Raw genomic sequence first — 72,089 nt, forward strand, 5'->3', positions numbered from 1 at the left:
TTTGAGGTCTTGACCAGGTTGGAGGATACATATCCAGGATGGCTCCTGGATGGTTGTTGGCAGGAGGTCTCAGTTCCTCGCTGTGAGGCTCTCCAAGAGGACTTCAGGAACCTCACAACCGGGCAGCTGGCTTCTTCCAAAGTGAACAGCTCAAGATGGAAACTAAGGCAGATGTCGCAGAGTCTTTGAGCTTGCCTCCAAGACCTGTACCATCACTTCTGCTGTATTTTGTTGGTCTTACACTCCAACCTTGATACTATGTGGAAGGAAACTATACACAGACATGAAAACCAGGAGATAGGGATCACTGAGCACCATCTTCAGTTCTCCCTTGGTCAACCAGGCCCAGACACACCTGGAGGAAGCCCCTCGGTTGAAACCCCAGGAGCCTACGGCCTGACTTAGCGCTGTTTCCCACTTCCTCCACCTGCCTCCTCACTGAATATACAACCACACAGAACTGGGCCAGTTGCCCCACAGTTGGGTCAAGACATGGGGACGGGGGTTGGGGGACTTCAACCTCATGGACACCTCTCCAAGTCGAGGCCAAGAAAATAAGGGGGATTGGGGAAATAGTAGGTAACTCATCATCTCTCATCACTCTCTCTCCCCACTTCATTCTCCAAGAGTGGGACCTCACATATCGTCAGAGCTGCTGGGCCGGGCCACTTCCCTCTGTCCTCCACATGAGAAATAAGCTGGACTGTTCTAGACACAACTGAGAAATAGTTTTTGGCACTGAAGGCAGGCAACAGAAGGGGTTGGAGGAGTTTGTGCCCAGGGTCTCCAGACTGTGCGAGAGGAGCTTCTGGTGAATGACAGGCTGAAACCTCTGCAGTGACAACATCTGTGGGAAGATCTCATGGCCCAGCAGTTCCTCCAAGAGCACTGGGCAGTCCCTCTGGGAGACTGTCTGTGATTAAAGTGAGTCAAGGCTATGACATGTTTTGACCCTGGAATAAGACCAGTCATCTGGAGGGGCTGAAGGTCCGGGGATCCTCGACTTCCCCTTCAGCTGCCCAAGGCCTCCCTCCGCCCTCACAACCCACCCCAAGTGATTGCCTTCTGCCACCTCTGGGCACATATCAGGCACAAGTGTCCACGGGCACTTGCTGGAGTTTTCTTTCCACATGCATTAAATATTAACTCCTGTTTTGTTTTGGTTTAGTTTTCTGCTTGTTGAGATGGGGTGTGCTCAGAGGAAATCAGCCATCCGCCCTGGGTCAAGATGCACGAACCTCATTGACACAGGCAGAACTCATTTTTATTTTACTTTGTTTTTGGACCCCTTATCCTATCCCAAATCTCATTTTCCTCATCCTATCACAGGATTTATTCCTGTGATTATTTTTTGTTTTGATTTTTGTCTATGTCTTCCTTGATTATATTTCTGTTCGCAATATTGGTATTATGTGTGTGCTTTTGAAAATATATATTCAGGGTCTGGGGTTGTGGCTCAGTGGTAGAGCACTTGCCTAATATGTGTAAGGTACTGGGTTTGATTCTTAGCACCACATAAAAATAAGTAAAATAAAGGTTTTGTTTCCATCTACAACTAAAAAATATTTTTAAAAACTATATATATATATATATATATATATATATATATATATATATATATATATAAAACCTGTTGGTATACATCTCTTTCTGCTTCTTACCTTTTTCCTCTTCCCAGCCCAGGTGATGCTTTTGAGATTGCTGCAGGCTGATATAAGTAGGTGTGGGCCCAAGCATTCCTTCATCTGCCTAACGGCATTCATCATTTGCAGGTAACATGTTTTATTTATCTACTTTCCCATTTGTAAGCTTTTAGGTGTTTCCAAATCTTCCATATAACAAACATTTCTACAATGAACATATTTTTACACATTTTGTTGGAGGCCTGGGCAGGAGCTTCTTGGGTTCAGCATCCAGGATGGCATGGCTGGGTGGGAAGAGTTGATTCAATCCATGTTAGATATGAGATGTCCTCCAAAAGCTCACGTGTGAGACTGTTTCAGTTAGCTTGTTTGTTCCTGCAACCAAAACACCTAACAATAACAATTTTAGAGGAGGAAAAGTTTATTTGGGGGCTCATGATTTCAGAGGCCTCAGTCCTTAGACAGCTGACTCTATTCCTTGGGGCTCAAGGTGAGGGAGAACATCAGAGCAGAAGAGAGGAAAGAAGCTCAGGACATGACAATCAGGAATCAGAGAAAGAGAGACTAAACTTAGCTCACAAAATGTATACCCCAAAGGCACACCCCCATGACCCACCTTCTCCAGTCATATCCTATCTGCCTACAGGTAACACTCAGTTAATACCTATCAGGAGATTAACACTAATTAGGTTAAAGCTCTCATAATCTAATCATTTCACCTCTTAAACCTTCTTACATTATCTCACACATGAACTTCTGGGGGACACCTAATATCTAAACCATAACAGAGACAATGCAATTAATTTCAGAGATGAACTGAACTGATGATCAAGTTATGAGAGCCTTAACCTTATCAGTGCATTAATCCACTGATACGGATTAATTGGGTGGTAACTGTAGGCACGTACAATGTGGCTAGAGGGTCGCTGGGGAGAGAGCTCTCTCTCTGCTTCCTGGCACCCTGACCCCAGCTTCTTTCCTCTACCACACCTTTTCACCATGATGTTCTGCTTCATCCCAGACACAGGATAATGAAGTTGGCCCTCTATGGACTGAGACCTCTGAAACTATGAGTCCCAATAAAGTTTTCTGTCTCTAAAATTGTTCTTGTTGGGTCACAGCAATGAAAAAGCTGATTACAACAGTCCACCTAACACATCACACTGTTTCCCAGGGAGGTTACACCAGATGATGTTCCCAGCTTCTCATTTCCATTCACCTTCAGCAGCACTTGAGAGCCAACTCTTAAATATTTGCCAGTGTGATAGGTGTAAGACCTGTACTCACATCTTTAACAAATGTTCCCCAGTTTTCTTTCCCATACCTATCTGTTGGTTTTCCCAGTCAATGTATTCTCACTTCCCAGGAAAAGTGATATGATGACAGAGAGCAGGACGCAGGAGAGAGAAGTGGCTTTTTCCAGCTTTTGAGTTTCAAAATCCTGGACTCTTGGGAGACCAAAAGAGGTTCATGACACAGAAAAAAAGACCTGGGAGAAGAACATCATGAAGAAGGAAGGAAGAACAAGCAGGCTGCTTTGCCCCACTTAACAGTCGTGCTGGTGTCAGTGAGGAACAGTGTAAGAGGGGAAGTAAGGAAGTTCCTGTCAGAGGGCAGCCTGGAGTGCTGGGGCTTAGGGGTGCCTGTGCAGGTGTGTATGCAGGATGTGACCAGGCTGAGGCAACACAAGTGGCCGGAACTGTGGCTCCCTGCATTGAGCCTGCATGGAAACACTGGTGATTGCAATTTGGGAGTCTGGCCTAGTGATGCCAGACCTTTCCATCTTTTCATGAGAATCCAAACTCAGAATTGTTATATGAAAGCTCTATATTTTTTTTTAATTGGAGATTGAACCCAGGGGTTCTTAACCACTGGGCCACACCCCAACCCTTTTTATTTTTTATTTGAGACAGGTTCTAAGTTGCTTAGCGCCTCTCTAAGTTGCTCAAACTAGCCTTGAACCTGCGATTCTCCTACTTCAACCTCCCAAGACACAGGGATTAGAGGCGTGAGCCACCACACCCGCTGGAAGCTCTTCTTTTAAAAATATTAGTATGGAGCCGGAGATATAGCTCAGTGGTAGAGTACTTGTCTAGCATTTGTGAGGCCCAAGGTTTCTACCCAGTACCACCACAAAAAAAAGAAAAAAAAAATATTTTTAATGCTATGGAATATTTCAAACATATTTAAAAATAAACAAAAGAGTATAGTAAACCCCTGGCACCCACCACCAAATTTCAACAATGATCAGTGATGACCAGTTTTGTTTCATCTATAACCCTACCAATTCCCCAATCCTGAATTATTTTAAAGTAAATTCCAGATTCATCCTTTTCTTTGTAAAGAAAAGGATTATTGTTTTTACCATGGCACAATATCATAACTAATAAACCCCAATGTTTTCTTAACATCAAATGGCCTGTCACTGTTAAAATTTATAATTTTCTCATAAAATGTTTATTTAATATAATTTTATTATTTATTTATTTATTTATTCTGGGAATCCAAGCCAGGGCCTTGGGCTTACTAACCCTACCACTGTGTTATGCTTCCAGCCCTAATTTGATTGTTTTACAGTTTTTCTGATCCAGACAAGGTCCATGCATTGAGCGATTGACTTTTTTTTTTTGCGGTGCTGGGGATTTGAACCCAGGGCCTTGTGCTTGTGAGGCAAGCACTCTACCAACTGAGCTATATCCCCAGCCCTTGACATATTTTCAAATCTCCTTTAATCCACAGTTTTATTCCCCCCATCTTTTTACCTTTGCAATATATTTGTTAAAGAAGCCAGATTCTCTGTCCTACAAAGTTCCCAGAGTCTGGATTTGCTGGTGTTATTGAACATGCTTGTCTGTCTTCTGCAAGCTAAAGATCTCATTTTTTAACACATTTATAATCTTTTCAAAAGAAGGCTTAAATGCTGTCTGAGCCAATTGAAATACATCCTGAACTGAATTTGACCTGCAAGCCCTAGCTTACATGTTACTGGAAAAGAAAAAACAAACAAACAAACAAACAAAAAAAGATTTGGGGCCCTGTGCCCTGAGCTAAGGCCCAGGGAGAGAGTGAAATCCCAAATGGACATGTGGGGTCTAATCTGTGTGGGACATATTACATCTTACTTACTCTCTAGTAGAAAAAGGAGTTTTGCTTTGACAACCAACCAAAGAAAGGCAAGAAGTATTCCAAGGAATTTTTTCTAAAGTATCATACAATGGAAAAGACATATTTAATAATAAAGTGTGAAGAATATTGAATTAATATGACCCAAAAGTTTATAATGAAGCAAAAATTGGTGGGGTTGAATGTGATTCAGTGATAGAGTACTCACCTAGCACATGTGAGACCCTGGGTTCAATCCCTAGTGCTTCCCCCAAAAAAAAGAAAAAAAAGAAAAATTTGTATAAACACAAGGAAATTTCATTTTAGAAAAACAATTATATTAAGAAATTTAATGTCCCATCTTCAGTTAGGCTTCAACTCAATTGCATAATAATAGAAATCCAAATATGGCAGCTTAATCAAATGGGGTTTTTCCCAAGTAACAACAATTCTGGTAGAAGTCCTTCAGGGATAGAATTATCAAGTATTCAGGCTCCTAACTGCATGCTTTGGTACAATGTGCTATTCTTGACCTCATTATATAAAATAGCTGCTGTGTCTCCAGATACTCACTCTGCATTTTAGACAGAAGGGGAAAGGTTGAAAGAAGTCATGTGCCAGCTAATTAATCTCTCTACATAGAAAAACAATAATTTTTCCTAGAAACACCACCCAATATTCTCTTTTAGATCTCATCAGGCGTCAACTAGGTTCCATAACCTTTTCCATTTACAAGAGAGGTAAACTTTTCTGTTTACAAGTTTTTTAATATGGTGCACAGTCATTCTGAAGAAAATTAGAGTTGTCTTAGTAAGAAAGATGTAGAGGCTGCATATGATATACCAACTAGCAGCATTTGCCCGACATATACCGGTAAACAAATGTTATGGGCTGGATGTTTGTGTTCCCACTCCAAATTTTTTTTTCTCCATATATTGAAGCCCTAACCTCCAATGTGATGGTATTTGAAGTAGGACTTGGGAGGTTCCCAAGTTCCCATCAGTTCATGGGAATGAAGCCTTATAAAAAGAGGAAGAGAAAGAGCTATCTTCATGAGCACCATGCTGAACAAGCACCACAAAAAGGCCACTGTCGACAAGCCAGGAAGTGGCCCCACCACACCCTGGATCCAAGGGCATTTGATCTTAGAGTTTGCAGCTGCAGAAAGAAATGTCTGTCTGTCTGTAAGAAATAAATATCTGTTGTTTCAGTCACCCGGTCTATGGCATTTTGTTATAGCAGCCTGAGCTAAGACAACCCTCAAAATACAAATAAGGAAAAGGAGTAGAATGGAGACATTAAGAATAAGGGGGAAAAAATTCAGAGTCTACTCCAGCTCCACTGCTTGATCACTGTGTGACTCTGGGAAAGCTCACCCAGCCCTCCAAACCTTCTGCGTCCCAAGTATGTAATAGGAGGCAATGGCAAAGCCTACCTTGAGGATTGTTGGAGAGGTTGTCTGGATGGCCCCAGGCCACTGCCTTCTGCCTGGCAGAGTTCAAGCTCAGCCAGCAGTAGTTGCTACCGGTGTCCACTCTGGCCACTATTGCTCCCAGGAGGTGCTCCTGCTCTGCTAAAAATGAATTCCGACTTGACTTTCTAAACCCCTACATTCTAGGTCAGTAAATATTTATGAAGGTCCAGAGTGTGCCAAGAATTAGGAATGTCCTGGTAGACCAGGCATGGTTTCCATGTTGGGGAACATGGCAGAGACCACTGGTTGCCTGCCCACTGTCTATCTAGTTGCCTCTTCTCCCTTAGTAACAGAGGCCTGATTCTGGTTTTGGCGGTAGCATGCCCATCTCAGACTGGCATATCCCAACTTTCCTTACAGTTAGAACTGGTCATGTGACCTGCCCATGAGATGGAAATATGGAACTTCCAGGAGGACTTCTACAGGGAGTCGATTCTGCTGGAAGGTGAGTTTTCTGGTCTTTTCCACCTTTCCTTTCCTGTTCCAGGAGTATAAAGGGGGTGGTCCAGATCCAGCAGTCAATTCTGAGACTGGCAGAACAGAAAGAGGGAAGGACCCTGCTGCCATCCCAGCCCTGGACAGCTTTTCTGCAGATGTCTTGTACCTGAAAGAATAATACTGAGATATTAAAGAAAATATTACCAAGGGTTTTCTGCTGTATATCAACAACACAGATTCTACCTACAGGGATTTTTTAAGGAGATTCATACTTCTCCTTTTATCCCTCTTTGATTTCTCTTCTTGTTTCCTCTTTGCCTGCCTTGCCACTATTAAAAACCAAAATCCATTAGTAAATTAATTATAATGGGTATGCTCAGTTTTGTTTTTTTAAGACAAAACTCAGAAAATAAGCAACTGTTTTGATCAAAATCAAACAAAAAGACAAGATTTTCTGAATCATTAGTGACCTCTGAGGGCCCCTCACCCGCCCCCCATCCATTCCTCTCCAGGGAGGAAGCAGACTGCTGCCCCTCTGCTCTGAGGCTTGCTGCAAGAGCGTTCCTGGGGAACCCCAGAAGGTCCCTGAAACTGTCCAATGTCTCTGTTCTCCTTAATGCACCCGACTTCCATCACAGACTCCTATTACACCAGGTATGCTGACCTCCAGGGTCCTGCTTCCTTTCTCTTATCACTTCTTGCTGAATAACTTTCCAAACTTTCTCATCAATCAAGTTATAAGCTTTAATATTTATTAAAGTCTAGACTTTCATGTTCTAAAAGTTTAGAGTTTCATGTTTTATAATATAATCTACTTTTCAGTTATATGTTCAGATATTATTAATACAAACTTTTGTGTTTCACCAAATAGGACTTCCTGAGGAACATTTTATTTTTTATATATTGGTTGGTATCTCCTTTCTCAATTCAAATTTTCTTGAATTATAGATTTACTTGTCCAATGCTTAGCTTTCAGTTATGAAGTCCATTGAAATATTTTTCATTTTCAAAATGATTTTCTGCTTTTCTTGCCCTAATTTTCTTCTTCCTCTTTAGATTGGGTGGTCTTCTCATTCCTTTCCTCATATCTTAAGTTGAATTCTTTCTAAAATGTTTTCTTTTTATCAACCACCAAAAGAGGAAAAAAAAAAAAATTAAGCCATGAAGTTTCCTAAAAGTACTGCTTTGAACATTCCACAGAGATTAGTGTGGCATGCTGAACCATCATTGTTTTCTGAATAAACTCCTTTTGTGTTCTTGATTTCCTTTCCAATTCAATTGTTGATTCAGTAAGTATTTTTAAATTTCCAAGTAGCTGGTTTATTTTTGTTTTGGTTGTTACTTTATTTTTCATCCTATTTTGGCCAGCGAGCATAGCACAAATCCTTTCTGTTCTTTTTGAACTAGTCGAGAGTATGTCTGTGATCTAGCACACAATCCATGGGACTGTAAGGAGAGTTGCCATGAACAGATGAAAATTATACATAGTGCAAGACAGTCACTAATTTTGTCTCTTAGATTCGTTTCCTCCAGGGCAAGGACAGGTGTTGGGGCTGAAGTATGGGTTGTGGAGTGTCCCTGAGTACAGCTGGAGGAGGGCCTGAGCTGGGAGGGGCACCTCTCAACAGCCTGGGAGTGCCTGGCAGAAACAGGGTAGTTGAGAGTAACTCTGTGTGAGTGGCTAAGAGAGGTGGGACCAATTCAGAAGTCCTACTTGGGGAAGGCTCTCTAGGGATGGATTCTGAAGAGGAGGGAGAAGGCTCTGCCAAATGTCCAATGTATGTTGGTCCATTTTGTAAGATGGTCAGAGAGGAATCAATGAACAGGGTAGATCTTTACTAAAATGTATTGGCCTTAAAGCATTCATGCTGTTCTGTGTGTTGTTTCTGAGTCTTGAAAATGTGACCTGTTACATAGTTCATTATGCACAAATAAAGACTACTCCAGGGCACACTTTCTCCTCAGGGACATCTTCTCCAGGTGTCAAAGTTAACTCTTAAGGGGGCTAAAAAGAAAAAAACCTTTTTCTTTGCATGTAGAAAGTGAAACTACCTGTAGTACATGTTAGAGTTATGGTATATCTGTGGTATTAAAATTAAATGGGGAGTGGCAATTAAGAAAAAAAAGTGTAAACAGTTCTTTAGAGAGGCAATAATGAGATAAAGATTGAAAATCACTGTTCTAGAGAAAACTTACCTATGCCTATAAATCACCCACAAACCTTGCATGAAAACATACATAGAATGAATATCCCTAATGTATTGTGGGAAACTTTATATTATGAACAGAGAGACTTTATCCCAAGAGTAACTGCAGGGTTTGACAGAAAGGTAACCATTAATAATAATAAAATATCACCCATGTCACTGATCAAATCATGAAAATGTAATTTCAACAGATGCTGGAAAATCATTTCTTTTTTTTTTTTTTTTTTTTTTAAGAGGAATAGAAATATATTACAATAACAAAACGTAGAGCTATTTAAAACAGTCCTGGCTTTATCTTTATACAAAGCAGGCCATTGTTACTAAAAATAGGAGCAAAACAGGAAGACCTGCCAGGCCCACCTTCACCCCTGACTCTTGAAACCATCATCTGCCTCTGCAGCCAGGAGGAGGCCCCATACTGCAAGCTGGTCTGCAGACGGTTTTCTACTGTCCTTTGTCTGGAGCAGCCGGAGATCATTGTTACAAGGGATTACATTTTTAACCTCTGCACCAGGCACTTCTCCTGCATGGCAGCTTCCAGAGACCCTGGCATTTGGAACCCAATGTTTTTGTCATGCTGCTCTAACAAAATGCCACAGACTATGTGGCTGAGACAACAGACATTTATCTCTCACAGTCTGGAGGTATGAGGTCCAAGATCAAGGTGCTGGTAGATTCAGTGTTTGGTGAGGGCCTTCTTCTAGGTTGCAGACTGCTTACTTCCTGTGGCATCCCAAAGAATAGAAGAGTCCTGTGGGGACCTTTTTATAGGGACACTAATTCTGTTCACAAGGGCTCTACCCTTATGACCTAATTACCTCCAAAGACCTGCCTCCTAATACCATCACATGGGGGCTGGGGGCGGTTAGGATTTCAACATAGAAATTTGAGGGAAGGTCACAAATATTCAGCCCATCTCACTCTTCTCTCTGGTATCTTTTGGAATCCTTGGGAAACTTGGTATCTCCTGCTGCACTCAAACCTGTCTTGTTGTTTTGGACTCTGTTTCCAACTTTACTTGACTTGGCACATCCTCAGTCCCCTTTGAGTTCTCTATCTCCCACCACCCTGATCAGGGATTGGGTTTAGCACATCCTTTTTGTAGATTCCTTGTTCCCGCGGAGGCACCACTCTTAAGAGTCGTTCATTCTGGCTCATTCTCTTTCACTCTCTGAGTACTATTTGCACACCCTCCTACAGCTAGTGATTTGTCAAGAGCCTTTAGGAGCGTGCACTAGCCATGGTTCTTAGTTGTAAGCAACAGAAACAAACCGAAGCAAAAAAGAAATTTACTTAGGGTGTTTTGTTAATTTGCTGGGACTGCCATAACAAAGAAACACAAACTGGTTTAAACAATAAAAATTTATTATTTCACAGTTCTGGAGGCTGGAAGTCCAAGATTAAGGCAGAGTTCGTTCCTTTAGAGAACTGCGAGAGATCACTGGTTTTATGACTCTCCCGGGGCTTCTGGTGGTCTGCAGTAATCTTCACCTTTGTCTTCACCCTCTCCATGTGCATGGCTCAGTCCAAATTTCCCCTTTCTATAAGGACAACAGTTATATTGGACTAGACACCCACCTTCCTCCAGTGTGATCTTAACTTATTATCTCTGCAGTGACCCTTTTTCCAAATAAGGTCACATTCTTAGGTACTGGGAGTTGTGGCTTCAACATGTTCATTTCTGGGAAAACAATGCAGCTCATAACAGATATCCCACTGGTCACTCAGGATGAGCAGCAAGGTCAGGGTAAAAAGGAATCAAGGGAAAGAGACTCAGCCAAGATGATACCTCAGGAGCAACCAACCTGACTCCAGTGCTTGCCAACAAGGTCATGATACATCTTGCATGACCACACAAAGCCCATTGGTCAATCTGGCTGCTCAGAAACCCTCCTGCTGGGGTCTCAGACCTTGGACTCCTACATAACCAGTCATGATGCAAGTCTAAACAGAGGCATCTAGCCCAGGCTGGGCCACAAGCTCACACTTAGTGACCAGGGGGCAGAAGAACGCAGATCTTGCCCACCTGCTTCTGAGGTTGAAGGTGGAGTCCTGCCTGCATGATATATAAAGATGCCCTCACAGCAAAAAAAGTATTGGATGCCAGGCAGACAAAAAGGCCAATGTCACTACAAAGCTGTTGGCCACATTCTGTACACCAGTGGTCCTCAGAATATAGAACACCAACCTCAGCATCTTCAGAGCATCTTAGAAATTAAAATTCTTATCCCTTCCCCAGATTAACTGAATCAGAAATTCTAGGAGTGGGGTCCAGCAAACTCCTCAACAAGTGTTCCAAGGGGTTACTTTTTCATCCCCAGCCCCCTTTTTAACCACTCAATTGAGGAATAGTTCACTACAATAAACTACACCATGCACAATTTGGTGAGTTTTGACATATGCATATATCTGTGAAACTACTACCACCTTCAAAATAACACACACGTTCATCACCCCTCAACTTTCCTCCTGTCCTTTTGTGATTCCTCCTACTCCCTCTCCCACACATACCACCAGTGTCACCAGGCAACTATTGATTTGTCACTATGGATCAGTTTGTAATTTTTCTTACTTCACATAAGTGAAATCATACAGTACATATTCTTTGTGTTGTTTCTTTCACTCAGAATAATAAATTTGACATTCATCAATATTGCCATGTGTATCATTCCTTTTTTAAAGATGAGTACTGTTTCATAAGACGGATATACATATTTGTTTAACCTATTTATGGACATTTGGGTTGTTTCCCATTTGGGGCTATTATATAAAGTTGCTATGAATAGTCACGTACAAATCTTTGTGTAGACATATGCTTTCGTTTCTGTTGGATAAATATTTAGAAGTGGAATGACTAGCTCATGTGGTAGGTGTAGTTTATCTTTTTTAAAGAAACTGCCAAACTGTTTTCTAAAGTAGTCACTCTGTTTTGCAATACAAAACAATCTTGTGGATACTCAGTCTTTTAATATCTTAGCCATTCTAATGGATGTGTAGTGGTATCTGTGATTTTTATTTGCATTTTCCTAATGCCTAATGATTTTGAGCATCTTTTCATGTGCTTATTTGTCATCTATACGTTTTCTTTGGTACACTATTTGTTCAAATATTTTCCCATTTTAAAATTGAGTTGCTTCTCTTATTGAGTTATAAGCACTCTTCATATATTCTAGATACAAGATTTTTGTCAGATATATATCTTGAAAATATTTTCTTCTAGTCTTTGGCTTATCTTTTTTTTTGTAAAATAGGGGCTTTCGAAGGGCAAATGTCTTAAATTTTGATAAAGTCCAAGTTACTGTTTTTTTCTCTTATAATTTATGCCTTTTGCATAACATTAAGAAATCTTGCTAAACCTAAAGCTATGGATTTTCTACTACATTTTCTTTTAGAAATTTTAGTTCTTAAATTTAGATGTATTATCCATGTAAGATTAATTTTTTAAAAAACTTTATTTTGAAATTAGTTTGGACTTATAGAAAAGGTACAAAAATATTGCATACAGTTCACACATATCTTTCACCCAAGTTTCCCTGATGTTAACAACATAACTATAATTATCAAAACTGAGAAATTAGCTTGTATTTAATAAGCTATAGACTGTATTTAAATTTCACTAATATATTCCCTATTGTGTTTCTTATGTTCTAAGATCCAGTCCAGGATCCCACACTGCATATAGTTGTTTACTTGGTCTCCTCCAATCTGTGACAGGTCCTTAATCTGTCATGTCTTTCCTCTTAGTTTTATATATGGTGTGAGGGGAGAATCAAGATTTGATGGGGGGTTTTGTTTTTGTTTTTTTGCATACGGCTTTCTAATTGTTTCAGCATTTATTTAAAAGATTGTCCTTTCCCTAGTTGAATTACCTCTACAACTTTGCCAAACATCAGTTGAACATATTTGGGTGAATCTTCTTTTAGATTCTGAATAGATCACTGAGATATCAATGTATCTACTGTTACACCAACACAGCATTGTCTTGACTTCTTAGTCCCCCACCCCTTTGGTACTGAGAGTTGAACCTAGGAGTGAGTACCTTACCACTGAACTATACCTCCAACTCTTTTACGTATATATATATGTGTGTGTATATATATATATACATATATATATATATGTGTGTATATGTATATATGTTTTTGTTTTTTTGAGACAGGGCCTGTTAATTATCCAGGCTGGGTTGGGATAGAGCTCAGTGGTAGAGGATTTGCCTATAGCTCACATGAATTAAAATAGTTGGGTAAAAGTAGATGAAGAGAAGATATAGTGTATATTCAAAACACAGCATAATTCCTTTGGACCAATTAGAAATATTAATTAGAATAAGATTCCACTCTAATTAGAAATTTTAATTAGAACTAGGTCCCATTCACACTAGTCAACAAAAAATTACTGAATAAAATTTTCAATTATACTCAGTGATCTAATTTATGTTTATGTAAAAAAATGTGTGTTTTGCCAGGCACAGTGCGCATGCCTATAATCTCAGCAGCTAGGGAGGACGAGGAAGGAGGATCTCACGTTCAAAGTCAGCCTTAGCAACTTAGGGAAGCCCTAAGCAACTCAGTGAGACCATGTCTCTAAATAAAATTTTTAAAAACTGGGGATGTGGTTCAGTGGTTAAACACCCCTGGGTTCAATCCCTGGTACCAAAAAAAAAAAAAGTGTATGTTTCTATGTGTTTACGATTATGTATGGAAATGAACAGAAAATACTCTAGAAATCTGAGACAGGTGCTTTTCCAGGAGGGTGAGGATGAGGAAGTCCTTGCCTGTGTTCTTTGAATTTCTTTCAGTTATAAGGTACTAATATAGTTCCTATATAATACAAAACTTGACAAAACAGCATATATGATCCCTTTTGGTCAAACTACACGTATTATTAGTGTATGTATAGAAAATGTCTTCAAAAGATGATCACACAAATTTAATAACAGTTATGTATAGATGGAAGGATTTTGGATGATTTTCACTGTGATTTTATTTTTAATGTGGTTCAATGCTTTCTTATAAACATTAGGGGTTTTTTAGAGCATTTTTATTTTTATAATAAAAAAGTAAAAATATATTCTTATTTCAAAAGAAATAGGGAATTCTGTTCATGACATAAACAAGGACACTTATAAATCTGTTAGGAGAAATAGAATATTAACAAATGGAAAAACAGATCAAGTTCCTATTTATATTTTATAGTATTATTCACATATAATAAAGATAAATCTTCCCAGGCTATAAATAGTTTATTATAATACCAATTAACTTTTCAAAAGAAGAAACTTCCCTTTAAAATATTTATTTCCTCCTCCTGTTATGAAAACCTCTGATTATAGTAAAACAAATGAAAAATGCAGGGGGAGGGAGGACTCCATTTTCCATGAGACAAGGAACTGCCATAGCACCAAAACAGAGCCCATGAAACAAACCTGCTGTTTACATGGGATGAGAACTGGAACAGGAAAGGGACACGCCAGGTACACCCAGGGTGAGAAGGGCTCTCTGTAAAATCCTAGGGCGGAAGCGTGGTTGATGATGCTTTGCCTTCATCTAGAAGACATGGTAACACAGGCTGGCCTCCAGAGAGTGGGACCTGTGGGGGCAGTGGTCCTGTAGAGAGCAGTCAGGGCTAGAATGGCAGAGGGGATGGGCTACAACAACCCCTTGGTGAACTGCCACCCAAATGGGAGACACGTGGGGATGGTGGGGAAGGAAGAAGTGGAGACCAAGGGAAGGAGGAAGTGGAGACCACCAGATTGCACCAGGGACCTATGAGTCTCAGCTGCATGAACTTCCTGGACACCAAACACTGCAGAGAGAGGAACCCTAAGAGAAAGAAAACAAATGAAAGGGTGTTTGAGACAATGAAGCTATTTATATCTGGAGGATCCTAGATTTTCTCCAATCTCCCAACTTCCTTCTGCATTCTTCAACTGATATTCCATCAGTAGTACACCCCATTCAAAGATTAGTAATAATCAAAAGGGGATTTATGCCTAGAAATTGCAGAGAAAGAAAATACACACAAAAGGCTGATTAAAAAAAAAAAAAAAAAAACAAAAAAAAAACAAAAAAAAAAACAAAAAAACACTACAAGGGGGGATACCTAATGAAACACAAAAGATGTTCAGATAAATTCTCTGTATTCTCAAAGAAAATTCAGACAATATCCTTTCTATAAAATGATTCTGAAAGAAAAACATAAAAATCCAAAGAGCTGAGCCAGGTGCAGTGGCACATGCCTGTAATCCCAGTGGCTTGGGAGGCTGAGGCAGGAGGATCATGAGTTCAAAGTCAGCCTTAGCAATTAGTGAGGTCCTAAGCAACTCAGTGAGACCCTGTCTCTAAATGAAATACAAAAAAGGGTTGGGGATGTGGCTCAGTAGTTGAGTGCCCCTGAGTTCAATTCCTGGTACAAAAACAAAAACCAAAAAGCTGGGCATGGTGGCACATGCCTGTAATCCCAGCAACTCAGGAGGCTGAGGCAGGAGGATTGCAAATTTAAAATCAGCCTCAGTAATTTAGCAAGACCATCAGCACTTTAGTGAAACCCTGTCTCAAAATAAAAAGTAAAAAGAATTGGGAATGTAGTTCAGTGGTAAAGCACTCCTGGGTTCAATCCCCAATACCAAAAAAAAGAATTTTTTTTTCAACAAAGAGGTTACAAAATGGCAGAAAGAAGTAGAAAGTAAGCTAGTAGATGCAGGATAAAAACAGAAGAATAAACCATGAAAGAGGTGGAATCTACATTAGCAGCAACAGAACATAAGATAAAACTATGTAGTTCAGCACATGGGGGACAGACTCCTGGAAACCACACAAAATAAGATGAACAACAAACCCCACAACTTGCTAATGACTGTGGAAAAAATTAATATTGTTAAAGAAGACCAAGAAAAGAGAGGATGTCATTTCTAAAGAATAGTCACTTTTGAAGCAGGAAAACAAAAGGATATGGCTTTTTTCTAAAGTAAACAGAACTTTCTTGAAATAGGATGACTTAAATCTTCTGATCAAAAGGATATACATATTTCAAGAAAAGTTGATATAGATTGTTCCACATCAAGATATAGCTTAGTGAAGTTATGAAACACCAAGGATAAGGAAAAATCTCACCTGGGTATCCAGATAGGAAACCATGTACAGAGAAAAGGAAGAAGACAGAGGACCAACATCTGAAAAGTTCCGAAGGAAATAGAACATGACTGCGGGACTTTGTAACACCAGTAAAAAACAATAGGCAGACATTCTCAGACATGTGAAACCTCAGAAAATAAAAGACCCAGGAACCTTTCTGGAAAAACATGAATGAAGTGCATCCAACCTAGGAATGTGTCAAAATAAATCATTGAATGAAGAACTTGGGTATCTTGATTTCCTGGGAGTGCCATAACAAATACCACAAATCAGATGTGTCAGAGCAGCAGAGATCTGTTCTCCCGGGTGATGGAGCCCAGAAGTATGGAAGCAAGGTGCTCAGAGCCATGCCCCTCTGAAGGAGCTAGGGAAGGATTCACCCTCACCTCCTCCAGCTGTCGTAAGCACAAACGTTCTTTGGCTTGGAGAAACCTGACTCTTCTCTTCACAGTGTTCTTCCTGTGTCTGTTCACATGGTCTTTCCTCTGTGTGTCCAACTTTCCCCTTTTTATAAGGACATTAGTCATTTGGATTAGGGCCCACTCTTCTGACCTCATGTTAACTTGGTTACCTCTGTGAAGATCCTATTTCCAAATAAGGTCACATTTTGAGGATTCAACATACCTTCTTTTGGTGGGGGAGGCACAATTCTATCCATAACACTGTGTTAACACAGATGTGGTCAGTACTGAGTCCATTAAAGACGGAGCTAAAACTAAACAACAGGGAGATATGGTTAGACGGCAAAATGAGACTAGGTGAATGTTGCCAATGGAATATAATAAAAATCAAGAGAAGACTCAGGCAGTGGGGTAAACTAAGTGTGAATAATTTCTTGCCTTTCATACTAGAAAGTCAACAGACATCACTTGAAATTGAAAATGATCTTTAAAAAACAATTGTATATTCAGTCTCCTAAGGTTTTTCTTAATTCTAAAATAACATTTTTGGAGAACTATCACATCGTGTACTGAAAAAAGCAACCAATTTAGTAGTTCTGAGTTTTTCTTCTGTTTTTCTGCTGTTAAATTCAAGTAAAATTATATTTAGTTTTAAAAAAAATCAAAACAGTATACAGAACACAAATCTATTTTTATAAAATTGAATCTGTTGCTCTATCCATCTACTCACTCACCTATTGAGTCTCAAATCATATTTTATCAATGTTGGGGATAGTTACCTCTGGGCAGTGAGGATTTATAGTAAAGGGTTTAAAAAAAAAAAACTGTTGTACTCTTCTATATATAATTTGAATTTTTACAAGAGTATGTGTTATTTTGAACAAAAACAATAGTCTCTCTTTCTCTCTCCCTTCCCCTGCCCCCTTTCTGTCTGTCTCCCGGCCAAAAGCTTTCTCTGTAGGCATTGGGGGTGCTGAGCTAGGAGGTCCAGGAGACAGAAGGGGTTCTGGGGTGCTGTCCCAGGTAACACAAGGTGTCTGGGTGTCAGGGGATCTTCCTAAGCCTGAGGCCTGCTTCACACTACTGTGGTGGAAAAGTTCTTCAATAGCAGATGCCACCCTATGTGTCAAAAACTTTACATGGTCATACTCAACACCCAGAGAAACCCAATGACCTCCACGCTCAGCAAAATGAGTCAGAGTTGCCCTCTAATTTCTGAGAAAAGCTAGCATTTGCTTTATTGTGACATCAAAAAAGTCAGTGCTCACACAGACTAAGCAGGAGGTGGCCTGTGTTCTGGGCATCCTATCAAGAGGGCTGCTCTATATGTTCTGGGTTCACGGCCACGTGACCAAGTCCTCCACTCCATCCTCCAAGCCCGATTTTTCAACAGGAAAGGCATCTGGGTACATAATGGTTGTCATCATATTCACATATTATTGTTCCTCCTCTTCTATCTGGTTGTCCCCTGATGTTTGGCAGGAAATATATCTTTTATTACTCTTCTTCCTGTGCTTTCATGAGAAACTGGGAAACTTCCCCAGCAACAACAACAAAAATTAAAAAGAAAGTGGAGTCTGTGCCATTGGGCTGGGGATCACATGTCTCCAGGGGACAGAGTCACTAGACAGGTTGTCATAGTAATGTAGTAGCAGAGGCGGGTGGTAAGCCTTCAGTGAATGCTGAGCAACAGGGAACCTAGCAGGAGCCCATGAGGGCAGCACCTGCCAGGGACTGGGATCCTTCTTGGAAAATATCGTCTATGTTTACTATTTGCTTTTTTCTTTTAAACAGAAAGATTAATATTAAACGTACAGAAAATTATTCATGGAAACATACAGAAAATCAATTTATTTCAAATAAAATATTACAAGTCATAAGTTCTCTGTGTAGGGAATCTAAGTTCTGTAATTGTTGCAATTTGTCAATCTCCTCTTTGCTCTCTAGATACTTCGAAGATTGGTGCTAATTACTCAGGGAGGCTGGGTTTCTCTGAAGTCACGTCCATGTAGACAAGGCAGAAGGGACCAACTTACCACCCACTGCCCTGACCTTTGGATTACCAGTGCTCTCCTTATGCTAACTTCTCCACACAAAAGAATAAATACAGCTCTAGAGAACTCTAGAGACCTCTGTTTATTAGAAATGTGATTTCATTCACTCAGTGAAGGTTGATTAGAATCCCTTCTCTTTACCACATCCTACCAACTGCCTCATCGTTCTCCATAAAGGCTGAAGGCAGTCTCTGCCTTAGTCAGAACCACATCTTGGCTGACTTTAGCCATTTCCTGACAAAGGCCCTGCAGCCCAGAGAAGGGTGCTCCTGAACAGACGTGAGACCATTCTGGAAGCCCCAGGGAGGAAGTTGACTGAGACTTGCCATGTGTCCCTTGGTTTGGTCAGAAATCAAGGGATCTAGCAGATGCTGTCCGCAGAGAGGAAGTCTGACTACTCTCCCTCCTGGTCACGTCCCCTCGGAGGATTTTCTCTCCTCAGAGAGAAAATGGAGAGATACAACTATGCTTCCCCTTTGCACACAATAATGTGAACCTGCAGATGGTTCCATGTGAGAATGATGACTGAGAGTCCTCAAGTAGACAAAGAGTGAGTTCAGGAGGAGTCACCCGCATGCTTGGATGTGTCCTGAGAACACAAATGGAGCCAACTCATTGAGCTCTGCACTTTGGAGTTTTAATCTTTCAAGAACACACTTCCTTCCTGTATTTCTAGTAACTACTGTTTCTGACTTCTCTGGAAATCCCACCAGGCACCCTGATTCTCCTTCCATAAGAATTAAGTCACAAAAATAGAACCATGAGAAAAGTCAGCTCGACCCCTTTGCCCTCTGAAATGTTCTGGTGGAAAGAGCCTGGGGCAAGCAGGGAAGCACAGAGTCTCTCTAACTGTTCTTCCAGCTCAAGGAAAAACAAACTGAAACACAAAATAAAAAATGTTTTAAATTAGTCATCCGCAAGAAAGGGAGTTTGGAGGGAAAGAGTTTATACTGGGACTATTTTAGTATTTGGGGAAGGAGTTTTTAACCTGAGATCCATGAATGGGCTTTGCTAGGGTATATGCTCCTCCAGAAACTGAACTACAAGTTCTTATGTCTGTACATTTTTCTAAGAAGACAGTCTAAAATTTTTTGTAAGGTTCTCAAAGAAGTCCCTGGACCCCCCACAACAAAAAGTAAGACTTACTTACTTAGAGGATAACCTAGCTATATTAGTTATTTATTGCTATGTAACAAATTACCTCCAAACATCAGTACAACATAACTAACTTGTTATCTCACAGTTTATATGGGTAAGGAATTTTTGATGATTTAGCTGAGAGATTCTGCTCCATCAAGGTCATTTATGATGTTGCTATCAAGAAGTTAACAGAGGTTGCTATTATCTGAAGTCCTAACTGGACTAAAGAATGGTTGCCCATGTCTACCATTGGTTGTCCAAGATGGATGTCTCACCTGGCTATTGGCAGGAGGCCTCAGTTACTTGGCACATGGATCTCTCCAGTGACCTGCTTGAGTGCCCTCACAACATGGCAACTGGCTTCCCCGAGAGTGAGTGGCCAAGACAGAAAGCCAGAAGGAAATCAAAATGCCTTTTATGACTCTCCAGAAGTCATACATTGTCCTTATGCCACATGCTAGCCTATAAAAATACTCTCAAGGGGAGAAATTTGGGCTCCACTCTTTGAAGGGAGAAATATCAAAGAATTTGTGGAATATTTTGAAACTACCAACTAATAAACAGGCCTTACTCTATAATCTTGATGAAAAGCAAATTTCTCTCCCCCTGTACATTCCTCCCCTTTCTTCCACCAGATCATTTTGCAGAATTTGGGGTTGACCTGGGGTTAGGGGAGCTTCTCTATGATCTTGAAGAAACTACTAAATTTTGTGACTCAAATTTTTTATTGGTAACTAGGGATAATAATAGCACCTACTTCATAGAATTGCTGCATGAGGGTTAAATGAAATGCTAGATTAATAACTGCTAAAAAATGTTAGCTGTAACAATGGTGATCCCCATCCCAATCTAGGGATTTCTATTTCTATTCAATAGAATTATACATTTATGGGTTATAAATCTTCTAAGAAGAGTTAGAATTATTTACTGAGGGCTGGGGCTGTGGTTCATTGGTAGAGTACTTACCTAGTAGGCATGAAGCCCTGGGTTCAATTCCTAGTACTACAAAAAAAAGTGATCATTGATATTTACTTTGTGGAGTGGATGCTGCAGGGTAGAGAGATACAAAAGAAGTTAAAAACACACTTGTGTCCATAGTTCTAAAATCTAGTTGCAATTATATACATACATAAAAGAGAAGGATGCTTTGGAAATCCAGTGACACTATCTCTTTGTTGAACAAGAGAAAGTCAGTGCCTTGAGTATAATTTTGAAGGTGAAGATTCAGGCCTAAGAACATGAATACATATTTAATTGGAAAGGTATGCTGAAGTTTTAAGAGGAACCATAGAAAGTGTTTCAGGGATCATCCATAAAAATAAAATGGAAAAGAATAATTTATGAAGTCAAGAATTCAGAGAAAGAAATAGACTTAATGAAGAAGAAAAAGAACAGGTACTTCTCCAATGAAAGAACTAATTTGCACTGTGGTGATCCCCAAAGGAGAACTTTTACCACATTATCAATCTATTTATTGGAAAATAGAGATATTTTGTTAACACAGCACAAGGACAGTATCTATTAGGATTCTATATCTTAAGACAGTTAACAGCTATTGAAGGTACTTTCAAAAAATATTTAAAAACCATTTCCCTGATTCAGAGTTTAGGTGAAAACATTTCCTGGCAAACATCCCACAAATATGGTTCCCTCCTGCCCAGTTTTTCTGCTTGTCCCCTGTAGTGAAAGTGGCCAAAAATTTTTTTGATTTATATGACACATGATTGTTTTGGGGACTCCAAATTACTAAGCATTCAAATAAGGGGAGACCCTTGTACTAAAATAACCTTAGTTGAGTAACAAGTAGAAGAAAGTAGTATTTCATATGATTCTTAAAGAACTGATTATCCCCAAAGGCAATTTAGGCTGCAAAGAAATCATTTGTTCTGGGTCCAATCAAAGGTCATGAAGCGAACCTACAAAAACACTTTATTTGGCCTGAACAATTTTGTGAAATTATTGAATTTGATTACTAGTACTTAAAAATCAGTTGCCATTCCCACAAACATCTGGATTTATAACTTCTCATGGAAAAAAAAAATCGTTCAATCTGGCAGCTCTAGGTCTGCATTCCCTGTTGACTTGAGACAGGTGGAATGGAGGAACCATTATATCCGGGACAGGCATTTCCTCTCCAGCTTGCTGTAGTTCCCACCATACCCTATTGCTTTCCAACACTAAGGCCCACTGCCAGCTGTCATGTATCATCTCAACTGCACTGCTATATTTTTTAGCAGAGTCAAGAGGAATATGATGCACAAATAGTGTGACTCTACATCATGTACAACATGAGAAATGAAAAGTTGTACTCCATTTGTGTACAACGAGTCAAAATGTATTCTGCTGTCCTGTATAACAAATAGAATAAACAATAAAAAAAAGAATTTAAAAACAAGAGGAATATGAAATATTTCTCATACCTTGAGCAGCATTTTAGCATCATGGTTCAGAGGATGGGCTCTGGAAGTAGATAATCTAGTTTTGAATTCTGGTGCATTAACTTTCTTTCTTTCTTTTTTTTTTTTTTTGGTATCAGAGATTGAACCCAGGGGCACTCAACCACTGAGCCACATACTCAGCCCTTTTTTGTATTTTATTTAGAGACAGGGTCTCATTCAGGGTCTCATTGAGTTGCTTAGGGCTTCGTTAAATTGCTGAGGCTGGCTTTGAACTCCCAATCCTCCTGCCTCAGCCTCCTGAACCACTGGGATTACAGGGGTGCACCACCTGCCTGGCTTGGTGCATTAACTTTCTACTTATGTGACTTTAGGAAAGTTTCATAACCTCTCTCAGCATGGGCTTCCTTATCTGAAAATCGATATTTATACTGATATCTTCCTCACATAGGGTTGCTGTGGAGATTTAAATTCTTTGAACAGCATCAAATAAGTGCCTTGGAGAGGGCTGCCAGTTCCACCTCATCTGCTTTAATCTTTTGCTACCCACATGGCCTCCTGAAAGCAATGAGTTTGTGATCTCTAGTTTAAATATGCAGGTACCATTTCATAATGGATTATTAACCAAACTGAACCTGTCCAGGAGATACTCCTCATCCTTGAAAATCATGTCATGGGACATTCCTTAGATATCCTCAGCAACCAAGCCTTGAAACATGATCCCAGGAGGATCATGGAACTACATCTTTGCCTAATGCTGCCTTGGAATCGAATCTTCATCAAAAGACATCACGGATTCATAACGAGACAAACCACAAAATAGAAGACACTGACAACACAGATATCAGCAAAGGAGGGGGATCCAAAATAACACAAAGAATTTCTAGAAGCCAATAAGAAACAGATAACCAATCCCACAGAAAAAGAGGTAAAGAGATGACTACACAATTCACAGAGGAAGGAACAGAAACAATCAATAAATGCCTTTTCACTTCCATAGTAATCCAGAAAATAAAAGTTAATATCACAACAAAGTGTCACTTCACACCCATCATATTGGCAAAAATTCAATAGTCTAACAATATGGCCTAGTGTTCTTCTAATCACTAGTTGAGTTTAGATTAGCCCATCCTCTCTGAAAAGTGGTTTGGACTCTGGAGAAACTGTTTATCCAAGGTTTCAGAAGTTCCACTCCCAGCAGTTAACCCTAGAGAAACCCTTACAGCATGAGACTGGTACAAAAACCACTAATGTCCATATTATTTGTAATATCCCCAAACTGATAACAAACTAAATGTTTATCAGCAGAATAAAGTATGACATATTCATACAACGGGGTAATACAGAGTCCACAGGCATCAATAAGAATAGTCTCAAAACATATTAGACACTGCCCATGGTGGTGCACACCTATAATCCCAATTTGGGAGGTTAAGGCCAAAGGATCACAAGTTCAAGGCCAGCCTCAGCAATTTAGCAAGACCCTGTCTCAAAATTAAAAATTAAAAAGGTCTGGGGATGTAGCTTAGTGGTAAAGAGGCTCCTGAGTTCAATTTTCAGTGGAAAAAAAAAAAAATCTCCACAATGCCAGGTGGAAAAAACAACCAGTATAAGAACATAGTGTTCCCAGATATATAAGGAAACGTGCAAAACTGTACAGACAGCCCCAATTTTACAATTGTTTTACTTTATAATGGTGCAAAAGCAGTATGCCTTTGATAGAAACCATGCTTTGAATTTTGAATATGACTCTTTCCCCAGGCTGGTGATAAGTGACACCACACCCTTTCAAGATGCTGGGCAGTGACAGTGAGGCACGGCCCCCATCAACCATTCAATCCCAAGTGTGAACAACAGAGATTGTAGGGTGAACTGTGTTGCCAGTATTTTTTGGACACAGGTTTCCAATAAGTTATATGAAATATTCTATAGTTTCTCATCAAATAGACTTTGTGCTAGATGGTTTTGCCCAACCGTAGGCTAAGGTAAGTGTTCTGAGCATATTTAAGGTAAGTGAGGCTAAGGTATGATATTCAGTAGGGCAGGTGTTATTAAACTGGTATTTTCAACTTACCATGGGTTTATTGGGATGTTACCCCACTTTAAGTCAAAGAGCAGCTGTGTGACATATTGTTGGGGATGCATGCATAAAAATGCACAGGAGCTGGGTGTGGTAGCACACACCTGTAATCCCAGTGATTTAGGAGACTGAGGGAAGAAGATTGCAAATTCAAGAGCAGCCTCAGCAACTTAGCAAGACCCAGTCTCAAAGGAAAAAAAAGTGGAGATGTACTGGGGATATAGCACATGGTAAAGCACCATGGGTTCAATCCCTAGTACCATGCCCCCCCCCAAAAAAATGCATGGGAATAAAAAAATACCAAAATTAGGATACTGATTGACTCTATAAAGAAGAGAGGGGAATGAAACCAGAGTTGGGTCTACAAGGGTCTTGGGCTGTATTAGAAATGCTTTATTTCTTGAGTTTGGAGATAATGACTAGTTGTACATTGTATTAATTTATATACCTTTTATATTTATTAAGTATGATAAAACAAATTTTAAAATTGATAACATGTTAATTTCTAGTTTGCAGTTTTCCTCTTTTATGTCAGTTAAGTAAAACAAAAAACTTTTTCCAGGTTGTATTAATTTTTTGTAGCTATACAGCAAATTACCAAAAAGTTAGTGGCATAAAGATTTATTATCTTGTAGTTCTGGTCCCTTCCTTCATCTTCAAAGTCAACAACACACCATCTTCAAACCTGTCTCTCTGTCCTGTTTCTGTCATCACATTTCCCCTGATCTGGGCCTCCTTTCTTCCTCTTTAAGAACTCTTTTGATCCCAATGGGTTTACCCACATAATCCAGGGTAATCTTCTCACTTCTCAAGATCCTTAACTAATCACATCTGAAAAATCCCTTTGCCACATGAAGTAATTAAAACATGGACAGCTCTGCAGGTCATTTTGCTGCCTACCACAGAGGCCTGAAATATTTTGGCAGGCCCCAGTGCTGTGGCTCTTGCGTCTCTGGGGAAAGCCCCTATCCTGTGTAGCTCTTAGAAATTATCTGAGTTGGTGGTGTCCTTGCCCTGATAGAGACCCAGATGAGCAGAAGTGTCCAAAAGGTGAACCCCAAGTCATAGCAGAGACTGGAAAGTCCCCAGCTGGACTGTTAAGAGCAGTCAGGTTTGAAAAACTACCCAAAGAGTCAGGTCTCAAAATTTCCTCAGAGCAGCTGGACCAATCATTTTAAAGCATAAATCTGATCACATCACTCTTAGGTAAAACCCATTTATGACTCCCCCTGGACTTCAGAATAAGGAACAAAGTCGTTAGTGTGGCTCTAGAAGGTTTCCCAGCCTCCATACCAGCATTCTTTATTGGAATCATTCTTCATGGGCAGGGGCTATTCTGCACTTGGCAGGATATTTAGCAGCATCCTTGGAGCACTCCCTGCCCCCCAACACACACACACATACACACTTGGGACTACCTTGCCAAAAGTCCCTGGAGGACAAGGATCCTGTCCTAGGAGGTCCTACAGGATCTGGTCTATGCGCCCGCTCTGGACTCTCTTGTTTAGCCAGCTGAGGGACATCAGCTGAACACAGTCCCTCCAGCCTCAAGGTTTCTGTATACAACTCCCCCACAGGACTGCCCCTCCTTTTCATCTGGTGAACTTTGTCTCAGTCATATGTCTCCTACTAAGGGTAACTTCCCTGCCTCTTCCCCCAAAGCTGGTTGCTGTGGGCTGCAGCAACCCCCACCCCACCCTTCTGCCAAACCCGCTTCACACCTGCCTGCCCCACACAATGCCACTGCCAGGAGGACAGGGGCCACAGATGTCTTATCCTCCCACTGTGCCAGTGAGTGGCAGCTACTGGGTCTGTATTGTCTCATGACCCACAGATTACTCAAACTACCATCACCCAGCCTACTCACGTCCCACATCCAACACCCGAAATGGGATCAGAGTGTGAAGCCAGGTAAAGTCCCAAAGGAAAGTGAGGGATTGTCTACTCCCTGTTGTGTTTGGACTGTGTGGCTCCATTAAAGTTTAAACAGTAACTTGGGGTGTGATTTGAAAAAGAGTCTAGTGAGCCCGGGATTCCTAAGACTACACATCAGGAATTCTTTGCCCTGAGGTGCCTGTCAAATGATGCCCTCTCTGGGAAGGGGTCAGCACTATGAGCTGCAGGTCTCTGGGAATGGAAGGGACAGCCCAGCAGGTACAGCAGACCTCTCACAGTTGTACAGTGTCAGCTCAGGTACAGCAAACCTCTCACAGAGCTTCCAACCAGAGACATCTAGACCTGGCAAACTTCTCTTGCTTTGTTTTTGCAGTGGTGGGGATGAAACCTAGGGCCTTGCACATGCTAGGCAAGTGCTCTACCACTGAGCTACAACCCCAGTTCCCTTTCCTCCATCCAACCTGGGTGTCTAAGTGCAAATAAGGCTAATGCACAAGAGAAACTCAGCCCTGAGCTCACCAAATAATAAGTTACTTGATTAAAAAGTTATAACTGAGACTTTGAAATAGAATTCTTTGAATAACATTGAAAAGACAAAGCCTAGCCTCTGGGTAGTGGCTGCCAGAACTTCCTAGGACAGGAAGCCAGTCCTCAGGCTTCCCTGGTGTTGGTTGGGGTTCAGCGGGCCCCTCCCTGCCCCTCACAACACCTCCCTGACTTGTGCTCAGGCCCCTTCCCCCAAAGTTGGCTGACCACCATTCTTGAGTTCAGGTTCCTAACTTCGGTCAACATACTGACAAATATATCCTTGTATTATTCTCTTAATAAGTTCCTTTAAACATGTATACCTTTTTCCTTAGCAAAAACAGTGCTTCCTGTTCATATAAATACTGTATGCTCATTGTAAAAAGTGCAAGCAACCTAAAAAATATAAGGAAGACAAAAATCACCTGAAATTCTATTACCACCAACATGTTGGTAACTCTCAATCTAATTTTCTTTATCCAAATGAATGTATAAAGTGATTTCTACATACACAAGGTAAACTTTTTTGCTCAAATATATGAATTCAAAAGGATATGCTCTATTAGCATCATTAATAGCAAACACAATTACTTACCAGAATGATAGGTGATACCCAATGAAAAAGCAATGTGATTAAATATCTAGTCAGACTCCAGAGCGTCCCAAGGCTCCAAAGCCTGAGGCCAGTCCCTAAGGGTTAAAAGAGGGGGGTTAGCAACTGTTGGGGGGGGGCAGTACAGATGCTATTAAAAGCATTAAAAGAAAATTAGAAGAAAAAAAATTTCTTCACTTCTACTATTGTCTTATTCCATGTCTGTGAGTAGCTGAAACTTTCTGGGGTGCCCTCAAGCACTTTCCGCATTCTACGGGGAAGGCAGGGGACAAAACCCACAAGTACCAGAGCCTGCAGACTCTGCTCAAGACGTTGGAGGGGAGCGGTCTTGTGTGCACCAGTCTTCTGCCCCCCAGAGCCTCAGAAAACCATGAAACCTCCAACAGCACCTCTGAGACACAAGGTCCCAGTCTCTCCATTCCCAGAGGGCTCACTCTGGCCATGCACCTCTCCTCCTGCCACAGTCAGTGCTGGTGGGACATTCCAGGGCTCGTTTTCCTCCTTCTCTGTATCCAGAACCCACATTCCTGGACAGGAGATCCAAAGTCTCCTGTGTGTTGGGGACTGTTTGTATGGCAAGAGGAGCCTTCCCAGAAGGAGAGAACAAAAGCAGGGCTGGGATAGGGTGAGGTGAAATTTAAGAAGGTGCTCACGCTCAGGTGCCAGCCCTGAACTTGCATGACCCTGACAGCTGGTGCCATGCTTGCCTCACCCTTGTCTTGGTCCTGGGCAACAGAGTTGAGCCATGAACAGCTCAATACGCGGTGCTGGGACAATCAGGTACCCATGAAGAAAAAGATAAAATTGGGATTCTTGTGCCAGGCACAAAAATAAATGCAATGTAGATCTAAAACTTAAAAAGAAACCATCAAAACTTTCGGAAAATATAGAAAATAGTTTTATGATTTGAGAGTAGAGATTTTTTTAAGACACCACCAAAAAAAAAAAAAAAAAGCCATAAATTAAAATGTTAATAAACTATATTCCAGTTGTCTGTGATTACTTTTGTAAAATCACCACAATAACCAAAGTTAAAAGACAAAGTGTAAACTGGGGGAAAAACATCTGCACTACCTATAAGTGTAAGAGGTAAGTATCCTGACCTGTAGGGTAATTAAAAAATAAATAAATAAAGGGTCTAGGGGTATAGCTCAGGGTCTAGCATGTGCTAGGCCTGGGTTCCATCCCCAGCATATATATACATACATACATACATACATACATACATAAATAAATAAGGAAAATTGGACAAAAGAATAGGAAACTCAGAAGAGAAAAAAATATATCCAACAAACATACAAAATGATGTTTAGCTGCACTACTAACCAGGGAAATACAAGTTAAAATAACAACGAAATGCCAGTTCCTACCCATCTGGTTGTTAAAAATGTAGAGGTCTGATAATGTCAAGTGGCAGTGATGAGGAAACAAGAACTCTCTCCGCCTACAGCCGGGTGCTGAGTCAGAGCAGCCCCTTAGGAGGAGAGCCTGGTACTGCCCAGTAAGGGCGAAGGCTGTGTGTGTAGCCACTTAATTATTTCCTATTCCATCCTCAATTCTTCTGAGACATGGCTTCCTTCGTCTTTCTGAGGTTCAGCTCTGAACACAAACCCTCTCTTTAGATGCTTTCCATGGCTCCCCGCTGCCTAGAAAGAACCTTGAACTCTAACTGGACATTTTAGCCTTTCACAATATAATCCCAACCCACCTTTCAGTTTACGTATACTCTGCCCTATGTTCTTACTGCTCTTCCTATAAAATTAACAGTCCAGACCTGGCTTTTAAATCCTTAACCACATAGAGTATTAAATAGGAAGAAGAGTAGCTGAGCGATATTCTGATTTAATACTCTTTGGTTACAGAAGAGAATACTGAGGCCCAGGAAGTCCAAGTGCTCTACACAAGGTCACACAGCAAAATAATCAGAGACCCTAGCTTTCTGACACTGTCATTAGTGCACTGTGTATCTCTTCCTAGGCTGAAGTATCACAGGCCCAGCTAAGGGATGGTTGGGAGCCCAATCCACCTGGCTCTCTTCATGTCACCCTAATTGACACAGCCCAGGAGTGTCAGTCACTGTCACAAAGCAAAAATATCCCAGGATGTTAGAGTGGGAAAGTACTTTCTGTGCCTGCAGCTGCTGGTCCTGAAGCACTGTATCCCTGAACCAGGATGTCTTTGTGTTCACCTTGTCAACAGGGAGCAGCCAGAGCTCCCTGTCACTATAATTGGGTTAGTCTTTTGGGTTTGCCCCCGCCTCCCCAGTTGTCAAAAGAGATTATACACCACAGCTCAGGTGCAGGCTGAGGCTGCAGCAGGAGGAAATGCTGTCATTAATCACCTGAGGACCTGCGTGTGCCAGCCACACTGCATTGTCCCACAGCAACCACTTTTGCTCCAATCAGAGCTCAGAGGTCTCCCTGAGAGATGCAGTGTCCGGGATAGGGCCTTGGAGCAGACACAGGGAAGGTGCCAGAGCCTGCCAGGTTCTGTATTCGCCTTGCCAGCATCCCTGTGCCCCCAACAGGAGTGATACTAAGTAGCAAATTAAACAACAAGTGACAAGTCTAGAGGGAGACCAGAAAAGAAAGGAAAAGCTTGTCTCCTGCCTTTTGAATGTGGGCCCTGCATTTTCATTTTGCAATGGAACCCACAAGTTATAAAGCAGGCTCTGCTCCCCCTCCCCAAGCCCAGCAGTTTCTAAACACTAATGGATGGGGTGGGGGTGACATCATCCATCAGAACCCCACAGGGGCCTGTTAAAGTGGTGCTGCTCTGGGTGAGTCCAGCAATCCAAATGATGCCCAATGATAGCAAGCAAAAGCACCACCTAGAGAGCGTGCTAGAAATGGCAGTTCTCAAGCCCAGTCCCAGAGCTCTGACTCGGGAGATGTGGGGAGAATCTGCACTCCTAACACCCCTTAGCTGTGCCGAGGCTGTGGCCTCTGGTCCACACTCCCAGGGCCACTGGCAACCCCTTCGTTTCCCAGATGAGGCTACAGAGACCATGATGGAGGCGCCTCCCCAGTGGCACTCCCTCTTTAGCGCAGGCACGTAGCACCAGGTCTGCCGTGGCCCGCACCCAGCATCTCCTACAGCACCACCAAGGCTCTCTCAGAGAGTTTGAGGAAGGACAGTGTGAGTTATGACCTTGTGCGGGAAATTTCCATAGTGTGTCGAGTAAATGAGCATCCTAGCTACTCAAGGACCCCTTCCCCACTTCTTCCTCTGACTCATGAGGTAAAGCAAACAGCATAGGAAAACAGAAAAATCGCCCTTCATCTGTCCTGAACCTGTTTCCTTAATAATAACCAAAATTCATTAAGGACTTAGTAGGCATTTTTCATGTACCAATCCTCTCCCCAAACCTATGGGACAGGTATTAATTCAGATTCTACAGATAAGAAAACCGAGACTTAAGAGTTTAGATAATTCGACTAGAGTCACAGAACCAGCACACTGGAGGTGGGATCTGAACCGATGACCTCCGGCACCAGCTCCTCACTCTCCTCAAGGAACAACATTATTGGAAGTGCATGATGAGGCTCTGACTGCTTCACCAAGCCTTCCCACATTTATGACCCACTGAACGCACAGTTCCCTTTGAACATTCCCTCAGGTGTACTCTGCTTGCTCATCTGTCCGGGCAGCCCTCTGGCCCGATCCAACACACTCCCAACACACTCTAGGTGTGCAGACTGTGGCCTCTGGTGCACACTCAACTCTCTGAGGCCAGAACAGCATGTGTGATGGATACTGGCCCTGGGAGAGAGGGGATCCAGGCCTTGGTCTGCCCCTTCTCTAGCCATACATGTTCCAGTGGGTGGAGAGTCTGTGTAGGGTGGGAGGGCAAGGACCTGAATCCCCTCTTCTAGAATGCTGTGTGTGCCTGGGACCTCAGAATTCCTTGCACAAATGGCCCTGAGTCATTGCTATGGCTTGTGTAGGGTTGTCCCCTGGGCTATCTTCCCAGGGCAGCACTGCTCTCCTGGCAGCACTAATTGAGCAAGGGTGCCTTCTAGACCTGTGTGCAGGAGTGTGGAGTGGGGTGGGCAGCACTGACAGGAGAGCTGGGGTGTCTACAGAGAGGAACATGAGGCCCTCCAGGTTCAGGAGGAAGAGCTGGTAGGAAGAGAAGATGAGCAGGCCACTAGTTGGGGGCCAGAACTGAAGGCTATGCTCCAGCAATGGCATTTCTGAAGTTATCTATTGTTCTGTAACAAATTACTATGAACTTATGGCTTAAAATTGTACACATTTGTGATCTCACAGTTTCTGTGTGTTAGGAATCTGGGCAAGGGCTTAGTGGGTCCTCTGTTTCATAGTCTATCACAAGGTGTTTTCCAGGACTGCAATGTCATCTGAAGGCTCAGCTGGGGAAGAATCTGCCTCCAAGGTCATATAACTGTTAGCAAAATTTCAGTTCCTTGAGGGCTGTTCAACGGAGGGTCTCAGTTCCTTGCTGGCTATTGGTCGCTCTCGTTGACATGTAACACAGGTGTCTCCAACACGGCAATTTTCTCATGGAAGCCAGAAAGGGAGAGAGTCTGCTAAAAGAAAGGAATTACTATCTTATGTAACCTAATCAGGGAAATGATCTTCCATTACCTCTGCCACATTCACTTGTTAGAAGCAATTCATGGATCCTGTCTACCCTCAAGAGAAGAGATCACACAGGATGTAAATATCAGGAGTAAGTCACTAGGGTTCATCTTAGAAGCTGCCTGCCACAGTCCTATCCAACGCAGAATGCCAAGGACTCAGAGTTCTAGATCGTCAAGCCTGGATTTCTCAGGTCATTGTGAAATTGTATTTATTAAGAAAGGAAAATAGATAATATTTTAGTCAACAGTTTATTAGCTTGAGCTGTAGCTTTCAAATATTTGAATGTGCTATGTGAGGCTCCATCCACTGATACTTTCATCCTAGCCCCATAAATTTTAGGGACAGGCCTGCTTCTGTGCATACCCTGGCTGCCTCCTCACACAGGGAGGACCTCGTGGGCAGGGTCCTGTCTGCTGCTCTTTTGCCTCAGACATAGCCTAGCACAGTGGTCTCCATCCCGTGGTTGGCAATCAGCAGAGCTGTGTAACATCCATGGCAACTGCCCAGTGCCCAGGATAGCACCTCCTCACAAGACCCCTCATGAGGCAGCTGGGCTGATGCTGAAGCCTCAGTGGTTGGGCTTCCTCTTGAGCAAGAAGAGAGGACCCCCCACATAGCACAGGAAGGAAGCCAGAGAGCAAAGCCTGCCACACCAGCTCGTCAAAGCTGACTTCTTCCAGAACAGCCAAAGTTTTGCCTCTAGACAAAACCAGGTTTCTTTCTATTTTTGTTTTTTATACAAATAATAAATATGGTTTATATTTTTAAAAAGGAAATAAGAAATAAGACTCATAGTTCTACCCCTGAAGGTCTTGTGTATGTGTGTGTGTGTGTGTGTGTGTGTGTGTGTGTGTGTAATTTCCTTCCTCAGAAAATGTTTTCAATGCAGAGGTTTTTTTTGTTTTGTTTTGTTTTTTAACCATGTGCAGTTTGGGTGCTTAAAAAAATAAAAGCTATCATACTGCCTATTATGTACTTACTTTTAAGGACACTAAATATTTCTCCAGACTAAAGAGAAAGTTTTGGGGGTTTCTGTTGTTGTGCTGTTAGTTTTTGTGGTACTGGGAATTGAATCCAGGGGCGCTATATCCCCAACTCTTTTTCTTTTATTTATTTATTTATTTGAGACAGGGTCTCACTGAATTTGTGAAGAATGACATCAAACTTGGAATTCTTCTGCCTCAGCCTCCCTAGTAACTGGGATTACAGGTGTAGGTCATCATTCTGGGCAAAGAGATAGAATTTTAAAACAACTTTAAAACATAGATAATAGATTCACAAAGTCAGAAGAATTCACAGTGAAAACTTTCCCTCCTAATTCACCACCAATTCACATCCCGACAGTTCTTCCTCTGCCCTTCCAGAGATAATTTATGTGTCCACAAGCAAATGTATAAATACTTTCTTTTCCACTTTTTACATAGTGATGGCATAAAATGCACACTATTCTGTACTCAATGTATCTTGAAGATTGTTCTGTATCTATGTATGCAGGTAGTTCAACCTCAACCTTCACTGAACTTAAGAATCATCTGTGTTGGGCTGGAGATGTAGTTCAGTAATAGAGAGCTTGCCTAGTCTGTGTGAGGCCCTGGGTTCAAGTCCTAGCACTGGTGGAAGAAAAGTTTCTGAGTAACTTTGAAAAATCCTGGATACCTAAGCCACATCCCAGACCAACTAACTTAGAGTCTCTGGGGGTGTGCCCCACACATCAGAGGTTTTATTAAAGCTTTTTCAGGTTCATCCAAAGTCACATATCACTGCTAAAACACAGCTTTCTCAGAAAGGAAGTAGAAAGAGGAGGACATGTAATAATTCCATCATTGCATATAGTAGAAAATTTGGGTGACCAATTGTCTTGGTTCTCTGGAGATTGAGGGGTTTCCCAGGACTTTCAAGGCTGAAGACAGGAAAGCCCCAGAGAGATTGAGATATGCTGCTCACCCCATAGAGAAAACTGGAAGGTATGTCTAAAGAAATAGAGGATTAAGGGTATTGCCATCAATTACTGAATATTTAACTAACCCTATAGAAAGAAGAGGCTTGGATGTAGCTCAATGGCAGAGCATTTCCCTAGCATGCGTGAGGCCCTGAGTTCAATCACAGTACCACAAAAAAGAAAGAGAGAGGGGAGAAAAAAATAAAGACTATAGAAAGAAATTCTGTACTTAGATGGCAAACCACACATTGTCTATCCCACAGTACTCCAACCAATTCGATTCTGGCTCTGTTTATTGTCTTTGGACTATTTTTCACCTCTTTGTAAACTGAAGGTAACTGATACATATGCATTATCTTTCAGTCTCCTTTGACTTCTTTTGCCCTTGTGGAAAAACCAGTTTGCCTTCATTTGTAATTCAATCCTTTATTCCAATCATATTTGTTTCCTTTGTTTTTTTCCCTTTGAACCAGTTATAATTCCAATCTGGATTCCTTGTTGATTAAGGAGCAAAATAAAACCCTTAACACATATTCACTCTTATGTCAGAGTCATGTCTTTACAGTTTTCGAGAGTCGGGGATATATATATATATATATATACTTCTGTTGGGGAATGAACCCAGGGGCACTTTACCACTGAGCTACATCACCCATTACCAGTCCTTTTTTTTTTTTTTTTTTTTTAAACATAGGGTCTCACTAAGATGCTGAGGCTGGCCTCAAACTTGTGATCCTCCTACCACACCTTCCTAAGTCACTGGGATTACAGGTATGTGCCACTGCACCCTACTGAAAAAATGATTTTTTAAAAAGGCTATAAAGGCAACTAGAACAAAACCACAAACCTTTCAAATCACCACTAAAAAGTCAAAAACAATAACAAAACAAAGACAAAGAACCAAAATATAATTGGCATATCAAATAGTCAGTCACAGTTATCTTCTAAGTCTGCCAAATGTCCTATTTGATCACAGAGTGAAATCTAATGATAAATCAAATGGTTAAGAAAGGTGAAAGTTGGTGGCACACATCTGTAATCCCAGCTACTCAGGAGGCTGAGGCAAGAGGATCATAAGTTTGAAGCCAAGCCTTAACTTAGTGAGACCCTGTCTCAAAATGAAAAGTAAAAAAATGGGAGTGTAATTCAGTAGTGGAACACCCCTGGGTTCAATCCCTGGTACTGAAAAATAAAATAAAATATTAAACAGGTGAATTCTGGCCAAAAGTCATTAAATGAGACAAAGGTTCTTCAATAATATGATTGTGAAATTCACAAAAATGATAATGAATATTTTGTTAAGGTCTATGCAACAACATAAATTAATAAACAAAAACTAGGGGAAATACAAAGAGAAATAGAACACACCAGTAGGGGAGATTAATCTACCTCCCTTTTTGGTCATGGTCATAAAGCAGACCTAAGTAGCATAATTTTTTAAATAGAATTGCTTTACATATATCAAATTTATAATTTGAAAACCAAATGTTTATTTTCATGTATGGAAATTTCCCAAAATTAATTTACCCTAAAGTAATTAGGTCACAAAAATCTTCAATAAATTCTAAAAGGAATAGAGATGCCATTTTCTAAACAGAATGTTAAAAAAAAAAAAAGTCAAAAATGATAATCAGAATGTAAAAAAACTAGAAATTGAACAAATAGTTAAATAAATGGTTAGCCATTTATTGCTCTCCCTTACTCAATAGTTGGTTCAAATGGGGGCAAATATGAGGAGGAGAAAAAGAAGGAACTGTGGAATATATAAATGAAGGGGATCCAAACATAACACCTGAATTTATTCCACTCTGTATTAAGAATTATTTTGGACTGAAGACATTGATAGGTAGCCCTTTCTTGAAATTGGTTAAGACCTGGACACACCTGTACATAAATTCCTTAAGTTGTTGTCCAGGAAAAACCTCCAGGCCTTTCACCAACTGGCTTTTCAGGATCCAACATGAGCCAAAAAAGCCAGGTCATGGGTCAATGATGTCATAAGCTCAAAATTCCCTGTGCAGAACATAACCTCCCTACCTGTCAGCTCTTTCGCTGCTGTGACTAAATGATCTGACCACCACAATTATAGAGGAGGAAAAATTTATTTGAGGGCTCACGGTTTCAGAGGTCTTAGTCCATAGCAGGCTGGCTCCTTTACTTGGGTCTCAAGGTGAGGCAGAACATTATGGTGGAAGTGTGGCAGAGGGAAGCAGCTCACATCATCAGGAAGCAGATCCACTCTTCAGATACAAAACATATGCCATATAGCCACGCCCCAATTCCCACCTCCTCCGGCCACACACTACAACTTCAATCAATCCCATCAGGGATTAATTCACTGATTGGGTTAAGACTCTTACAACTCCATCATTTCTCCTCTGAACCTTCCTGCATTGTCTCACATGTGAGTTTTGGGGCGGGGACAACTCACATCCAAACCATAACACTGCCCCTACAAAGAAATACAGGACCTGTGAAGAGGTATGCCATCTAGTCAACGAGGAACTTCTCCCCTCTCCCTTCCTATAAACTACCCCCACTACCAACATATCAAGGGTCCTCTTTGCCAGTCAGACAAGAAGCAATCAGCTTTTTTTTTTTTTTTTTTTTCAAAAACCCAGTTCCATAGCACTGGCTTCTATGCATGGCAGGCAGTGAGTCCTTGTTCAATAACTTTACTAGTGTCTAGCCAGTATTCCAAAGTTTATTATCCTGTGTTACCATGTGAAGACACAGGGAGGAAGATTGTCGTTTACAAGCTAAGAAGAAAGGTCTTGGAAGAAATCAACCTTGCTTGGACTTCCAGATCCAGAATATCTAAGAATGTCAAACTCTGGCTGATTTTATACTCTGTCCTTTTACACTTCAAGCCTGAGAGCCAGACTGCAACCAAGTAAGGCTTCAACTTTCTGTTGTGTGAACTATTCCCTCAGCTTACTAAAAAGCAAAACAAAAAGAGACAGAAATCTCACACATCAGGCCCTGTGTGGGTCTAGTTCACAAGCATCCATCTCTCAGTGGAGCCAGTTGGTGGAATAGAGGCCCACAGTGCTCACCTGCTCCCCCACCAGATTGAACAAAGCTGGTGTGTAGCTGTATGTGGAGGTGAGTGGCCACAGGTGGACACTGGAATTCAGAAGCAAAGAGAAGATGACCTGAAGAAATTTCAAAGGCATATTAGCACAGCAAGAGAAATGAAGTGCCCAATGCTTGTCATCTGGCACCAAACCTGGGAAAGGGGGATTCTCCCCTCTGAGGAGGTAAAGGTGAAAGACAGAGAGAGTCCCAGCATTGGCTCAGAAGCCTGCCCATTACAGATATGCAACCTAAATAAACGAGAGACCAGGAATCTGCATCAAAGGCTCATTTAGGAGATCAGTAGCATTTCCCAGCATTCCCTCAGAGTGCTGTAACCAGGAGCCATCTGGAAAAGAAGCCCATTGTCAGAGTCTGTACTGCTCTGGAGGTCAGAAACCCTGGCGTAGTTCCATCCCTGGGATCTATGGACACTCTGTTACTGTTGGGATGTCCAATCAAAGTCCAGGTCCTTAGTGTCCTGAACAAAGAATTGAGCAAGACACACAGAAGTAACAGATACAGTACAGATTAATTGAAGGTGAAGGTGAAGATAGCACTCCACTAAGTAGAAGGTAGTAGGCAGAGAGGGGGGGGGGGGGGGCTCAAGGTCCCAATGTTTGGAAATAAGGATCTTATATCCTGAACTGTGGGCACTCTCTTTCCTATACCTAATTGAAGAACTTACCCCGCTTTCTCCATTTGTTATCTTATGATACCCAATTATATTATTTTCCAATTCCCCCCACCCTTGGTTACTTTAGATAACCTTAATAAAATACTGCCCACTTTACTTCCATTGGTCCCACCTGTGATGGGAGTTATGGTGATAAGTCCTCAACTTCCGGAGTTATCATGATAATGGGATTTATTGTAAACAAGGACAGGACTGTCTCCTTGTCTTGTCCTCAAACGGCTTCCTTTTAATATCCTGTCTCCACCATCTTGGTGTCCCTGAACTCTTACCTAACAACTCTGCTACATGGCCTGAACAGTGGCCTCACAAGGCAGTCCTGACTCAGCGAGTGACTGACACAGGCCCACTGGAAGTTCTGTGTTGCAGGAAGCATGGACCACAACATAGAGGTGAGCAGAGGACACTGACATTTGGAATCTGCAGATTGGTGAGCTTGCCCTCTGAGTCTCAGAGAAGACCAGTTGCATGTATTTTTGCAAGGGGCCCAGGTCTGCTGAGGTCAGAATCCAGGGTGGAAGATCCCATGATTCCCAACACCTGGCCCCCAGCACAGATCTTTGTGGTTAATTATGCTCAGCTCTCAGAGGCATTCAGGGATCCTTCCCTGCTAAGGCCTTCACCCCACCCTAGAGTGTACAGTTTAAGACGCTCCAGAGAAGCCAGGCACAGTGGCACACACCTATAATCCCTGCATCTAGGGAGTCTGAGGCAGGAAGATGGCAAATTCAAGGTCATCCTCAGCAACTTAGTAAGGACCTGTCTCAAATAAAAAATAAAAAGAGTTGGGGATGCAGCTCAGTGGTAGAGTGCTTGCTTACTCTGCATGAGACCCTGAGTTAAAAGAAAAACAAAAGAGGGAGAGGGGAGGAGAGGGGAGGAGAGGGGAGAGGAAGAAAAGGGAAGGGGAGGGGAGGAGAGGAGAGGGGAGAGGACCGGAGGAGAGGAGAGGGGAGAGGACCGGAGGAGAAGCTCCAGAGAGAATATTTGACAGGAGCTGACTGCATTTCACCCTTATTCAGGCTGGAAATGAAACTGAAGAGTATTTCAATTAACTATAGCCGCAATTCACTCCTGACTGATGCCTCGTGGGTACCACAAATGGAAGAACGGTGAAGGGGATGGGGTGGATGGAAAAACTCCTGGCTACTTCCCTGCTCCCTGCCTGGGGGTGCACAGCCAAAGAAGACTTAGAGACAAGCTTAGACTGGTAAACTCCATGATCTTCTGTACTCACTTGAGTTTCTGAGCACCTTGGCTAGGAAAAACCATTTTATTTATTTTGTTAGTTTTTAATTTTTAATTCTATTTATAATTTTTATTTTTCTTAAAATTTTTATTATTTTTTCTTTGTTTAAATATATTTTTTATTTTCATTGTTTTTACTTTCTATTTTTATTTGTGTATTTTTTAAATTCTAAACTTTCTCTTTTTCCCATTTCTATTATTTTATTTTGGTCTTGGTTTTATTTGACTTTTTTCTTTTTATATTTTATCTTTTTCTTTTTTCTCATTTATTATTTGTTTATAACAATTTGTTATAAACAAAATTTATTCCTCATTTATTATTTATTTGTTTTGTGGGGTTTTTTTTGTTTTTTTTTTTTCGTCTCATTTGAGCGGCCTGGGATTCGAGACGCGGTCCTTCCGCATGCTAGGCGGACGCTCTCGAAAAGGAGCTATTTCATCAGCTCCTTATTTGTTTATCTATGGTACTGGGAATTGAACCCAGAGGTGCTCTACCACGGAACCAGTCATTTTTATTTTTTACTTTGGAACAGGATCTTGCTAAATTACTGAGGCTGGCTTCCACCTTGCAATCTTCCTGTCTCAGCCTCCTGAGTCAGAGCACTTCTCCTATGCTAGGATTACAGGTGTGTGCCACTGTAACCAACTCAATACTTTTTTTTGTTTCTCAATACTTTTTTTCTTTGTCTTTATTTTTAATTTTTTTTTTTTAACTTTTCTTTTTTCCTCACTGCAGGGTATAAAAACCAGGGTCTTACACACATTGGCTGGGTGCTCTGCCACTACCCCTGAAAGAATTGTGCCCACTCCAACTACAACCCAGTCCTACTCAAATCCTGATAGATACTTATATTAAAAAATAGGGTAGAGCTGGGCACAGTGGTGCACGCCTATAATCCCACAGCAGCTCCAGAGGCTGAGATAGGAGGATTTTGAGTTCAAAGCCAGCCTCAGCAAGAGCAAGGTGCTAAGCTACTCACTGAGACCCTGTCTCTAAATAAAATACAAAATAGGGCTGTGGATGTGGCTCAGTGGCCGAGTGCCCCTGAGTTCAATCCCCAGTACCCCTCCACTAAAAAAAAAAAAAAGAAAAGAAAAAGCAGGGTAGACACAACCTCCCAGATGTCCACCAAACTCCAGGTGGGCACAGCTAGGGGGATCTGAGGTCCCACTCCTGGACAAACATCCCCGCAGTACAGCAGAGGGGAAAAACACAATGGTTGCTGACAGGGCTCCTGTGCGGGTTCTCTACATTTGTTGCAGCAGTACCTTGTCAGATCATACATTGCTCAGGAATCTAGAGGACAGCATCACAAAAGGGGAGCTGTGGTTCTGGTCCATATTTCTTTCTATGAAGCACCTCAACCTGCACTAGTATCCAATCAGAGGACAAGAACATCAAGCCCGCCACCACAACTGGAGCAACCAGTATCAGAATTGCTTTCAAGTGGGCCGTGGTTGTGGCTCAATGGTAGAGTGCTTGCCTAGCATGTGTGACACCCTGCATTTGAACCCCAGTCCTCAAAAACACTAAAAATAAAGAACTGCTTATAAATAACAGAACCAGTATAAACTGTGCCCATGAAAACCCCCATCACCTCAGAGGAGCTACCATTTCTATAATAGGAGCAACCACGAGGGTAAACCCCACCCACTCTGCTACCTACACCACACCTACCTAAATACCAGAGTGTCACCACTCTTGCAAGACCTGAAGAAACAGTAGATTTCTCCAATTAAAATGTGGTACACTTTGTGCCCAAACCCATGAATCACAATCAAAGAAACTATGGGCAATTCATACTGAGGCATCCAGTTTGAAATAAACTCAACTTTTCAGAGCAAACCAATAGTACCCCCAAGATATATCATCAGGAAAAAGCTGCATACCAAGTCAGCCATCACTTTAGAGTGGAAGAGATTTCCAACCCAACAGAAGCCCATATCTCAACAGAGTAACCCAAGAAAGATTAAAAACAAAGATATATGATGCCTCTTAAAGTTTATAACTCTTTACTAACAGATACCAAAGATATCAAAGTGGATGAAATGCCAAATAAAGAATACAAAAGAATTATTTTTTTAAAGAACAATGAATTACAAGAGAATACAAATTATTATGGTTTAGATATAAGGTGTACCCTAAAAGCTCATGTGTGAGACCCTGCAAGAATTATCAGAGGTGAAATGATTAGATCATGAAATGTGTAACCTAATCAATGGATTAATTATCTGATATGGATTAAGTGGGCAGTAACTATAGGCAGGTAGGGTGTGGCTGGAGGAAGTAGGTCACTGTGGGGTGTGGTTTTGGATTTATATTTTGTCCCTGGTAAGTGGAAATCTCTCTCTCTCCCTCTCTCTCTCTCTCTCTCCTCTCTCTCTCTCTCTCTCTCTCTCTCTCTCTCTCTCTCTCTCTCTCTCTCTCTCTCTCTCTCTCTCTCTCCTTCCTAGTGGCCATGTCCTAAGCCGCTTTCCTTCTGCTGTTCTGCTTTATCTAGGCCCAGAACTATGGAGTTGACCAGTCATGGACTGAACCTCTGAAACTGTGAGCCAGAATAAACTTTTCCTCCTCTAAGTTGTTTTTGTCAGGTCTTTTGATCACAGTGATTCAAGTGCTGACTGAAACACAAACTATTTAATGAAATAAGAAAGACAATGCAAGATAGAAATGAAATATTCAGTAAAGAGAGAGATTTTGATAAAGAATTAAATATAAATCTTGGAATTGAAAAGCTCAATAAGTCACAAAAAATAACTCAATTGAAAGCCTCAACAACAGATTAGCTCAAGCAGAAGAAAGACTATGATAACTTGAAAATAAATCATTCAAAATACTGCATTTACACAGAAATAAAGAAAAAATAAGAAATAATGAAGAGAACATAAAAGGTCTCTGGAACACTATTAAAAGATCAAACATCCAGCTCATTGACATACCTGAAGAAGAAGAACTATAGGTTCAGGGCATATAAAACCTGTTCAAATAAAATAATAGCAGAAAAGTTAAGCACCTCTGAAAAGACATGGACATGCAGGCATAGGAGGCAGTTAGAACCCCAAATAGACATGACCAGAGAAGAACCTCTCCATAATATATCTTAGTTAAGTTGCCTAAAGTACAGGACAAAGAAAGAATATTAATGTCTGCTAGAAAGAAGAGACAAGTCACATTTAAAAGTAGAACTACCTCATCTGTAAAGACATACACAGATGGAAAGTAAAAGGATGAAAAATCATATTGCAAGCAAATAGAATCCCAAACAAGCAGAAGTATCTATACTTATAAACAACAAAAGAGACTTTAATACAAAATCAGATTACTCAGCATAACCCTTAAGGGTCAGGAGGGCATGGAATGATGTATTTCAAGTCCTGAAAGAAAATAACTGCTAAGATTACTATACCCAGCAATGCTATCCTTCAGAATGGAAGAAGAAATAAAGACCATCGAAGACAAACACAAATTAAGGGAATTTATGATCACTAGACAGACATTACAAAAGTTGTTTAAGACACACCAAAGAGGAAGAGAAATAATTACCATTATGAGAGCATGAGAAAGAATAAATTCCAAAAGAAAAGCAGATACACAAAGAAGAAATAGGAAAGAATCAGACATTATCGATCCAATAAAACACCAAACCTCACAGATGAATAAGAGAGGAGGAAACAAAGAATATTTGAAACATAAAAAATCCAATTTAAAAATGGATGAATGATGTGAATAGACACTTCTCAAAAGAAGAAATTCAATGGTCAATAAATATATGAAAAAACACTTAATATCTCTAGCCATCTGGGATATGCAAATAAAAACTATAATGAGATTCCATCTCACCCCAGTTAGGATACCTATCATAAAAAGAACAAAAGCAACCAGGTATGGTGGCACATGCCTGTGATGTCAGCAACTTGGGAGGCTAAGGCAGGAGGATTGAAAGCTCAAGGGCAGCCTCAATAATTTAGCAAGGTATTGTCTCAAAATAAAAAAAAATTAAAGGGACTGGAGACGTAGCTCAGTAATAAAGCATCCCTGAGTTCAGTCCCCAGTACAAAAAAAAAAGAAGAAGAAAAAATAATAGATGCTGGCAAGGATATGGAGGAAAAGGAACTCTTATACACTGTTGATAGAAATGTAAATTAGTACAGCCACTACAGAAATCAGTATAATGGTTCCTCACAAAGCTAACAATAGAACTGTCATACAATCCAGCTATCCCACTCCTGGGTTATCTGAAGGAAGTAAAGTCAGCACACAAATAAGATACCTACATACCCATGATTATTGTGAAACTAGTCACAATAGCCAAGATATAAAATCAGCCTATATGCCCATCATTGGATGAATGGATTTTTTAAAATGGAGAATTACTCAGTCATAAATGGAACTGTTCATAGATGGAACTGAAAGACATGTTAAGTAAATTAAGCGAGACACAGAAAGACAAGTATTGTGTGTTTTCTCTCATATGTGGAAAATTTAAAAAACAAAACAAAACAAAAAAGACCTTAAAGTAATAGAGGCACTACTGGGGAGGGAGTTGGGAGGGGGGAAGAAAGGAAAGAGAGTAGAAGTAGGGAGGATATATATAATGTGTGATATATGCAAGTATGGAAATATCACAGTAAATCCAATTGATTCATACAATTAATATGTTAAAATTATAATGAAATTTTAAACAGAAAATCATATATGAGCCTCCAGATCTAATAATCTCTTTTGGAATTTTCATTTCTTTTTTGTGAAGCCCCAGGCATGTAAAAATAGATGAAAGACTGTGAGTGCGGGTGAGAATGTGCAGAGGAAGAAGTACTTAGACCCTGTTGGTGGTATTGAACAGTAATACAGTCATTTTGGGAAACAGTGTGGAGATTCCTCAAAAACCTAAAAATAAAATTACCATATGACCCACAGTTCCACTCCTGGGTACCTAGCCAAACTAAAATCAGGATGCCACAGAGATGCCTGTATTCCCATGTTCATTGTAGTAGTATTCTCAATATCTAAGATATGAAAACTAGTTTGATGCCCAACAATGGATGAATCATTTTTTAAAACATGGTATATAAACACAATGAAAATAGTGAGCCTTAAGGGAAAAAAAAGAAAATTCTGTCACTTTCAACAACTTAAATGAACCTAAAAGATGTTACATTAGATGAAATAAGTCAGGCACAGAGAGATAAATACAACATCATCTCACTTATAAGTACAATCTTAAAAAGTCATGAAATAGAGAATAGAATGGTGGTCACCAGAAGTTTGCAGGGGTGGGGCAGTGGACAGGAAAAGGGCAGCACTTGGTCAACAGGTAAAAAGTTATACTTCTATAGGAGAAAGAAGTTCTGGCATTGTTCTAGACAGTAAAGTGACTATGATTAATGTACATTTCAAAATAGCTAAAAAGAAAGTTTTTTTTTTTTTTTTTTTTTTTTTGGTCTGGGTTTTTTGCTTGTTTGCTGATTTGTTTTGTTTTGTTTTCATACCAGGAATTGAACCCAGGGGCACTTAACCACTGAGCCACATCTCCAGCCCTTTTTATTTTTTGTTTTGAGACAGGGCCTGGCTAAATTGCTGAGGCTGGCTTTGAACTTGCAGTCCTCCTGCCTCAGCCTCTCGAGTCACTGGGATTAAAGCGTGCACCACCAGACCTGGCCAAAGAAAGGTTTTTAAATATTCTCATCACAAAGAAATGATAAAATATTCGAGGTGATGGATATGCTGCCTGGCCTGATTTTATCATTCCACAATACATATATACATATCAAAACATCACATCATACCTCAGAAATATATATAATTATTATTTGTCAATGAAAAATAAAAGTATAAAAACAAAATTAAAGGGGACACTCAATTTTAAGCACATGAAAAGATGCTCAGCATCATTAGTCATCAGGGAAATGTCAATCAAAACCACAGGGAACACCAAGCCAACCAAGGGGAGCAAATTCAGTGACTCACCTCAGCTGAGCAAATGCTCCCTTCACACACTCACACTTGGCTCCAGATGGCAGCTGCAGGAACAGGTGGGACTCTCCCAGGACCAATGTGGACACATTCTTCGGACATATTCTTCATCTAAGAGCAGGTGCAAAAGGTGGGGAGAGCAGTACTGCTGGCAGGACCAACCGGAAGACCAGGACAAGGATGTCAAGGGTAACTGGGATGACATTGATGTCCCAGGTGGCAGGCAGGATGGGGGAGGAAGCAGAAGTAAAACAAGAAGTAAAAAGTTCAGAAGTGACAAAAAAATTTAAATAAAAAAAAAAAAAAGCAGAGAAGATAATAGAGAAAGAACAGGAACCAAAGACAAGGGGAAATTAAAGAGGTTAAATGAACTGAAGAGTTTGAAGTGCCAACACCTACCAGAACAATTAACAAACTGTAGCTAAACAAATCATGGTCAGATCTCAAATTAGCAAAAGAAATTTGGGGTGTGAATAATGCAGTTTATGGAATAGATATTATGAATCCATCTTCAAATGATGATGTCACAGAGTTTGGAAAGTTACTAAAAATAAAATTACACAATACAATATGAAGTCACTATATTATACCAGATTTTTGTTTGTTTGTTTGTTTGTTTGTTTTAATTTTGGTACCAGGGATTGAACTCAGGGGCACTTAACCACTGAGTCACATCCCCAAACCTTTTTGTCTTTTATTTAGAGACAGGCTCTCACTGAGTTGCTTAGTGCCTCACTAAGTTGCTGAGGCTGACTTCAAACTCAGCCTCCTGAACTACTGGGATTACAGGCATGCACCACCATGCCCAATTATACTATATCAGGTTTTTGAAACCTTCAGTTTGAGATGAGTGTATTATATTAGAAATGGATCTTTCAAAAAAAGGTTGACAATTCATTGACTGCGCTTGCAGTTAAAAAAAAAAAAAAAAAGTAGAAGCAAGAAAAACAAAGCAAGGTCAAAAAGTAGAAAGACGTACTTCCTGAAGGTAAACTAAATACCACCACGAAAGAAAGATGATCTGTCATATTATGGTGGTTATAGATGCAGTTTATGTACAAGCCTATGAAAACTTCATATGACATTTTATCTTCAATACACACACGCACACACACACACACACACGCATATAGATCCTACTTAATGCTCACTGGGATAGTTAGAAAAAAAAATGTTGAAGCCAGGTACAGTAGCACACACCAGTAATCTCAGTCACTCAGAAGGCTGAGGCAGGAGGATGGCCAGTTCTCAGCAACCTAGCGAGATGCTGTCTCAAAATAAAAAATAAAAAAGGCTGGAGATGTAGCTCGGTGGTAGATCACCCTGTGTTCAATCCCTAGTACTAAAAATAAATAAAGGGTTGTCAAGGGCATGGAGAAATTAGAACCTTCATATATTGTTGGTGGGAGTATAAAATGGTGCAGCCACTTGGGAAAAGTTTGGTGGTTCCTCAAAAAATTAAACAGAGTTATCATTGAACCTAGCAATTTCAGAGGTAGATCCCTAAAATAATTGAAAACATATGTTCACACAAAAACTTGGAACAAATGTTCATAGCAGTATTATTCATAGTAGCTAAAAAGGGAAATAACCCAAACATCTACCACTGGTGATGCAAAAACAAAATGCGGTAAACAACGAAATGCAATTTGGCAATAAGAAAGAACAGGGTACCGATGCATGTTGCAACATGAATGGGCCTTGAAAATGCCGTGCCAAGTGAAAGAGCCAATTACAAGACCACATATTGGGCTGGGGATATAGCTCAGTTGGTAGAGTGCTTGCCTTGCAAGCACAGGGCCCTGGGTTCAATCCCCAGCGCTACAAAAAAAAAAAGCCCCAGTTCCTGCTGATGGGCAGAGCCACAAGACCACATGTTGGATGATTCCATTTATATGAAATGTCAGACAGGAAAATTTATAGAGGCAGAAAGTAGATTAGCCATTGCCTGGAACTGGACAATTGGAAATGGGGAGTGTCTGTTAATGGGTATGACATTTCTTTTTGAGCGATGAAATTGTCCTAAAATGGATTGTGGCAATGGCTGCACAACTTTGTAACAATACTGAAAATCATTAATTTTCACCCTAAATGAGTTAATTATACAGTATGTGAATTTTTACCTCAAGCTGGCACTTAAAATACCAAAACCATACCGAGGTAGTGCTTTTTAATGGTTAAGAAATTCCTCTTCCCTTGGGTGTTCAGAAACAAAAGACCACCTCACCCTGACATATCCAAAATAAGACTTGCCTCCACCCTTCCTCAATGATTCCCTTGTTTTCTAAAACCATAAGTTTCATAAACCATAAGTCTCCTCCCATTTAAGATTTTCCTCATTAATGAACACTCTCCCTATTGCACTAGCCAGAATAAAATTATCTCTTTTAATGTCGGGTGCTTTTTACCTTAGATGGTATTTAGATGTAGGATATTCTTTGCAAGGATTAGTTAGATTTTCAAACTCAAAAATTAATGGAAGCATGGGGTTGGGGTTGGGGTTCAGTGGTAGAGTGCCAGTTTAGCACATGTGAGGCACTAGGTTCTATCCTCAGCACCACATTAATATATATAAATAAATTAAATAAACATTAAAAAAGAATGCTTTAAAAAATATAATTAATAGAAGCAGCCCGGCTCAGTGGTGCATGTCTGCGATCCCAACAACTCGGGAGGCTGAGGCAGGAGGATCATGAATTCAAAGTCAGCCTCATCAATTTAGCAAGGCCATAAGCAACTTAGGGAGATCCTGACCCTGTCTCAAAACATAAAAAAGGCTGAGGATGTGGCTCAGTGGTTAAGCACTAGGTTCGATCCCTGGTACAAAAAAAAAAATTAATGGAAATATCAATGGTCTGAATGAACTAGTGTTTAGTGTTTAAATTTTAATGTATATGAAGCAAATTGTAGTGTGGTTTGGCATAGTTTGTGAGTCAGGCTATGCTGGTGCAGTTTTTTTTCCTCATGAAGTACCTGGTCCATGGTAGGAACTCAAATTTTTAAAACTGTTGAAAGAATAAAAAATCAGGACAGGTGGTGTGGCTCAGTTGTAGAGCACGTGCAAGTCCCTGGGTTCAATCCCCAACACCACAAAAAAATAAAAATAGAAAATCAATACATCGTTGGCAGCAGAGGAAAAATACTACAACTGCAAAGGATATTGGCCAAATTATATTGTTACATTATGTACATGTATAAAAATATAACAATGAATCCATCATTACGTACAATGGTAATGCACCAATAAAAAAAAGTGGAAAAATAAAATATAAGTAAATAAACAATTGAATAAAAAAAAATACAGTTTCTTCATTGGTTACAGTTTGGTAAAAATCTATTTTAAAGAAATAAGTATACATACCCTTGACCTAGCTATACTACTTCTGGGAATTAATTCTACAGATAACTTGCACATGTGCAAAGGGCCACCTGATAAGGTAACTCACTGCAATATTGTTTGCAATCACAAGAGAGCAGAGTCTCCTAAGTTTCCATCAGGAGGAACTGACTGAGCTCAGCTATGCTACATACCTACAATGGTAGAAGGTGCAAATGTGAAAAACGCTGAGAAAGTTCTTGTGCTACAGTGTATTCCTAAGATAGTCTCTTGGTTCCAGCCACAGTAGCTTTGATCCTATCAACTCCCTGTCCCACCTCAAGTGGGGTGTTCCCTCTGCTGAGTGTTCTGCTTGACACTGTGCATGGCTCACTCCTTCACTTCAAGTGTTGGCAAGTCCTTCACTGACCAACGCCAACGAAGAAAAACAATTTTTCTTCCATTCTCATAGGTTCTTAGATGGAGCAGACTTCTATAACTATAGATAGATTGACAAGAGAAAAACAAATTGAAGTTTATTGACATGTAAATTTCATATATACATGGGGGACACCCGGAGAGTAGTTCTCGGAGATGTGACTTCGGATTCCAGCTTGTATACCATCTTCAACAAAGAGTAGTGCATTTTTAGAGAAGGGACAAGATAAAGGAAAAGGATTTTGAGTCTCTAGGGGCTGCATCTGTGGTAAGGCAAATAAACAGCAGATAAAGACTAGTTAGTAAAGCTAGTTGATATAGATTCCGCTGGTACCATATCCAAACCCTTCAGGGTCCAAAGTAGTATTTTGTTCTCTCTGGTCAAAAGGGGATTGAGGCAGGATGTCTTTTGTTTTTATAAATCTATATCCTGCTTTTAGGAAAATAGAAGAAGGGCAGAGAGCTTTCCTGCATCTGCTTCTTAACTGCCTTCAGCTCAACAATCCTTCACCAGCGGGGAGGTTATTGTCTTCTGGTGCATAATCTCCCATTCCACCCTATGGCAACAACCCCCACAACACACACCTGCTCCCACTCTGTCCCCTTGCCCTGCTTTTCTCCACAGCGTTTACCCTTATCACTATGTATTTTCTTGTTTATTTATTTTTCCATAAAATGTAAGCTCCAGGAGGGGGAGGAAAGCATCTGTTTTGTTCATTACCAAATCCTAATGCCTAAGAGTGCTTGACACATAGTAGGTGCTCAGCAAATATTAAATAAATGAATATGTCAAGTGAAAAAGGAAAGAGACTAGGCAGTGATTTTTAACATGCTTCTATTTATTTTAAGAGAGGAATTGGGTAGCCATATAAACACTTCTAGGCCCATGAAATATCTTTGAAAAATTACAGAACCAGGGCATGATGGTTCTCTACAGGAAGGTGATCATGACAGCTAAAAGACAGAAGGGAGGCTTTTTACTATATTTGTAGATTATTAACTTTTCACAATTTTTAAAATTTAAAAGTGAAACGAATCCAGGCATGGTGTCATGTACCTATAATCCTAGTTATCGGGGAAGATGAAGCAGGAGGATCCCAAGTTCAAGGTCAGCCTCAGCAACTTAATGAGACCCCATCTCAAAATAAAGAATGAAAAGGACTGAGAATGTAGCCCCTGGGTTCAATCCCCAATACTACTACCACTACCACCACCACCACCACTACTACTACTACTACTACTAATACTAATACTAATAATAATGATAATAATGATAATATTGAATTTTTAAAGTAAAAAGAAAGTTCTTGCATTATTTTTTATAGCCTCAAATATGCTGTCCAGTGGATGTCCTGTAAGTCATTTCATCAGTCCTCTTTCAATGGACAATTAAGTCATTCCCAAAATTTTGCTCTTATAAACAAGGCAATTTGGACATTCACCTTTCATATATCATAGCAAATAGATGCTTAGGTCTTTTTATGATCCCTTAACTTTGGTTTTAAAGCTCTGAAGTAGAAAATGTAACCAACACCCCAAACTAAAGAGAAGTTTCCTACAATTAGGTCCAGCTGTGTGACCTTAAAGAAATCACTTTCCTTTTTGGGGCTTCCACATGGAATTCTGCCCTCCTATGACTCTGCTGCTCAAACACTACACATGAAGTGACTTGGGGCAGCTGGTAGGTGGTAGCAGATCTGATAGGGCTGTCACTCCGTGGTGGTTCTTGGATGTAAAAAGGGCATTATGCTGAGAGGGAAAATCAGCTGCCTTCATTTGCAGAAGCGACGTCATTAGTCTGCACCAATTTAGGCTGATGGGCCAGCAGAGGTCCCCTGACTCCAGGTGCATGGGAAGGAGCATCCAACACAAGGGCTTTGGGACACAGCGTCTGCTCTGGCATGACTCAGGGCCTTTGTCAGGACTGGGCCCTAGGTGTGCCTCCACCCCCAGCCCCCAGGAGACCCATCCCTTCTGAGGCACAGGCTTCTCAGAATGTCTCCACCCTGTTCTGCTAACCTGAAAACAGACTTGCCAGAGAAAGGTGCTGGTGAACACCATCCCACCACCCCCAGAAGATGGAACTATTGCATTCCACCTATTCACATGAGGATTAGGATAGTTTTCTGCTCACCTTCAGTTTCATCAGCGACCAAGACTTCCTTCAAAAAGAATTTGTGAAGCTTTCTGCTCACAACTTTTTTGAGAAATTTGCTCAACAGAAGTCTGTTTGCTTTCAGCATGTACATTTTGTAAGATTTAAGCAGATTGTTTTTCCTGAATGCTCTTCCTTTTTCTTTTCTGGCTTTTTCTCTCTTCTGAGCTCCTCTGTCATATTTTTCAGATCAATCCCAACTCAATTTGTACTCACTCCCAGTGATTCAAGATTTTGCAAAGGAGAGTTGAGTTTATAAAATAAAATTGTCTTTCTTCTAATATTATGTTGGCATTATAAGATAAAATATGGAAAATTTAAAATCAAATTATTTAAATCTGAATGATCTCTGCCCCTCTACTGGGGATTGGACCCAGGGGTGATTTACCATTAAACTACATCCCCAGTCCTTTGTATTTTTTGAGACAGCACCTCAGTACTTTGCCTAGGCTGGCCTCAAATGTGCCATTCTCCTGCCTCAGCCTTCTCAGTAGATGGAATTACAGGTATGTGCCACCCAGCTGGCTAAGCTAAATGGTCACATGCGTAGTTACAAAATAAAAATTGACAATTTTGAGGTTTAAATATCTACTTAATAAGCAAAGATTATCACGCCTCAGAAATTTTATAGCTATTTGCACATAAATGTAAGAAAAATATGAATTCTTTACCATGTCAAAATGTTCCTGAGATGCTGGCATTTTGTTACATAATGACCTCAAGATATCACAACTTCCCGTGCCAATTTCCTTTGCAATTTGATTTCTTCCATGTCTCCCATCAAGAGATAGAATTTATTTGCCCCCAATCCTTGAATCTGGGAAACACTCAAGGTTTCTTTCGCTCAGTAGAAGGAGCCAGAAGTAACCATTGTGCAACTCCCAATCGTAGACCTTAAGAAGTCACGTAGTTCTTGCTTTTGCCTTCTTTGAACATTTCTGGCACTAGGTGAAAAAGCCCCACCCAGCCTAGAAGAATAAAGGCCATTTGGAGGAGAACCAAGGTATCCCAGTCAACAGCCAGTGCTGTACCTGTCAAAAGTGAACAAAGCCAGCTCAAACCATCCAGTCCCAGGTTAGCTGTTGACTGAGTACAGTTGCATAAGTGACTCCACAGGAGTTCAGCATAGAAATTATCCAGTTAAGCTGACCCCTAATTTTGGAACAAAAAAATTGTTTTGGTCTTAAACTGCCAAGTTTCAGTTTGGTTGTTACACAGCAATAGACAACTGATGCAGAAAATTGTTGTGCAACTGTTGTGAACACTATGCTAATTCATGAATACCTCTAGCACCATGAATTAGAACAAGAAAAGAAGAGAATGGGCCCTTGGCACTACTGAGAAACAGTGTTTGGTTATATGGGACCTACTGAATCACCCTCTCTGAGAGGAGAGACACACATTAGCCAATTCTATTCTGTTTCCCTGCAAAGCAGGATCTGCCTCCCAGGTCATCAGGGATGCAATCGGCAAGATTTCACAACATTTGAACTCAGCAGCCTCTTGTTTTGAGAATACAGGAGGAAAATGTGGACATGTGGGGAGTTAGCCACACACACTCATGTTCAGGGTTGCAGGTTACACTGTGCCTATGGCACTTGCAGGAGCCCAGGTGACAAAAAGCTCCCATGTAGTATTTAATAAACTTAATTTTTTGTGTGTCTTTGTGATATGCAAGGCATCAGGACCCAGGACAGAAACCCACTTACCACACAGATAAGCACAATATTGTCCTACCCTATTTGGGGACATAATTGGGACTAGACTTGGAGACTTGCCTATGAATTGTGACTAAGGAGAAGCAATAACAGTTATTAAAGCTTAAATTTGCTTGTCGATACAGGCTTTAGGGAAAATATCCTGTAGACATAAAAGGTCCAATAGATAAAGGTAAATGTGCAAAAATGTTTATCACAAACATTGCTTAAATTAAGAAAAAGTGGAAACAACTTAAGCTAGGCAAACGCCTGTAAATCCCAGCTAATAGGGAGACTGACAGGGGAGAATCTCAACATGAAGGCCAACCCAAACAACTTAGTGAGACGAGGGTGGTTATATTCATATCTGTCGACTTGGAAAGATTTATTAATTCTTTCATTCATTAAGTGTTTACTGAACATCAACTACAAGCCCAGCATTGTTCTAACCGCTAGGTATAGAGCAAGGAACAAACAAGATCTGTTGCTTATGGAGTTCATATCTTAGTGACAGAAGACAGATCATAAACAAATAGCTATATGGTATATCAGATGGTAATGAGTGCTATGAAGGATAATGGTGGCAAGGTGAGAGGTGGAGCCTGGAAGTGAGGGAAGGAACTTGGTAACCATCAGAGGAAGGGCATTCCAGACTGAGGAAACAGTAAGTGCAAAGGCCCTGATTAAAGGGTGTGCATTGAGTGATCTAGAAACACCATGGAGGCCAGGGTGGCCCAGGGATTGGGCAGGAGGTGGGTTAAAGGGGAAAGCAGTGGGGTTGGGGTGTGCGTGTGTGGAGATCACACAGGGCCTTTGCAGAAGCCTGGGTTCTTACTCTGAGTAGGATGAGGCCACTGGAGGCTTCTGAGCTGAAGAGACATGTGATCCAACAGGTTTTTTAAAGGATCCCTCTGGTTGCTGGGAGGAGCACAGACTGCGTGGAGCAAGGGTAGAAGCAGGAGTGAGAGGCAATTACAGTAATCCTGGTGAGCCCAAGCGGATGGAGCTTACGTCATGGAGGAGGCAGTGAGGTGGGGGAATTCCCAGTGGAGTCTGAATGTGGGGCCTGCAGGATGTCCTAAAGGAACTGGATGTGGGGTGTGACCAAGAGCCAGATGGCTGTTAAGTAGTACAGATGAGTAATGCTAGTTCCAGACTAATGTAAGCATGATCCCATTTTTGCCTAAATAAACATCAAACAAAACACTCGCTCCCTGTGTGTGGATCTTTGTGCAGGGGTTATATGAGGGTATCAGTCAGCTGGAGCTGCCATACCACAGCCTGGGTGGCTTGAACAACAGAAATGCACTTTCTCAGTTCTAGAAGCCAGAGTCTGAGGTGGATGCCATCAGGGCTGGCTTCTGGGGAGACCTCTCTTCCTAACAGGGAGAGAGCTGCTTCCCACTGTCTTCACCTGGTCTTATCCTGTGCCTGCACCAAGAAAGAGGAAGCTTTCTCCTGCCTCTTCCTCTTTTTAAAAGGACACCAGCCCTTTTGGACAGAAGCCCTTCCTTTATGGCCACACCTAACCTTTCTTAACTCCTCATAGACCCTCTCTCCAAATACAGTCATATTGGGGGATTGTGGGGGTCAGATGAATGAATGGGGGATACTGTAGAAAGAGATACACAAATAATATTGCTGGGCCAGTTTTTTGTGCTCACTTTTCTCCTTTGAACTGTTTCACTAGTTGCCATGAGCATGTGTTAACGTTAAATGCCTTTGACAAGGAATTTAATAAAAATAGGTCCGAAGCAAAGGGAGAGGCACCTTGGGCCAGAATTCTTTCCTGTGTGTATATTTAGAGCTTCCACTAACTTCTGACTCTGAGCTCCTGTTCTTGGCCCCTAGTTCTCTTATGACCTTGGCAGAGAAGCAGGGCCACTCAGGGAAGCACAGCATTTGGCAAACCAATTAAAAAGATCAAGGAGAAAGGAAGTGAGCATGACTCCCCTCCCTGAATCAGGTGCAGGGCAAACATGACAGCAGCCCCTCCCCAGCCCTGGCAGGCACTCGAGGGAGAGGATCTGACATGAAAGTGGTCGGAAGGAAGACTCACTGACCTCCAGTCAGTGAGGTCAGTGGAACATTCCCTTCCCTTCTCCCATGGATGAAGAAATGCAAACCTTGGAGTCCTGTAAGAGTTGGCCAGGCTCGTGGGCTGACTCAGAGCCATCCGTATGGTTTAAGAAGACTTAACCCAGGAACTGCATCACCTAGAACTCCACTTTTACTGATTGATTTTTGGGGTTCTTTTGGAAAGTTCTCTAGCCTTCGCTCTCACAGATCTCATAGCTGAGGGAATTGATTTCAGGAAGCCTTAGGTGATGTGGCCACCCCTGCTCATGGGAGATCCAGAGCTGGGCCTTAGCTTCAATTCCTGCTGGCTCCTGGCACCTCTCACCTGGCCCTCTTGTCCTCTCAAGCCCTGGTGGGTAGCACAGGTTTTCCTTGTCTGCCCATTTAGAAAGGAGAGGGCTCGTGTATCCCTTCCTCAGTTCCTTCCCAGTACCACTGTTGAGCTTGTGTCGACCCAGCACCCACTGACCAGGGCAACTGCGCCACTCGTGCTCAGTGACCTGGACTTCACTCACCCCCGTCGATTTTCTACTGGGGGTATAAACAGCTATCTACTTGTAGAAATGTGGTGAACAGTCGATGAAAGATGGACCACGACACTGTTTCCTGCTCTATGGAACAGGGATAAGTGATGGGCCCTGAGGACATGCTACTCCAGTGGTACCGGCACTGGCCCTCCACAGCAGACCTACTGTGTGGGTGCACCTTGCCTATACTCCACACACAGCCTCACTCGGGTGTCAGAGGTGAGGATCCCATTTTACACTTTGTAGAGGGACACTGAAGATCAGAGAAGAGAGGTAAGTTGTCCAGGTTCACGCTCTCAGGAGTGGAGTTGGGATGCAGGCCCAGGTCTCCTCACCTCAAGCCTGAGCTCTTCTACCCCGCCAGGCATACTTGCAGGGGTGCCAAGAAGCCTGTGTGACCTCACTTGAATGAAATTACCTTGAGAAGCAAAGACCACTCAGCAAACACTAAGTATTGGTGCCTCTCCTAAGAGTTGTTCCACTAGCCCAACATGCCCATAACTGGCTCATGAATTCACCATCCCCCTTGGATGCCCATCACTGACCCTAACAGTCCAGTGGCCTGGCTCTGTGGGTAAAGGCTCACTGGATCTTTGGCTTCTGAGTCCCAGGTGTGAGAGCACTAAGCATGCTCCACTAGTGAGGCTGGCTGGAGGGCTCCACAGGCAGAGGCTGGAGCCCCATCCAGATGCTCACAAGGGCTGGCAGGGCAGCTCAGCAGTAGAGCTCAAGCATGCTGTGAAGCCTTGCATCCAATCTCAGCAGAATTAAATAAATAAATAAATAAATCCCACAAGTCCAGTGATCTTAGACTAGTGATCATCTACTGGGCCTTGATGGCAGTGGCACAGCTGTGAAATGAAGATGGAACCTGTCATGCATGGGTCAGTGTCCTGCTGGCTGCAAAGATTTGTGATGTTACAGAGATGCTGCCTCTGGCTTCCTCACCTGGGAGCAGGAGGCCTTGTAGCTTCTAGAAAGCTCACCACAGAATCCCAGAGGCTGCAAAGCCCTCAGGATCTGCCTTGCCTTTTTTTTTTTTTTTTCATTTGTTTATTTTTCCTGAACTACCCTTATGTGACTAAAAGCAGAACCTTTTCCAAAATAATTCAGCTGTCATAAACTCCCTTTCCAGGAGTTTCCCCACCAGAGAAGACTGACTCCTATCACCCAAGAGAAGTCAAAAGGATATGAAAAAAAAAATCTCCTCAACAGACATTGTCACAAAACTATCACATCTCCCATCTATTCTCCTAAGGACCGATTTATCTTTTCTAAAGGTCATTTGTTTTCCCTTTCCCTATTCAGAGGCTATATAAGTCCCTCATGCCCCTCATGCCTCTTCAAGTCACATTTTTCTGTGAACTTCCCGTGTGCATGGGTAAAATTCTATCTCTGGGGTCTGGGGATGTGGTTCAGTGGTAGAGCACTGGCCTAGCCTGTGCAAGGCCCTGGGTTTAATCCCTAGCACCACACACGCACACACACACACACACACACACACACACACACGTTAAAAAAAAATTCCATCTTTGGTTCTGCTGATCTGTTTTTTGTCAGTTTAATTCACAGTTCCTCCATCCTGGGTAGAGGAAATGCTTTTCCTCCCTGACAGTTGTTAACTCCTCAGAGGAGCCTTCCCTGACCATTCTAATTCAATTAGGCCTCTTCCCCCTTTTCTGTTTCCCATTGCCATTTACTATAGTTATGATTTTGACTTTCTTCATCTGCTTACTAGGTTCTCTTGTGCCTTCCACTAGAAGGTGCAGAGACAAGGACGATCTCTACCTCATTCCTCATCCAAAGGCTCAGCATGATGCTTGGCACATGGTGAGTGTTGGTGAGTGAATAGATGAAGAAACTCATGCAGGTATGTATTATTGACTCTGCAGCTTAGTTCAGTTCCACACTCACCACTGAGAACTTACTGGGTGCCATGGTATAGGGGAGGAAAATTTCCCCTCCACCTTCTAAAACTTCCCTGGCATAAACTAACAAAGATTAAATAAAAGGAAAGGCATCCCAATTGTGTTTAACATGCAAAGGGGGAATTATAGCATTGGGGGAAATAACAGGAGTGTGTTTACCCACTAGCCCAGCACCATCCAGAAGCTTCTATACCTTTTTTTTTTCTATAGTGGAAGGGGAGAGTGGGAAATGTTTGCAATTCTGAGGGATTGTAAATAATAATTGAGGGGAATGAATGTTACCTACAGAAATTAACCTGTAAAAAAAATTCTCTTTGGAATTTGAATGAGACCAAGGGAAGGCCTCCAGGTGTGGTTGCATTCCTCAGGCCTCTGTTCTGAGACAGGTAGTGGGATTTCAGGGTAGGGATAGGGGTGATTGTGTCCTTGTTATAGTCTACCCTTCAGCAGATAAGGGAATTCCAGAGATTCTCTCCCTGTGCTTGGGTGGGCAGAAACAACACCAGGTTTCCTTTGAGTCAAATGCTTGGCATGCCCCAAGTGCCATATGGATGGGGGGTGGGTTTATTGTTCTCTGAGCCCCAGTAATTGTGCATTGTGTTAAAAACACACACTCCTGTCCTCTAGGAGCTTATAAAATGAATACCTATGCTCCATTCAGTGGAGCAAATGTAAGAAGGAGGACATGTGAGAAGAACATGATTATTCCCCCAAAATTCATTGTTGTGTGAGGGAGACAGGGAAGAGAAAAAGGGAAATGTTGGAAGGAACTTGGAAACACAGTTCCAAGTACAGTTATATAGCACATTAATAAAAACAGATCGTTAAACTACTCTCCTGAACTTTGTTTACAGAATTATTCATATTATTCTGCTAATTACAGAGTTGGGAGAATAATAGCAATGTTAGGTGGAGCTCATGTTATTTGTTTCCTTTAGACAACTGAGCCTGAGGAGCAGCCATGCCCTGGAAACTGGACCGCATAGAATCATCGCTGTCCTCTTGGCAGCTTCTCAAATGGCAGCCTAGACCCAGGACAGTCATGATGCCCTTACCAAACTCTGCAGGATGGCTTCCCTGTCTTGGTTAGGGTCCCTATATCCATAAAGGCCAAAGATGTCTCAAAGTTAACTCCCTCACCCTCCAAAGAGGAAATGCATAACTGGGAGGATTTTTTGAAATAATTTTAAGGTACAGGAACCCAAAAGAACCCTGAATAACCAAGCCAGACATAGTATTCTCAGAGAATGTTCTCAGCTCCTCAGATTTCCAAGCCCAAATACCTAAATTTCTTTATCTCTTGAGTAGGCCTTAAGTCTTAGTGCTATTTGGCTTATGGTGTTCAACCCCGGGCCAGGGGTCCACATCCTGATGCAATCAGTCTACCCCTGTACTATCCAAGACCCCTGTGATGGTTAATTTAGGTTGTCACTTTGACAGGACAACCTAGATAGGGAAGTTAGAAGATTGGTAAATCACACTGCTGGGTGTGTCTGTGAGGATGTTTCCAGAGAAGATTGGCAGGTGGGTCAATGAACTGAGTGGGGCAGACCCACCCTGAATATGGGTGGCCCATCCAATTGGCTGAGTTCCCCAGTGAAATGAAAAGGCAGAGGGAGGGGAAAACTTGCACTTGCTGCTCAACCCTCCTTGAGCAGATGCATTTTCTGCTCCTGTCATCCCTGAACATCAAACCCCAGGTTCTTTAGCCTTTGAATAAGGACTTGTACCTCCAGGGACTCTCTGGGGACTTTCAGCCTTCAGCCTTAGGCTGGGCTGCATCACTGGTCTCTTTCTCATTTTGAGGTCTCTGGCTTCTCAGACTGAGTAGCTACCAGTTGCCCTGGCTCTCCTGCCTGTAAACGGCCACTGTAGGACTATTCAGCCTCTGTGGGAGCCCATTTAATAAATCCCCTCTGAAAATTGTACACTGATCCTGTTTCTATGGAGAATCCCGACTAATATTGTTGCCAATCCAATAACAAGGACACAGTTTTTGAGAAAAAGGAAAAAAGAAGGTTTATCACTTTGCTAGTAAAGGAGAAACACAGGGGACTCAAGTCCCAGAGACTGTGATTCTGCCCATCAGCAGGAACAGGGGGCTTTTTAAAGAGGTGATTCAAAGGCTACATTCCATGTGGAGTTCACTTGTTAATTTGGGAGACAGTCGTTTCTGAGATCTTCTGGTGCCATCCTCAAAGTCTGAATTACTTCATGCCTAAGGTGGGTGAGTGCTCAAGGACAGATAAACCGATGCCTAGGATGGGCAAGAGAGGTAATCCTATTTCCCCTGAGGTTAGAAAGGGGGAGGGAGAGAGGAAGAGAAAGAAACATGTCCTTTTAAAAATAAGTTGCCACTGCAGAGCAGCAAGGGCTATATTCAAAGCATAAAGTGGACCACTGTTAAAATACAGCTCCTTAGGCCAGAGAAGAAGACCCCAGGAGAGCACTGGGTAGTCAGTGAAAAACCTTTAGGTTTGTCCGGGATTGAGGATCTCACGGGGAGCATGACTTTTAGGGCTAAAATCAGGAAAGATCTAGGCAAACACGGATAAGTTAGTTGCCAGATGAGCCAGCAGCACATCTGTTTCATGTCTCTGTCACTAAATCTAAGCAATGAACTTCTTCACATTTAACATCACTGACATCAAGATGTGTCTTAGAAACAGCTGTCAGCAAGGATTGAGGCTGAGTTCTCCCAGAGAGGATGCACATTGGCCAGTCATTTCAAGGCACAACCAGTGCAAGACCACCCTCAGTCAATTTCTGCTTGACTTTTTGAGACCACACCTGTAACAATGGTCCACTTTATACTTTGAACATAGTCCTGCCACTGCAACTGATTTTTTAAATGGTCATGTTTCTTTCCCTTCCTCTCTCCCTGCTCCTCCTTAGCGTCCCTCCCTCCCTCCTTAATCTCAGGGGAAAGAGGATTACCATTCTTCCCCAACCTAGGCAGCTTTATCTGTCCTTGAGCATTCACCCACCATAGGAATGAAGTAATTCAGACTTTGGGGATGGCACCAGAAGATCTCAGAAATGACTATCTCCCAAATTAACAAGTAAGTGAATTATAACTCCAACAGAAAACATGTGGAATGTAGCCTTTGAATCACCTCTTAAAAAGTCCTCTGTTTCTGCTGATGGGCAGAATCACAACCTTTGGGACAGGAGTCCCCTGTGCTTCTCCTTTGCTAGCAAAGCAATAAAACTTCCTTTTCCCTTTTCTCAAACCCGTGTCCTTGTTATTGGATTGGCATTGGGGACAAGGACCAAACTTTCGGCAACACACTAACAGTATGAATTCAGACCTCAAATCTGCACTAGGACAGCTTTATGGTTCAAAGTCCCTGGAAAGAATTGTTATCCCTCCTTCCACACAGCGCCAAGACCAAGATAGGCACATTGCCAGCCGTCGCTTCTGTGGGAAGATAATTTCCTTGCAGTATCTGAGCTTTTACATGGAGTCCCCATCTTTGGCATTTTTTAAAACCCTCACTGAGTGGCAGATAAAATAATAGTGTGGCTTACAGTCAGTGATGTCTCAGACTGGATAAAATACAAGTAACTATCAGCCCCCAACAGCCTATGTGGACTCTGTTGTTTCTAGAAAGAACAGTGCTGGGCGCTCTGGAATCCTGCCATCTCCCCAGGAAGGAAGAGTGTTAGCCCAGGTATTCCAGGCTGCATCCAGAGAATACCACAACAATCTTCCCATCCTGGCCTGTTGGCACTTGTGTGTTCTCTCTGAACCTGGAAGCCCATTTAAAAAAGTTCTTTTTCACCAGTTTTTCCAGATAAACCAGGATTCAGACACATCAGTGGCTATCCCTATACACAGAGGCCATTTGTGTAAAATATTTCTTTTTAATTTTTTTTTTTTTTTTTTTTTTTGTACTGGGGATTGAACCCAAAGGTACTTTACCAATGAGCCACATCCTCAGCCCTTTTGAGACAGGGTCTTACCAAGTTATTTAAGGCTGTGCTAAATTTCAGAGGCTGACCTTGAACTTGCAATCCTTCTGCTTCAGACAAGTCGCTAGGATTATAGGTGTGGGCCACCATGCCCAGCTTTTCTCCACATTGCATTATAGGAGCACATAATGGTGGAATTTGTTGTTACATATTCACACATATACACAGTATAACAATATAATTTGGCCAATATCACTTCCCTGTACTTCCCCCTCTATGCCCTCTGAAGTGTTTTGTTTTGTTTTGGTAGTGGGATTGAACTCAGGGGCACTTAACCACTAAGCCAGATCCCCAACCCTTGTTTGGATTTTATTTAGAGACAGAGTCTCACTGAGTTGCTTAGGGCCTCACTGAGGCTGACTTTGAACTTGTGATTCTCCTGCCTCAGCCTCCCAAGCCACTGGGATTATAGGCATGTGCCACTGCACCTGGCTGTCTGAAGTATTTTTAAACCCTCCTAACATCCGCCTAAGGTAGAAAACCCAAGGAAGCCTAGATGCCAAAGAAAGAAAAGACAGTGTTTGAACTTGAAAACTATTACCTACATTTTCTGTCCCCACCTCTATCTTCCTTCTTCACCAGGTAGGTTGCACAGTGTTCCCTGGGTAGGTGATGCCCTGTGCCTTTCAGTTGTTCATTCAGGTGACATTCCCAGGGACCCCTCTGGCCAAGCCCCCTCCCCTGCTCCTCCTCCAGCCAGCTCAGTCGTCCTAAGCTCCTCAGTCTATAATCTGTCTTTCTTTCTACAATTTTCCTTCCTCCTGTGTTCCTCTCCAAAATCATACATTAAAATCTTAATCCCCCACATGATAGTATTAGAAGGGGGTTTTGAGGAGATGCTTAGGTCACAAGGGTGGGGCCATCATGAATGGGATTAGTGTCCTAATAAAAAAGGACCCAGAGAAGATCCTTGTCCTTTCCACCACTTGAGGACACACAGGTCAAAGCTGCCAACCATGAAGCAAGAGACACTGAGTGCAGAACTTTGATCATCTCTGGAACTGTAAGAAATAAATTTCTGTTTTTTAAGAACCACTCAGCCAATGATACTTTGTAATAACAACTTGAAGGAATTAAAGCCCTGGGCTGAGCCTCCCCTACCCAAAGCCCAGGGCAGGAATGTAGCTTTCTGCTGCTTTTAGAGGTACCACTCCCTAAGGCCAGCCACCCGGAAGGCAGAAGCAGAGGCAGGGGCTCTTACCCTGCATAGACCTTTCTGGTTTTACCAGGCCCTCTGGGTTGAAGAAGGATGAGGACATGGATGCCAACTCCAGGCTGACAAAGGGGAAGAATTCTGAGGTTCTGTGAGCACTAAGAAGCCAGTGTACCCAAAAAAGGCTTACTTTGTCTGGTTTAACCTAAACCATAAAGATGAATGTGTTGATAAAGTGGGACTAGGATCTTGGTTCTGATTAAAGTGCCCTGGATTTAGACTGAGAGATCTGCATTCAAACCGGACTCTGAGCAAACTCCTCCACCATTTTAGATTTTGTTTTCCCCACATAGAGGAAAATTACTTCCCTCCACCCTCCTGGGTTCTTCGTCTGAGCTATGAATTAAATTGACAGATTAACAGGAAAAAATAAAACCACATTTAATTATGCTTCTGTGCGTAGAAGTCCCACAAAATATGGGACTTTAAGAGGGGCAAGCTAGGGCTGCAGTTGCAGCTCAGCGGTAGAGCCCTTGCCTGGCATGTGTGAGGCACTGGATTTGATCCTCAGCACCACAAAAAATAAATAAAATAAAGATATTGTGTCCATTGGGGAAAAACAATAAGAGGCAAGCTGGGAGCGGTAGTACAAACCTGTGATCCGAGCAACTCAGAAGAAGGCTGAGGCAGGAGGATCATGAGTTCAAAGTCAGCTGGGCAACTTAGTGAAGCCCCATCTAAAAATAAAAAAAAATTTTTTAAAGAGCTGGTGATGGAACTCATCCCCAGAACCCCCTAGGTTTAATCCGTAGTACCCGGGGGTGGGGGGATGGGGGGAACGGGAGTGGGGAAGCCAGATAACTGAAGCTTAGATATCATCCTGCGGAACAGATAATAAAGACTTGGGGTTCTGGGTGTGGTGACCACATGTGAGGGTTGGGAGAGGAATTGTTTGGTGAATAAAGGTTGTGGTGTGGTGCACAGAACTCTCTTGGGTGATAAAAGTGACTTCTGAGCAGGCCTGGAAGTAGGTGGTTGTCTGGGCTGTCCAGTCTCCTGTCTCCTGTCCTGTGATCAGGTCATCTTCCCTAGTTGATAAGGTTCCCAGGAGGGGATTCATGACTCTTGAGTTCCTTTTGGAGGCTCCCTCTTTAGGCATAAAAGGGGGGCCTAGAGAAAGCACATGCTTGCATCCTGTGCCCCCAGTTCAAAGCAATCAGCACACCAAAGTGAATATTTTGGGGTGGCACTTCCTGAACTCCTTCACCCATTTGTAAAAAGGGAATTATTTTTGCCACTTCAGGGTTGTGAAAGGATTAAATAGGATAATGTGTGCTTTCAAACATGCTTTGCAGGCATCAAAGCATTACACAAATATGTAGGCCTGGGAGGGAAGGGAAGGAGGTATTGGGTTTAGTGCCGTGTTTTTCAGAGTACAGTGTGTGAGCCAACTATAGGTTGTGAAGGAAAAAAACCAAAAAGCGGGTATAGGGAAGGAAACAAGTTTCCTTTCCTTCTAGGTTCAGTTGGAGCACCTATTACAAAAGACAAATTAACAAAAGAATAATAATCAAAAGTTTTCTTGTCCCTTTTTTCTTTTTTTTTTTTTTTTCTTCAGTGGTGCTAGGGATTGAACCCAGGGCCTTAATACTTGGGAGGCAAGCACTCTACCAACTGAGCTACATCCCCAGCCCAACAAGCAGCTTATTTTTTAGAGACAGGGTCTTGCTCCGTTGATCAAGCTGTCCTGGAACTCCTGGCTTAAGCGACTTTGCTGCTATTACTGGTATCCTAGCCCAGGGAACGTGCCTGGATTCTGGCTGGCTGGATTTGGCTATACTTCCCCCTCTTCCCCAATAAGAAATAGGAAAATGATAGAACAATAAAAGAGGAAGAATAAATTTTATGCAGTTTGATCAAATTGGGGAGAAAGAGCTAGACTGCTTCTCTAGTGGGTTCCACAGAAGCAGTTACAATTTAGAGATACACAAATGTAGATTTCGTCCCAGGCTATGTTCATCAGAAACATGTCTGTCTGAGTATTCTTGGCCTCTGTCATTCTGGGGGTCAGTCCTTCAGCCTTTACTTTCAATATGAGGAAATACTAGTGCAGAAAACAGTGATCAGAAAGTCTTTTAATTTCTGCCTGTTCCACTGCCTCAGCTCTCAGTCTTCAGCTGGAGCTAAAGGCAGGTAGCACCGCACTCAGAAATTGGTATATGATATTTTTATATATGTGCACATAAAATATAAATATCATTTGATCCAATTGATTTTGCTCTCTTCTAAACATGTGCCCATTGCTCTTCTCATTAATAATAACTGCCCTACTCTGATAATTGTTTTAATATTCAAACTATCTTTTGACCTTAATATTTCTTTAAATCTGAATTCCAGATCAAATAAACTGGTCAAAATTGAGTTGTACTATTTTATGGATACTTCACAGAATATCATAAAAATGAAAAAAAAAGAAAGAAATTGGTATATGAATATATATTGGTTCATATATATGTGTGTATATATATATATATGTATATATATATACACATATATATACCTGGGAGACACTCACGAATGACTCAAAGAGGGCTAGAACTTGAGCCTAAATAAATAGCCTCTTCAACTAAACAAAGGAAGAAGGGTATGGGGGAAGCCAGTTACCAGCCAATCAGGGAAAGTACATACAAGTGGTATTTGGTGAGCAGACTTTAGCTGGTACTTCATCCACTGATAGGAGTCCTGGAATTTAGAGACTCTTCCTGGCACAGAGAGAGGTACAAATAGAAACTTACTCCATAAATGAAAATCTCCCTTATAAAAAGCTAACTTCAACTGCTTTTGGAACTTCTCCTGTGTCTATTTCTCTAATAATCAGCTCAAAATAATCCTTATGTCAAAAGGACATATTTGGGGTGGCATATTTTGATCTCCTACCTGGATCATGATCAACAGTTTTTTAAAAATTAAATAGAGTAGAAAATATCGAGTTGTATAATTTATATATCACAAAAGTCAGTAGAAATGTTGTATTTTGTAAGTGAGAGAGTAAGGATCAAAAAGGCTAAATAGGGCTGGGGATATAGCTCAGTTGGTAGTGTGCTTACCTCATAAGAACAAGGCCCTGGGTTCGATCCCCAGCACTGCAAAAAAAAAAAAAAAAAAAAAAAAAAAAAGGCTAAATAAATTGCATGTGGTCATACATGGTACTAATGGAAGCCAGAATTTTTATCAAGACCTACCTACCAACTCTTGCCTGGCATGGTGGTGCACACCTGTAATCCCAGCAGCTCAAGAGGCCGAGGCAGGAGGATTGCAAGTTCAAAGCCAGCCTTAGCAAACTAAGCAATTTAGTGAGACCTAATCTCAAAATAAAAATATAAAAAGGTCTGGGGATGTGGTTCAGTGGTTAAGCGCCCCTAGGTTCAATCCCTGGAACCAAAGAGAGAGAGAGAGATACTGACGCTTGAGTTAATATTTTTCCAACTAAGCCGCATTTAGAGTCCTATCATATATCAGCCTCCATATAGGGACACTTGAATTTAAATATATACATATCAGTGTTTATCCCAAGTAACAATGAAAGGTAGAAAGGTATTATTTCTTTTAAGTCGTGTGTGTGTGTGTGTGTGTGTGTGTGTTGTGATGTGATGCAAAAATCTGTTTTTTTTTTTTAACATCACAACACACATACTAAGATTACTTATTTCTGTGGTAAATAACAGAAGTAGAAATAACAGGTGGGCTATTCTTGCTTTGTTATACTTTTTAACTGTAGTATTTCCCATTCCAAGAATGTGAGAATTAATCTTGGGAAAAAATTTACCTTTTCTTTGGGAAACCCATTAGTGGACTCTGGTTATACACAGGGAAGCCCCTGAGACCAGAAGCCCTTGGAAATCCAAAGGAGCTGAATTGCTCTGTATAATAAAGTGAATATTCAAATTTGAGGCCTGAGGTTTCGAAGGAAAGAGGTGCTGGGTCCTAGGAAGGAGACCCTGAGCCTCCCTCAACACTGGTGGAAAATGAAAACGATTCCCTAACTCCTTGCTTCATGGGGTTGCAAGGTAAACCTTAAGGTCATCGATGTGTGATAATCATTAATATTTTTTGCCAGACATTCATTTCATTTTGTCCCCTCTGGGAGCATGTTAGGATTATACTTCTTGGCCTTCTTATGGTTGTGTAAAGAGAGTCATGTGACCAGTTCTGGCCAAAGAGTTTCTTTGACCAACATGTTTTATTCTACATATCATTTTGGGCCACACATTTAGTTGCTAAATGAGATCTACCATAAAATTGCGATGGTCACCAGCAATGTTCTAGATAGAGGCTGCTCCATTAACCTAAGTCTCAGAGTGAGGAGACCAAGGACAGGGAAACAGAACACCTAACTCATGAGCAATGAACATGTACTATGCTTATGAGTGAGATATAAACTTTTATAGTTTTAAGGTATAGGAATTGTGTTTTCAGCATAACCCAGCCTATCTGACTAATAAAATATACAGATGTACCTTAAAAGCTGCAGGATACTTAAAAGAAGAATGGTACAGAAGAAAGACCTTTTTTGAGGGGGCAGACAGACCCCTCAGGTTCAAATTTAAAATGTACCCACTTATAGGCAGTGTAATCTTGGGTACATTACACAATCTGTCAGAGTGTTCATTTCCTCACCTATGGAAGCTAGTCTGCAAAGATGCTCTCTACCCACCTATGGTCTTGTTTCCCAGGATTCAAGTTCTTTTCCAGTTCCCGCCCATACTGAATGGCAGATAATAACCAATGGGATGCAGCAGAAGTGATAGCAGGTCATAAGAAGTCGTGGCATCTTAGAATACCAGTTCTGGGGAAGCCAAAAATCACATAAGAATTCTAGCTACCCTGGGTGTAATGATACTGTGTGGTAGTCCAATGTGGAGAGACGGTGTTGGGATAGAGATGCTCAGTCAGCTTCCAGTTGTTCTGGTCATCTCAGCTGAGGCATCAGACATGAGTGGAGAAGCCTTCTTAGGTGTTCAGCATAATAGTTGTTGTTGTTGTTGTTGTTGTTTTGCGGTGCTGGGGATGGAACCCAGGGCCTTGTGCATGCTAGGCAAGTGTGCTACTACTGTGCTACATACCAGCCCAGTACAGTTGTTTCAAATCACCAAAAATTGGGGGTGTTTTGTTAGGCAGCAATAGATAACCAGAACATCAACTGAGAAATTGAAATAATAATATCATGCTTACATGGTTATGTAAGGATAGAGAAAAATGTGTACAAACAAATGCCTTCATGATGTTTTTGTACTTTACAGTAGCTTTGTAATAAAAACGCATGTGTGTATAACCCAAATGGAGTGATTTTTACAATGGAAAACTACTGACAGTCACAGTGAAGTCATTCTTGTAATGAATCAAATATAGCAGGGCTAGAAAGAAGTATAGCTGGGTTAAAAAAAAAAAAAAGGCTTTCAAAGACCATGGCAGAGCAGGGGAGCCATGGTGCAAGACACATTGGAGGTTTGAAACACCTAACAGAACTCTGAGGCCTCGGGCTTATTATATTTCTTGCATATCAATAATAACAAGAGGAAATGAATACAAGAAAGAAGATCAATGCAACATTTACTTTCTTCTCAGTAAGGGATGGCAACTTAAGCTTAAATTTGGTCCTTTGGATTAATTTTTAAAATCCCTTATGTTCTAATTGAATCTTGTGCTGCTGTGTAATTGAAAATCAGGAATGAGAAACAAACCTGTGGTGGGTTTCAAAATGGTTCAAGTTCAGCAAGGTCTGTCAGCCTCCCGAGGGCTGCTCCAGACAAGGTTTGAGTCTTCAAATGTCAAGGAGCTGGCTCACTCAGGAGCTCCCAAATTAAAAATTCAAACTTTTATTTCCAGGGCTAAAAGTTACACTTAATTATGCTCTAAGCTTGAGATATTTGAGAAGTAAGCAGCTGCTTCTCTCAGGAATTTGACTGAAAGAAGCTCTTTGCCCCATCAGTCATCAATCTAGCAATTGAAGTGCAGGTGCGGAGAGGTGGTAGGAAAGGAGGAGAGGAGAGTGGAGAGAGTGAGGAGTGAGGAGTTTGCAAAGTGAGCTTGTGGAGAATCAGAACTACCTTTTCAATATCTTCCAGGTTCTCTAGCACCTCCTATGGTGTAGACAATCATGCTTCCTGGACACGAGTTGGGCAGTTCTCTCTTCACTGCATGCTCTCACCATGATGTGCCGCCTCAACACAGGCCCAAAATAACAGGCCCAGTTGATCACGGACTGGAACCTCCAAAACTGTGAGCCCAAATAACCTTTTTCTCTTTCTAATTTCATTTTCTCAGAATTTCATAATAGCGATGGAAATCTGACAATATACCACCTCTCTCATCCCCCAAGCACCCTTTCCTTGAATTCAGACTCTCCCACATATATTCCTTATTAAAGCTTTTCTCAGAATAGAATTTAACCAGCAGACTTCTGTTGAAGGGAAGTGATTGTCATAGTTTAAAATAAAGACTTCTGTGAGACTTGAGGCGTCTTTGAACAAAGAACAAAGCTTCAAACCAAAAGAGTTCTTTCTTAACTTGATTTAAAGGGCAGTGAGTGGGCAGCAAAAGGATTTTTCAGGTATCCCCAAAATGATAGGGCCCCATTCTACCTGGGAAGAACAGGTCTCATTTTATATTCTCTATTCACAGGGGACCTGTTTATGTCACTATAATCGAGTCTGTTCATGAAATAGTCCATTCCTCTATGATTTCACGTAAACATTTTTTGCCTGCTAAATCTGATTATAAAAGAGTATTTAAATTTCCCACCATAATTACAAATCCAAACTTATACATTTCTAGTTGTGTGGTCATTATTCACTGAGATTTAGGTATATAAATGTCTTTTAGGCTTATTTCTCACCATTACTGGTTTCTTCTTCATATCTTTTTGGTTAGTTTTTGCTTTGATTCATTTATTGTTGGATGGAGGCTCTTGTATATATTCCCCAAATGGAGCGTGTGGGCACTATATTTTCTGAACCAATATCATATCCACAAAAAAGCATTCTCTCGCCCGACAGATGAGAGCTGTTGGACTGGGTGTAGGAGTCTTAGGTCGAAGTATTTTTCTTTTGGTTGTTATTAGATTTTATTCTATAGTCTTCTAGCTTCCAGTGTTGCAGATGAAAAGTCTGATGACCACCTGATGCTCTTTTATGCATTTTTGTTGTTGTTGTTGTTGTTCTTTTTATCTGGAAGCTTATACAAATTTCTCTTTGGCTTGAGAGCTGAGGAACGTTACAGGATATTTCTAGATGTATGCCTTTTTTCTTAGTTTGGCAGTACTGGGGATTCAACCCAGGGGCACTCTACCACTGAGTCACATCCCCAGTCCTTTTAAAAATGTTTTACTTTGAGACAGCAGTTAAGCTGCTAAGGCTGGCCTGGAACTTGTGATCCTCCTACCTCAGCCTGGGATTACAGGTGTGAGTCACTGTGTCCCCATTTTTTCCCCTTTGTCTTTCATCAACCATCCCCCTACTTCTGGTGATGTCTCAGTGTGTGTGCAATTGTTTGTAGGTGCAGGCTGCCCCTCTAATCCCAGTACTCAGGCCTCCTTCCTTCCTGCCACCTTCTCCTTTGACTGAGTGGGCATGTGCACTGGGGAAGAACATTATTTTTTAAGATCAAGATGAACAAATTAGGTACCTGGCAAGTGTTTCTCTTCCTATCAAATACTAAACCTTTCATTAAAGGGAGGTGTACTTCATGACAGTCATGGGACATTTCTGTTCCTGCCAAGGTAGGTACTATTTAACCAATCTCTCTGAAATGGGAAGGCATCCTCTCCCCAAAACAGGAACTTTTGGCTCCATCCCCTGGCCTTAGAAACACAATCTCTCTTCAGCTCCTCAACCAGATGGGACACTCATGTGGCAAGACCCACGTTCCAGAGGAAGCAAGGTCATCCTGTGACAGAGCTGTCCCAGGAAGGACCGGACCAGGGAATATTGGTACTGCTGGCTGGTAGGTGATAGAGCATATTAAAAAGTCACTTACCTTTGACTAACTTCTTGTGTGATAGAGCCAGACCACTTAACCACTGATATTTCCTTTTAAAGCATAGCTTTCTTTTATCTTATTTTATTTTGATACTAAAGATTGAACCTACGGGCTCTTAAACTCTGAGCCACATCCCCAGCCTGTTTTTAATTTTTTAATTTTGAGACAGGGCCTTGCTAAGTTGCTGAGGCTGGACACAAACTTGTAATACTTCTGCCTCAGCCACACAAGCCACTGGAATTACAGGCATGCACTCCCATACCTGACTCTTTTATTGTATTCATTTCAGAATTATATAGTCAGCCCTTCACATCCATGGGCTTCATGCCCATGGATTCAACCAATCATGGGTTGAAGAGATTCTTTTAAAACTTGCATCTGTACTGAACATATACAGACTTTTTTCTTATCATTATGCCTGAAACAATACAGTATAACAACTGTTTACATAGCAATTATGTTATCTTAGTTATTACAAGTCATCTAGAAATGACTTAAAGCAAACAAGCATATAGGTTATATGCAAAACCTGTAATTTTATAAACAGAAATCATACGTCTATGAATTTTGGTATTACTCGGGCTCCCAGAACCAACTGCCCATGGATAAAAAAGAGTAACTGTGTGTGTGTGTGTGTGTGTGTGTGTGTGTGTACACCTCTTTCAACCCAATGCCTAAAATATTCATAATAACTTCTATTTACTTATGTCTTTCCCACAGTCTTTTACTTTCATTTTGTATTTTTAATTTCCTTCCTTTTAAAAAGTAGTTAAATAAATACTATGCTTAATCAATGTTTAAATAATATCAAATTATATTTAATTAGTATAATGCATAATTAATGTTCGATTTTAGTTATTTTTAAACTTTATAGAAAATGTTTTGTCACACTTGGTTTTATCACTCAGCATATATAAAATTATATTGAAGAATTGTCACATGTGGTTACAATTCATTTTTTATAAAATTCTCCTGTTTGAATATTTCTATTTGGGTTGAATTGTGTTACAAAAAAAAGAACATCTTATCCTCAAACCTGGGGTGTGATGGTTTGGGAATAGGGTCTGTGCAGTGTAACCAACTTAAAATGAGTTCATATTCTAAGAGGGCCCTGATCCAGTGACACAAACAGGGGCCCAGCGGGTTGGGGACATGTGAAAACAGTGATAGATCTACAAGCCAAGAAGTGCCAAGGCCTGCCAGCAACCCAAGAAGTTGAGGTTAGGCAGAAAAGGAGCCTTCCCTGACGGCCCTGACAATACTTTGATTTCTGAACTCTGTGGTCCGCCTCATGCTTTAAATACATAGCCCTTGTGGCTCTGCCACTGAGGTTTATTTTTAAAGGAACTTTTTTTTTTCCCCTCTCAGTCTTCCTCTCCCACTTCCTAACAGGATTAGGAAGAGAGGGTTATCTTTGCTTCCCCCTCTTAGGCCTAGTTATCTGTCCTTGAGCACACACCCACCACAGAAAGATGTCCCAGAACTAGGAAGAAACTATCTCCCAAATTAACAAGCAGATTTCAACACACCATCAGAGCACACCTGGGACCCACATCAGGGCACACCTGGAATGCAGCCTTTGAATCCTCTTTTAAAAACCCTCTGTTCTCCCTTGAGCAAAATCACAAGTCTGGGACAGGAGTCCCCTGTGCTTCTCCTTTGCTCAAAAAGCAATAAGCCTTATTTTTTCCTTTTTCTCAAAACTGTGTCCTTATTATTGTACTGGCACTGGGGACAAGGACTGAGCTTTTGGTAACATAATCTCCAGAATTGTGGGAGAATAAGTTTTGGTTTCTCTAAGCCAGCAGGGTTGTGGTCCTTTGTTGGTGAAACCCGAGGAGTCCCATACCAGTACCTTCTCCTTGGCTGAACAGCCGGAAGTTAGTGTGATGGGATAGAGGTGACTGGCTAGTTCCCAGCCTTCCCATTCCTGTTAACCCCAGCAAGGGTCCTTGCTGTACTTTCTTCAGTCCCTCCTGGGAAGGAGCCCTGCTCTGCCACCATTCTTGAGATAAAAATCAAGGGACAGGGGGAGGAGATGAAAGTCAGAGTCAGACCAGCCGCACCTGCTGCCTGGGAGAACAATGTGGGGGAAAGGCAGACAGGGAAGTGCAAAAAGTATGGTGAAATACCAAGAAAAATCGAGA

At 41.4% G+C, this 72,089-nt stretch overlaps 1 long non-coding RNA gene across 1 annotated transcript; it reads right to left on the bottom strand.

Annotated features, from left to right (window-relative positions):
* Window positions 1-1,674: 1,674 nt before the first annotated feature.
* Window positions 1,675-44,820, bottom strand: LOC306643543. Its single transcript, XR_013758975.1, has 3 exons — window positions 44,632-44,820; window positions 16,622-16,712; window positions 1,675-2,033 (listed from the first exon to the last, which is right to left on the bottom strand). It is a non-coding gene; the product is annotated as an uncharacterized lncRNA (long non-coding RNA).
* Between the last annotated feature and the right edge of the window lie 27,269 nt (window positions 44,821-72,089).

The sequence above is a fragment of the Sciurus vulgaris genome (assembly GCF_902686455.1).
Source record: "Sciurus vulgaris genome assembly, chromosome: 14".
In the NCBI taxonomy this organism is placed as follows: domain Eukaryota; kingdom Metazoa; phylum Chordata; class Mammalia; order Rodentia; family Sciuridae; genus Sciurus; species Sciurus vulgaris.